A 55268-nucleotide genomic window follows, 5' to 3' on the forward strand; every position below is an offset into this window, starting at 1 on the left:
TTTCCACTGTTTCCCTATCTATTTCCCATGAAGTGATGGGACCAGATGCCATGATCTTTGTTTTCTGAATGTTGAGCTTTAAGCCAACTTTTTCACTCTCCACTTTCACTTTCATCAAGAGGCTTTTTAGTTCTTCTTCACCTTCTGCCAAAAGGGTGGTGTCATCTGCATATCTAGGTTATTGATGTTTCTCCCGGCAATCTTGATTCCAGCTTATGCTTCTTCCAGTCCAGTGTTTCTCATGATGTACTCTGCATATAAGTTAAATAAGCAGGGTGACGATATACAGCCTTGATGTGCTCCTTTTCCTATTTGGAACCAGTCTGTTGTTCCATGTCCAGTTCTAACTCTTGCTTCCTGACCTGCATACAGATTTCTCAAGAGGCAGGTCAGGTGGTCTGGTATTCCCATCTCTTTAAGAATTTTCCACAGTTTATTGTGATCCACACAGTCAAGGCTTTGGCATAGTCAATAAAGCAGAAATACATGTTTTTCTGGAACTTTCTTGCTTTTTCGATGATCCAGCGGATATTGGCAATTTGATCTCTGGTTCCTATGCCTTTTCTAAAACCAGCTTGAACATCAGGAAGTTCATGGTTCACGTATTGCTGAAGCCTGGCTTGGAGAATTTTGAGCATTACTTTACTAGCATGTGAGATGAGTGCAATTGTGTGGTAGTTTGAGCATTCTTTGGCATTGCCTTTCTTTGGGATTGGAATGAAAACTGACCTTTTCTTGACCTTTTACATTTCCAAGTAATTTTTAGAACATTTTCCAAATTTCTAAAAATTTCTGCCAGGATTTTGATAAAAGCACATTGATCCTTTAGAATTACTATCTGTGTCATATTGAGTCTTTCAGTCTATGAAGATCTGTTTAGGTGCTGTTTAATTTCTTTAAAAAATTTTTTATTAATAATTTCTATATAGAGATATTATAGAGTTTTGTTGGATCATTCCTAAATATTTATTCTTTTAATGTTAAAGTGAATGGTATCTTTTACTTCCATTTTTGTGGCACTAATTTTTGTATTGATCTTGTATCTAGTGCTCTTAAGAAATTTACATATTAATTAGCTAGCACTGCCATAATAAATACCACAGACCAAGGGTCTTAAACAACAGAACTTAATTTTCTCACAGTTCTGGGGACTAGAAGTCCAAGATCAAGATATTACGAGGTTTGATTTCTTCTGAGTCCTCTCTTCTTGGTATGCACATGGCCATCTTTTTGCTGTGTCTCCCAGAAATTTTACAAACTAAGAAATCTGACCGATATGAGAGGTCAGATCATCAGTGATTATTTCATTATTCTTTTTCATAACTCTCAGTTTTTTTGATTCATTGCATTAACCACAGTTTACCGTTGGATATTTAAATGCTTGTTTAGAGGACACTCTTCCAACAAACTGTGACATTCCAAAGGGCAAGATCCTGTTTAATTCACTACCAAATCCTTAATACCAAACATATTTCCAGGAATATAGTAGGCGCTTAATAAATATTTGGTAAATTAATAGATGAATCCCTGTGGAAGAAAATAAGTATGTATGAGAGATTTCTTTCAGTTAGTTTTATGATTGTAGTTTCCACTTTCGGTAATGATAGAAAAGGTAAATCAAATCTGCAGAAAACAATTAGAAAGTTGGACAAAATAATTTTGAAAATCTGGCTTAATAATCAGTAGATCACTTGGATTCAGTAACTAGTGCAGCCTTCCTGAACCCAGGGCGTTGAGCTCAGGCAGGACTGAGTGACTATGTCAATGTCAACTTAGTATACCATTTTAAATGGTAGCTTAATTAAAATGTCAATAAATAGAAAATGTTCCATATAGAAAATAGTCCCTCAGAAATCAAACTATTTTCTAATTAGAGTTTTTATGTATATACTAGACAAAGGTATTTTGCTATTTTAGGGTGAAGTGTATGAGGAACTGGTGCCATGAAGAGGCACTGAGAGAGGTTGTCTTGGACATGATTACTGCTTATTAAGTGACTATCACATCGTCCCAATGTTGGATATCAGGAAAACATATTTGCCAAATTAGTAAAATCTCTAGACAGAACCTAAACTCACATATGTTTTAGGAAATTAATTTCTTAATTAAATTAAGAAAAAAATGTACCGTGAAACCAAGATTTTAGACATCTGTTGCTTCAAATACTGGGGCGGGGTAGAGGGGGAACCAGCCCTTACATTTCCTTGGTCATATGGCTTTCTTATCTTGGTTTTTGTTTGGTTCCTAGTTTGGCGGGCTAAGAACGCGGCACCCTTGGCCTTCTCTGGCCTGTTTTGTTTAACACGCTTCAGGATTTCCAATGTCAAAAGGCCCGGCCGCCTGCAGGGAGGTGCAGATAATCCCGGGTTGTAGGGCTCAGATTGGCCTGCTTGTCGGCTGCCCTGTGCCAAACCCTCCCCTCCCAAGTCTGTTTTGTCTCATGCCGGGCTGAGTCACATAGAATAGATAGATAGTTTATCAGCACATGTCCTACAGATCATATTATCAGCTTACAAATATAGCCCGTTAGCGCACAGGCGGGCAGGCTCCGTGGTCGGAGCGTTTCCGGCCGCAGCGTGTGGCTGCTGCGGCGTCAACAGGCAGGCTCGGATTCCGCTCAGAGAGCCGCGGCAGGGGTTCAGGTTTGCAGCGTGATCACGGGTAGGTGGGCGTGGGGGGGGTCAGTGCGCGGCAGCTCCTGAACCTGGGGGGACTGTGGGGAAAGCGAGGGAGGGGGTGTGTGGCACCTGCGGACGTGGGGGTCAGTGCCTCCTTGTTTATGTCTGTTCCTGCTGTGCCAAGGCTTGAACGTGGATGCAGGCAAAAGATTCCGCATCTATCTGCGTTTTAGGGCATGGCCTGGAATTGAAGGAGAGCCTGTGGGCGGGCCTGTCCAGGGCGCGGGTCTGTTGGCACCGGCTCCATACATTCCTGCTCCTGCTTAGTGAGTTACTCCCAGCGTCATCCTTGTACCCAAGGGTAAACTCAAAGCCTGCTGGTCCAAAGTGCTGTCCAGGGGAGATAAATCATCTTTGTTTGTGCTTCTTAAGTGCCGGGGAGGGGATGATCAAGTGGCCGGGGAAGTCTGTCCTGCAGGAGAGGCTGGGGATGAGGGTGGGAAAGAGACTGGAAACCCAGAGAATTGTCTAGTTTTGTAAGTAGTTCCACTGTCCTGGTGGCTCTTCTAATGACCAGATCCTCTCTGTTAACTCAGAGGCTGGGTGTTCTCCCAAAGAACCTTCATGGCTGTTAGAGAAAAATCCCCAGATGCTCGTGTATTTTATCTCTTATGCTTATCTTATGTTTAATTGGGAACAATGTGTGTCTTAATTTCTTCTTTTCTTTAAATAACTGACAGCTTTTTGAGCTTTCCAGGTGCCAGGTACTGTCTTAAGCACTTGACACAAATGATCACTCGTGATCCTCCCACTAATCCTGTAGGCTCAGTGCTGCTGTTACAGTGTGTCCGCATGAGAACACTGGGGTTCAGAGAGGTTAGGTAACCGCCTCGGATGCAGGACTCCAGCCCTGCAGGCTGACTCTGAGACTGTCCTCTCGATCCTGGCTGGAGCCTCTGCCTCCCATGGCCAGATTTTCTAGCCTAAAAAAATTACCATAAAATAATGGGTGTCCCCCGGGGGGAACTCTGATCAAGGGACATAAAACATGACTTAATTTAGAATTTGGCTGAAATAGTGTGACTGTTGTGACTGACCTCGCTTGAAGATTTAGCCACTATTTCCCCCACTGTTTCTATCAGAAAACTCACTCTGTGTGCCAACTCTGGGGTCCAGGCCTTATGTGAGGATGGGAAAGAATTTGTGAGCCACTAAAGACCCTCGTCTGCCATGTTATTCTCCCACTGTGCCTTGGTGTCACTGGAAGTTCCTGTTGGTTATAGTCATCCCCTTGGATCCAGCAAGGCTGATGATAGGTGTTTTCTGCACACGGAGAATACACCTGGAAAAACACTTCGGAAGGTCTGGCACCAGTCAGTCCAGGGAATGAGGGTCCCTGGGGGCTCTGAGGCGCAGGTGGGGAGGAGGCAAGCCAGCCCTCTCTCCCTGTGTCTGATCCAGGTGACCCCTGATACCTGCTCCCTCCTCCCCTGTTTGCTACTGTCCCCGCTCCCAGCCTCACAGAGGCAGCATCAAGACTGGCTTGGAACCTGAATTGTGGGGTTAGTTGAGTCTCCTCCCAGACTCCTCCAGATCCTCTCCACTCTAAATTCTCTGAGATGAAGCCCTGCCGCCTTCCAGCCCAGTCTGTCATTTGACCAAGAGTGAGAAGACTGGGTGACCCATAAGCCTCCCCTCCTACCTGGAACCCTGTCCTGTGACTCTAAGTGGACACTAGAGTTCTGGGCCAAAGGACGTGTTCTTCCGTCACCCTCTGGCTTGGGATAGCGGACGATTCTGTAAAGTGGTTCTGATATACCTGACTTGGGGAGGGAGCACAGAAAACCATTCAACTAAACCCAGAAGAATAGTCCTTTCCGCTCTCTCACAGTCCCTGTGGGACTATCCAGCCTCCTCCCAACATACTTCAGGGCATCTGTTCCCTTCTGGCTCCCACAGCAGCTCCTTCAGTCTGTGTTGTCGAATCCACACGCTGCACTGAAATGTATCCCTTTAAACATCTGTTCATCCCTCCAGATTGAGAGCTCAGAGGCAAGGACGTCCATCTTTCTGCATTTAATGAGTGTTCCTAAATGTCAGTTATTTAGGGTTCCTGGGAATCAACGAGCAGAAATACACACCAAGTAAACAGGCTGCATACCCGGGGTTTCTGTGTCGAGATTCAGAAGCAGGAGCCTGGAGCCTGGAGCCCTCTCTAGTTCCTGTGTCTGTTACTGTGTCTGTGACTTAGCATCAAGGGCTGACTTGAAGGGTCAGGCTCTGAGCCCCAGTCTGGAGCCCCTCGGGTGGCAGCTCCTGTCAGTAAACCATGTTTCTGTCCATCGACGGGCAGATAAAGTATAATTGAACAAATGGTCGAATGATTCAAGTTGTATGATATGCTGTGAAGTAAGTAAGGAATAGTCTGAGAGACAGAACAGCAGGGGGCTCTGCCTTAGACAAAGAGGCCACACTAACGAGAGAACAGCAGAAGCTGAGTCCAAGGGTGTAGGGGTTGGGGGAGTTGTTTCGACGGGGGAAACGTCTAGGCCGAGGGAGCCACGTGTGCTGTCTGAGGAGGGACAAGGCAGGGGGTGGATGAGGCAGGGGATGGACAGGCTCTGTGGAGGAGAGCAGAGGGGGCGAGTGGGGGGTATGGCTGAGGGGAGGTCACGCCAGGGTCTTATTGGGCCCTGTGAGGAGCTGGGATCTCCCTCTCAGCCCAGAGGGAAGTCTCTGGAGGACTTGGGCCAGGTGGCAGCATGGTCTGGTCCTCCTCAGATGGTGATGCTCACCATTGTGTAGCAAATGGATTGGACGCGGGTGAGTAGGAAGTCAGGAGACCAGCTGTGAGGCTTTTGCACAACTGGGGCCAGATGTGGCATGGATTGGTGGTGAGAAACGCGTGCCCTCTAAGACCTACAGGATAGGTTGGATGTGTAAATGAGTGTGTGTGTGTGTGTGTGTGCATGTCTTCATAGTGGGTGATCAGGGTGAGGAAACAGCATAAAGAAATGACCTCCAGATGAATGTGAAGTCATTGTCAAGCTGGGGAATTAAGGCAGCCAGGGATGGATAGATTCTAGATGAGTAAGTTTGGAGGGAATCGTGTTTCTTTTGAGATATGTGTGAGAAGTGGGTATGTCAAGGAAGCATAGACACCAGATGTCACTATAAATTAAGACTAATTTTTATAAGTGCATCCTTTGTACTATATTACTATTTATTTATTGCTGTATAAAAATTATCCCAACATTTAAAAGGATAAACATTTGTTTTCCCATACTTTTGAAGGGTTCAAAACCAGGAGTGCCTTAGCTGAATGATTCTGGCTCAGGGTCTCTCATGAAGTCTAGATTTTGGCCAGGGCTACAGTCATCTGAAGGCTTGACGGAGGCTTGAGGACCACTCACGTGGCCGTTGCCAGGAGTCCTCAATTTCTCTCATGAAATTTCTCACACGGAATTTCTCCATACGGCTGCTTGACCACCTCAGGACATGGTGGCTGGCTTTCCCCAGAGTGAGTGAGCTGAGGGAGAGGGTGATGACTCACCTCAGAAGTCACACACCATCACTTTTACCACATCATAGTCATTAGAAGCGAGTCCAGAAGACCAGCCCAAGGTCAAGGAGAGAGGAATTAAGCTCTAGCCTTTTAAAAAGAAGAAAGTCGACGCATTTGTGCGTGTCATTTAGAGCTCTCACATCCACTAGAACTTTGTGTCCAGGAAAAACAAAGCCATTCTGGGAGCAGAGAGGAGGCCGATTCAGGAACAGGGGAGCAGGTGCCACCCAGTCAGCAGCCTGGGGGAATGAAAGCTGCTCTCTCTTATTGTTCACGAAAGCTGGGGTCGGCAAAGGATCACCCACAGGCTGGGCACAGGGGCACTGCCAGGGCAACGTGAGCCGTGGAGACCAAACCGGAGTAACGCCCTTTGTTCCCGTTCCCCCTAGGCTCTCAGCACCTGTCTACCTGGCCAGCCATATCTCAGTGCTGCCCAGGGCCCACACTGGTTGCCATTCACATATTTGAGACTCTACTGCTGGCAACTGCCAGGCCCCAAGCAGTCGACTTTCTGCTTGAGAGTTGGTGAGTTAGCGTGTCACTGACCTTCAGCCCGATGTCCAGCCTGAGATGAGTGGGAGGGGAGGACACACAGGCATCACTGGGGCAGAGAGCGAAGCTGACTATAGTGGGTCCCCCCTCCTCTGCCCCATGCTTGTGGCCTGCCAAGCCTTTTCCTCTTTGATCTGTTGCTCGCTCTGGTCCTGAGAACGTGTCCAGTGGGCAGCAACTGGGCAGAAGCATAGATGCGAGCTCATTGCTTGGGCAGGCCCATGCCAGACAGGCAGGAAGACCAGGCATTTTCTCTTTTGTTATATAAGTACTTTCATAGAATATTTACTATCGTGCCCTTTACTAAAAGTTTGCTGATCTTGCAGTAAAGCAAATGGTTTTTCCAGGGAAAAAAAACTTTGTTTCCACAATGAATCCAACCTATGAGCATCTCTGAAGGTTGACCTTGTCACTCAGGGCCTGAAACACTGGAGGGGAGTGAACCTGACCACACTTTATACCTGTGCCCTTTTCTGTCATAGTGAGGGACACATTGGATCCCTCCCCTCTCACAGTCCCAAGTATTTTCTTCTCTGGAAGGTGCTCTGTGGTTGTAGACCTTATGGCCAAATCTAGGGAGACTTGTTCTCATGAGTCTGTGCTCACCTTGTGAAGCCAGATCTCCAGCAGAGAACTGGCATGAGAGTCCTCTTGGAACCATGAATCCTTGCTGTTAAGTTCACTGTGGGCCCAGCCTAAAGCTCTGCCTTCTTATGCTGCCTCAGGAGAGTCTCCTTGGTTGTAGTGTTTTCTCTGAGAGGTTAATGTTTTCTTTGTGTTCAGGGTTTGCAGACTGGACCCTGAAGAGGTTAATTTTTCTCTTCTGCTATGGTATAGTATTGCTGTTTTTCAGTCGCTCAGTAGTGTCTGACTCTTTGCAACCCCATGGACTGTAGCCCACCAGGCTCCTCTGTCCATGAGTTTCTCCAGGCAAGAATACTGGAGTAGGTTACCATTTCCTTCTCCGGGGATCTTCTCGACCTAGGAATAGTGGATTCTTTACCACTGAGCCACCCGGGAAACCTTTGGTGTAGTATACTTTGGTGATATTTCTATAGCTCTACAGAAAGTTAATGCTTAGAAAATTGCATTTTATGTAATTACCTGAAAGAGTGGACTGAATGGAGGTCATGGTACAAAGAAGAGATTAACTTTGTGAATTTGCCAGGGGACTCTCATTCCCCCCAGGCTGCTAAGCAAGTGGCTCCTGCGTCCATCCTTGAATCTGCCTCCTCTCTGGCTTCCCCATCCCTGCCCTGGCTCCAAATGGCTTTTTATCCCTGGATGGAATGACTCATGGGCTCTTGTCTTAAAACCACTTTCCCAGTCTCAGCCCCACCCATAGGGCTATGACCTCCTGGGTTAAGGTCAAACCTGTTCAGTTGTCCAGGGGCCCCTGGACTTCAGCCCTGTCCTGCACAGGGTGCCAGCAGCTGGGCTGGACCTGGGACTCAGGAGCTGGTGTTCCTCCGTTTCCCAGGATCTCTGCTTCTTACAGTGTAGATCCCCAGCATACAGTCACCACTTACTGTACTTAGAGTCTCTAGTTTTCATTATGCATATTTGTAAGTGGAACATCTGACAGGCAAAACTTTGACTTAAATCCTGGCACATTCAGAACCCCCTTAGTTGAAGGATGCTGCTGCTAAGTCGCTTCAGTCGTGTACGACTCTGTGTGACCCCATAGACGGTTGCCCACCAGGCTCTCCCGTCCCTGGGATTCTCCAGGCAAGAACACTGGAGTCGGTTGCCATTTCTTTCTCCAATGCATGAAAGGGAAAAGTGAAAGTGAAGTCGCTCTGTCGTGTCCGACTCTTCGTGACTCCATGGTCTGCAGCCTACCAGGCACCTCCGTCCATGGGATTTTCCAGGAAGAGTACTGGAGTGGGGTGCCATTGCCTTCTCCAAGTTGAAGGATAGTACCTCTTTTTCTGCTTGGCAGAAAATGAAAATAATTAACGTGGCTAGATGACAATCAGGATAGACACTTTCCCACCAAAATACTGAGACTAATGTTGGTTTAGTGAAAAGTGTTAGTCACTCAGTTGTATCCAACTCTTTGTGACCACATGAACTGTAGCCCACCAAGCTCCTCTGTTCATGGACTTCTCCAGACACGTATAATGGAGTGGGTTGGCCATTCTCTTCTCCAAGGGATCTTCCTAACCTAGGGACTGAATCTGGGTCTCCTGCATCGCAGGCAGATTCTTTACTGTCCGAGCCACCAGGTTTACAACTATTTAAAAATATAACACAAAGGCATCAAGAAGAGGCAATCTCTGTAATTCAGGGACTTTAATTACATATCTCTAAATGCATAGAAATTAATGTACAGATCTGGTTACTTTTTGTGGATTTACTGACCTAAGAAAATTAAAGAAATACCACAAAAGAATCGGAGCCATGACTGGCTGATCTAGAATACACACCCTGGACAGCAGGCGAGGCTTCCAGCTTTGGTTATTCTTGGATGACTGGCTGTCTACACTACTCAAAAGCAGTTCACTTTACTTTGGCCTTCTGGTTTGCTTTTATTTGTAGACTTGGATTATGTACAGAGATTTCCTCAAAGAAACTAGGCTGCCTGATTCTTTCTCTTTTAACAAGTATTCTCCATTACTGGCTATAGTCTTTAACTTCTTGTTTTCAAGCTGATGCTTGGCATTCCTTTATGAAAGCTTTTTTGTCAAAAGTCAAAGCCTTAAGACTTTTGCAGCTTAGGGGAATTCCCTAGTGGTCTAGCGGTTAGGATTCTGTGCTTTCACTGCAGAAGATGTGGGTTCAATCCCTGGTTGGGGAACTAGGATACCACAAGCCACAAGGTGTGGCTCTAAAAAAAAAAAGTGCTCCTGAGCTAAAGGTAGCAGAGCAGGGAAAGTGGTGAAAGGAAAATTAAATACAGAGATTTCTGGTTTGGAGTAAGATGGAACAGGCAGATTCTTTACTGTCTGAGTCAGCAGGGAAGCCCAAGATGGAGCAAGCACACTTAACCCATCCTTCCCACTAAATGCAGCTTTAAAACCTGGACATCCTGCACAGAACGGCAATATGAAGTCCCTGGAAAGTAAACAGTTGCAAGAGAAGAAGGGAAGGACACCAGAATTCAAAATAGCACAGAACCTGTGGTCTCTTCCCTATTTTTCCCCCTCAAGTATTCCCGAGCCTGGACTCAAGGCAGCCTGAAACCCAGAATTAAAGACAAAGTACTTAATTTTGCTCCAGGAGTGAGAATGGGGCTCCTAATGCTCAGAGACTGGGGAGTAAATCCCTCTCTTTTACCTTTTTCTTTTCTCCACTCTCTCATGCCTCAGCCGGCACAGGATTGTGTAGCAGGAGCTGTGAAGGACAATGGATAGTGGAGGACATCAGTCACCCAGACTATGAGAGAAAGGATCCTTCCTTTCTGATCAGTGAAACTGTGGTCCCCAGAGGGTGGAGGGAGCTCTCATTGAGTTTCCCCTCTCACTGTCCTCCTGCTGCTGGAACCAGTACAGTTGTAGGACATGCACAGTGAAGCAGGGTAGCTAAAGTCTCAGGTCTCCGACCAGAGGACTGAAAAGGGAGCCCCAGGAATCTGGAAGGACCAGAGAGACATAAAGAGGGAGTGGCTGTGGAGAACAACTCTGAAAGGTTGCTTATGAACTCCTGGGCTCATCCCCGAGCTGCACCTCTTCGGATCTGACCCTAAACAGCATGTCCAAGTCTGTTAGAACGGACCACCAGGATGGACCATCAGACCGTCCCAGGTGGCCACTAGGTGGCGCCCGTGGAGCAGCTGAATAGTGCTGCCAAGTCAAGCGGGATCTGCTGTGTGACTCACAACCTCAGGGGGCAGGTTGGAATTCGAGGTCTGAACCCAACCAAACTAATCACCTGCTGTGTGAGCTATCACCTTATTGCCTCTCAGCTCAGAGTGCATCCTTCAATGTGTGAATTCTGTGGTGTACGATGGAATTCCTCTAAGTATTTGTCCTCTGAAGTGAACATCATGTTAACCTTTCTCCGGAGAGGACACTGCAGGGACCGTGTAGTAGGAAGAGTGAAATGAAGTCGCTCAGTTGTGTCCGACTCTTTGCGACCCCATGGACAGTAGCCTACCAGGCTCCGCCGTCCATGGGATTTCCCAGGCAAGAATACTGGAGTGGGCTGCCATTTCCTTCTCCAGGGGATCTTTCCAACCCAGGGATCGAACCCGGGTCTCCTGCATTGCAGACAGATGCTTTACCGTCTGAGCCACCAGGGAAGAGGTTTCCTGCTTTTCTCGTGGTGGGTGGCCTACAAGACGAGAGGAAGCTTTTTGCAAATCATACATCTGGCAAAGGACCAGTATCTGGAATATGTAGAGAACGGCCACAACTCAACAGTAAAAAGACAAACAGCCCAATTTAAAAAATGAGCAGAGAATCTGACTAGCCATTTCTCCCGAGAAGGTATACAAATGGCCAATAAGCACATAAAAAGATGTTCAGCATCATTAGCTGTCAGGGAAATGCAAACCACAAGACTCCCTTCACACCCACTGCGATGGCTGTAATACCAAGAGAGATATTAACCATGTCAGCGAGTATGTGGAGCTACTGGGACGCTTAGACACTGCAGATGGGAATGTAAAATGGTGCAAGTGCTTTGGAAAACAGCCTGGCAGTTCCTGAAAAAGTTAAACATAGAATTGACATAGGACTCTCCAGTTCTACTCCTGGGTATTTACCCAAGAGAACTGAAAACATATGTCCACACAAAAACTTGCATCATTTGCGCCTTTGTCAAAAATTTCCTTTAGGTAAAAGGGAGACAAAAGACAGTCCCAGATGTCAGAAAGGAAAGAAGGGAATCAGTTGAGGTCAGTATTTTCAGCTCTTCAGACTAAACTCATGGACCTCAGATGTTCAGCTGCACAAACATAAGCCAATTCTCCCACTCATGTTGGCAAGCCATTTGTGGAGAGCACACACTTGAGGCAGAAGAGGAAATATTTGGTTTTGTATCCTCACTGACTGCTATTTAAAAAGTGTCTGGAATTGGAACAGAGAATATTCACAGCCATACTATTTGCCAACTGACGCTCTGTGTATTTTGCAGATCAGGAAATGGATTTAGCCAGATTTCAATGCTGTAGGTAAGGGAAGTTTAAAACAATATCTAGAAACTTGTGTTACTTCAATAAGGAAGAAAGTATGCCTTAATGGAATGAATATTGAAATGTACCTTGATTTTTTTTTTTTTTTTTTGCAGTGAGCAAATCATCACTTAAACAGTAAAGATGAGGTGGGAAAATAAAAAGAAGAGAGAAATGTCACTGAGTGGGCTGAGAGTAAGGCAACCTGGGTGCAAATCTTTTATTCGCTTTCATTCTTTCATTTACTCACTTATTCTTTCAATAAATATTTATGGAGAGCCTACTATGTGCCAGGTGGTGATGACCAAGATGTACCTGAGTCTGAATTTTCTTGCATTTAGAAAACCACATAAACAGAGATCAGCAGCTTGTGAGGGTTCATGTCACAGGAAAAACCTATAGGACAAGTGCCCAGGCTGTGTGGCTAGTCCCAGGCAGGAAAATGCTCAGTGGGGTTTGGTACAATGCTTGGTTTGTTACTTAATGGTGGTTGGTGTTTAGCCTCAGATAACTGGCATGTGTGTTTTAATTAATTCATCAAATTTATCTTTGAGCATGTTACAATGTATTTGGAAGATCAGATTCCAATAAATTTAATAAAATGTAGAACCATGAAGCTTGAGGAATGCCAAGGGGGCTTTGGGAACCCATGTTTCAGCGGAGGGGTAAAGAGATAAGTGTGACGTTCTAGAGGAGATGACCTCAGTTGAGTGCTGAATTTTGACTTACAGACAAGAGTCCTCTCAGACCTTAAGGACATTAGAAACTGCCATTCTGGAAGCAACAGGGCATTTCACCATTAGTGATAAAATTGATTCACTCATATTTTAAAGTTCAAGTTAAAACTATTTTCTTCTCTGTGTGTATGAAGCTGACATATATGTTTCTTAAACAGGTAATTTCATGCTTCCAAAATGGGACATAAAGTGGTCGTATTTGACATTTCCGTCGTCAGAGCCTTGTGGGAAACTCGTGTCAAGAAGCACAAAGCCTGGCAGAAGAAGGAGGCAGAAAGGCTTGAGAAAAGCGCTTTGGAAAAGTATGTGTTCTCTGTATTTGCTTTGCACTGTCTTCAGCGAATAGGGAGGCTGCAGTTATGCTATGGAGGGGGTGCCTCTCCTCGGAGATTTCTCCCTGTCAGTGACATGTGCTCATTGGACTTCAAAATCTGTTGCCCACAATGAACGTTTGATTCCTATAACAGTAATACGCATAGCTATAAGGACCCACACGCATTGCAGGCACTGTGCTAGCCATGGAAAGACAGCAGTGACACGATAAATGTCTCCATAGTGAATCCTGAGAAGACCGCGCACCTCACCTCAGCAGGCTGTCTGATGCTCTCCCCCTGTGTGGCCGTGTGAGGGCTGCTGTCTGTCCTGCCCTCAGCCCTCCCCTGTTGAGCTGAACACTAGATAAGAATCATTGCGTCGAGCCCGTTTTTACCTGGATTGGAGTGATGTGGTTTGACTGCTATCACACACTTGTGAAGTATGAGTAAAAGAGAGTTATTGTGTCTGTGTAAACTAAGTTGAGTGCTTTGGAAAAACTACGTGTGTGATCAGTATGAACCACACAACTGAATTAACACTGTGCAAGACGGATACAGGTACAGTGAGCTAGAAAGGGTGCACATTCAGGTGGCTTTGCACATCTGTAATTTTTACTCCTTGTGAAGAAACTCAAACTAGAAGTCTTGGATGGTGTGTTATGGGTGTGGTTTACATAAGAAAGGCAGAGTGGGATTCTGATTGCAGATCCATTCTCAAAGGCGGTCCATGACAGCCATACAAGTTGGCAAATGGTGACATATGTTGGTGCTTTAGGATAAAATCAAAATGTGTAGGATGTGAATGTCTCTTTATTCTTGGTTCTCCACTTCTCTGAACTATTTTGACCAAACAAATACCTATTCTGATCATGCTGGATAATGAAGCTGCTACCTGTAACCATCACTGTGAGGGGCTCTGTTACCTCACTTCGTGGTGTTTCATTTTGTAACTGTTGTTTGTCCCCACACTTCAATGTTATAAGTAGAGATCAAATAGAGAGCATCATTCTACATGAATGAAACTCAGTCACTTATAGGGAGAGCTAGAGATGTTATTGTTAGGCTCTAAGTGAGGAATTTTTCATCCAATGAGGCTATTGCCATCTAGGCTAAGCCTGTGGGCTCGTTGCCTAAGGAAAGAGTTTTTATTTGCACATTTACTGATTTAATTAATAGAGTCCTAATGACATTATTTTGTATGTTTACATTGTATTTGAAGTTCTACTAAAATTGACTCCAGGGGGAGATTATTCAGTTACTAACATGAGTGATAGAGTATAAAGACAGTGACATTTTATTTATGTTAGTTACTCTCAAGGAAGAGAATGGCATTGTAAAAATAGTTGATATTGTGACTTTCCTATCATTAGGTTTCAAAGGGACTAAGACATAAACATTTAAAAAAGAAATCCAAAGAAGATTTAGTACTTAAGTATTTTTAAAGTTGCATATCTGATTTCCTTTTTTTCTCTGTTCTATGTTGACTACCAAGATACGTGAAATAGTCACATCAATTTGTAATTTGTGATATAGGGAAGATGTATTGGGTAGGACTGAATGGATATCTTTTCATCGCATTGCCAGAATCTACTTTCAGGTTCAGCCTAAGAAATGAAGAAGGAAAAATTAGAAACATTGGTCTGAAAAGTGCTCAGTGCATAGAAGGCCTCGCTGTGGCTGTGCTGTTGGCTGTGAAATTTCTGGAGGGCTTCTTCTGTTAATTCAACCAGTATCTTGTATCTAGGGTCTGGCCTGAATCCCTGACTGCTATTAGAGCTAGAGCTACAGGCAAATATTTAAGTTCATTTTTATCAGATGATATTAAAATATTTAAATTATACGAAAAACTAATAATGAAAAGCAAATCACCCCAAGCCCCTGCTAGTATTTCCCAGAGGAGTCCACTTCTAACCTTTTTCAGCATTTTCTTCTGGTATTAAGTTCCTATCTCTCCATGTGCTGGTATTTTTAAATGTATCTGTTTTATTACATTGTTTGGTGCAGTGGTAAAGAATCTGCCTGCCAATGCAAGAGATGTGGGTTTGATCCCTGGGTTGGGAAGATCCTCTGGAGTCAGAAATGGCAACCCACTGCAGTATTCTTGCTTGGAAAACTCCATGGACAGAAGAGTCTGGCAGGCTACAGTCCATGGGGTCACAAAGAGTTGGAGATGACTGAGCACGCATGACATTATTTATAGACTTCACGTATAGATCCCAAAGCACCGGCTAGTTGATTACCCAGTGCTATTCTCCAGCTCAGCTCCCTGTGACTAAGACCTTCGTAGTAGTGTGCTAGCCAATGCCATCAGCAAGATGGTTTTCTCAAATGCTCCTGTTCTCCTAGAGTAATGACAAAGCATGAAACTCCACTGATACCTGAAGTGATTTCTGAAGAGCAAAAAGTCTGATTAAGGGGGAAACATTTGCACATAGTCCTGGGGAACCAGCCCTGTAGAGATATGGGATCAAGAACTCCAAGCCGCCATAATAGCAAATGCAAACACCCTCAGGCAGGGGTTTGCCTGGGTGGTTCAGGGAAGAGCCAGGAGGCTAGAGTGACTGGGCCAGAAAAAGTAAGGGAGGGAGCAGAAGTGGATGAGGTCAGACAGGCAAGGGGAGGGCACAGACCTGCAGGGCCTTAGGCCATAGTGAGACAACTGCTTTATTGGGTGAAACAGAAACCAGTGAGAGATGCGGCCAGAGGCATGACGTGGTGTGACGGACACTGTCACAGGTCCACTCAAAATGCTGGATGGGTGTAGACTGTCGGGAGGCAAGAGTGTTCCCTGCTTAAAGACACTGGTGACTTGGACCAGGATGGGAGCAGTTAAGATGGTGAGGAGTGGCCAGATTCTGGTAAAAATGACCTTATTTGCTGATGGGCTTGATGAAAGAAAGCACAGAGTCAAAGATGACCCTGAAGTTTGGGGTCAGAGCACCTGGGAAGTCTTTTTACTAAAATGGAGAAAGAAGCAAGTTTAGCAGGTGGAGATAGGAGTTTGGGTTGGAACTTGTCAACTTTGGGATGCCTTTTACTTATTCAGGGGGAGCTGTTGGGAGGCAAGGAGGCTGGATTCACTGAGGACGCCTTGGCTGGAATGATATAATTGGGCCTTGTCAGCATATAGATGTATTAAATGCCAAGAGACAAGAATGTCTGCAGACAAGGATGATCTGTATCGCTATTAATTTTCTACAAGTTAACTTCAATCCCTGCTGAATTGTAACATAGCTTAGCCTAGTCAATGACAAAGGTGCATACCCCTATAGGATTGGATAAAATCCACCAGGGCTCTGGCATTCCAAATATCTACCAGTCTCTTGCTTTCTTGAGCCTTCCATTTTTTTTCTTACAATTGACAGTGTTTGGTAGTCAGGGAAAAGCCCTGGCCTCAGAGATGTTCCCACGCCAGACTCTTTGCTCTGTTCCTGCCCTTCCTGATGCCTTGGCTCCTGGGTTTGCCTGAGACCCCAGAGCCAACTGTGATTCTAGTGCATTTCTCCTTCAGGTACCGCTTGAGAGTTTCCATGCTAGGACTGACCCTCTACTACAGGGTTTTCATCTGTTTGTTCGCTCAGCATTTGTGTTGCCTTGGGTCATGTAGACACCAGGGCTGCAGTTGTAGCCTGTTTCTGAAACAGCCCCCTTTTTAAGCCCAGGACCCCGCCTGCCACCAAGTCCCTGAGTTGGGCTAAGAAGGGCCCAGATGTCTTCTTGAATGTTTTTTGTACCAAGTTCCTATCCAAGGCAGGCTACTTATTTTGAGACAGTGTCTCTGTGTGATAGATTTGAAGGACAGCCACATCAAACCTTGTTTTGTATCACACAGAAGGTTAACCTATTAAATGCTCCAAGCAGATATCAAATCTCTAAATGGAGAAAGATCCCCCAGGTGCCCAACACTGTTCTAATGACCGTGTGGGCATCAGAAGGGCAGTGAGATGTAGTCCATCGTCATGGAGCTGATGACCAAGCTGGAGGACGAAGAAAACTATAAAGTGATAGGTTAGAGAAGTATTCTGGCCTAGAGAATTCCATGGACTGTATAGTCCATGGAGTCGTAAAGAGTCGGACACGACTGGGGACTTTCACTTTAGGGAGGTAGCAACGAGAAGGTACTGGGAGTAATGGGGAGGCTGAGGAGTCCTGGGCCAGCTCCAGTGTCTGACTGAAACTGAGGTTTATGAATAACAGGTTCATCTGTAGGAGTGAAGTTTCCTAAGGCGGCTGGTGGTAGACCTTCTACAGTTATATTTTATAAACTGGGGCTGTCTGTATATTTCTATCCATATGCTCCTGTGTGCGTGCTAAGTCGCTTGAATCATGTCTGACTCTGTGCGACCCTATGGACTGCAGCCCTCCAGGCTCCGTGGGATTCTCCAGGCAAGAATACTGGAGTGGGTTCCCATGCCCTTCTCAAGGGGATCTTCCCAACCCGAGGATCGAACCGGGGTCTCTTAAAGCAGGTTCTTTACCACTAGCGCCACCTGGGTTGATGGCTCCTGGAAGATCAGCAAATTCCTGCATTTTTAAAAGTTGCATTAAAAAAAAATTGGGGTTAGCACCTTATAATATCAAAAGATATTGTAATTAATCAAAGGAATAGGTAATTTTGGTAAAAATTCCAGCTGTGTAACTCCTGTATTTTTAAGTCAGATTTGCTACAAATTCACAACTCTGAAGGTTTAAGATTCTTACCCACTTCCCACCCCCAGATCCCCCACTGCAGAGGAAACAGGAAAGGAGGGGCGGGGAGAGGGGATGGAAGTGGAGGGGAGGGCTCTTCTCTGGCTGCTGGGAAACTGCAGGTGATGAGAAGGACTGCGCATGCGCGCAGGTAGCTTGGCCGACTTCTCCAGGCAGGTGACCGGGACCTCTGGCGCCCCGTTTTAGGATAAAGGAGGAGTGGAACTTCGTGGCCGAGTGCAGGAGGAAAGGCATTCCCCAGGCCGAGTACTGCAAGAACGGCTTCGTAGACACCAGCGTGAGGCTGCTGGAACGGATCGAAAGGCGCTCTCTCGCCGCTCAGAGCGCGCTTTCCAAGGAAAGAGACAAACGGAGCAGTGAGTTTGTGTTTGAACTTTCCGGAGATCACTGGAAGGTGAGTCCACGCGCTCCTGTCCCCGCAGCAAGTGGAGGCTGGTGCCGCGCTGCGGCCGACGTCTGCTGCTTAGGCTGAGCTCAGGGCATTGACCTTGGTCCAGCGCGCTCTTGTCTTTAGAGAGGTTTTTTCTCTGGATGCGGAGGGTCCCTTGCCTGCTGTAAGCTGAGTTCCTGCATCTTTTCTGCCGTGAAAGACCGTGTAGTCCTGAAAAGAGCAGCGGGATCCCCTTGGGTCTCTCTGTGAGGGACTGGGACCCGAGCGGCTGCCCAGGCTGGCGCAAGTCTTTAAAATGCCTGATTCTGCCATCTTTCCCCACTGACATTAAAAAATAACTGTTTGCCTTTTTTTTTTTTAATTTAAAAACCCTGAGCATGTAACCTGCCTAACTCTGACATGTAACTCTGACTTTGCTGACTTGTCACGGAGTGCAGGGCTGCAAAGGAATTTTGCAGTCAGATTTTCTCTGAGATTCTGAGGCCAGGGCAGAAATGTCTTCTGTTTCTTTCCTCAAGTGTGCCTGGGTCCTTCCTGCTCCCACTCCGCCCAGGTTGCCGCTTGGCTTGGAGAGGCTGCCTGTGGTCTGACAGTTCCTGGTTGAGGCAGCACCTGGGGTGGGTATGCATGAGGTAGGGGAATGAGCTCAGGCTCTCTTCCCTTCAGTGGGACAGGTTTCTCCCGACCTACCCTCCGTCTCTCTGTATGCCACCGTTTTGTGGCTGAAAGGCCTCTGGACCGGAAACCGAGTATTTGGGGGTAATCCTTTATTGGCCCCATGACCTGAGGCAGTTTACTCCACTTGTGTGCATTTCACCTCCTTCTCTGTCAAATGGTGCTGCTGCTTGCCTTGACCCCCTCTGAGGGCCCTTGTGAGGGTTAAATGAGCAGATACTCTGTGACACTGACCCATTAGCGACACATCCCTATAAAAATGGGAGAGACGATGACTGAAACCTCGTTAGTGGCCTTTCTCCTGCATCCCCATCACTGAGATCAGTGCTGCCTTTTCTGGGGCAAGAAGGAGGGCCTGTCTGGATTTCTAAGTAAATATCACTCATAAGTCATTCTCATGTACCATCATCAGACCTGACCCCAGACCCCTGGGGAACCTGCTGAGTCCTCTCGGCTCACAGCACCTTTAGAAACCAGTTTACAGAGCATTTAGTGAGTGCCTGGAGTGGTAAGGGGATAGGAAGAGGGTTAAGAGCCAGGCGGCTCTGGACACTCTAGGGTGAACCTGTGGACAGTGTCTTCATTACTTACAGTCTTCCCGTCCCCTCCACTCTGCTCCCTGAGCTGGTACCCTATCCTCACTGGTACTTGCCCCGGGAGAGACTCTGGGGCCTCCAGCATTCATCGGTATGAATTTCAGTTGCTGTTTTCCCTCCCCAGAGAGATTTGTGTTTCAGTCTTGCCTCTACATAAGGAGTGAAAAGCTCCATTAAGGGATTTTTGCCATGAGTATTAGAGTGCTTGTGGCAATGAGGGAGTTCTGGCCTCTAGCATCACTCTGGGCAGCAGGCCTGGTCCCTGCAGGAGGCCAGCATGGGATGGACAGGGCGGAGGAGCTTATGGGGCTTTGGGGACTGGGCGGGGGAGAGCTCTCCTGGAGTCCCTTAGAGCTGGCTGTGGGGCTGTGATCTGTGACTGAAGGTACCTATTTGGAGGTGGTACTAGGGGGCTAATCATTCTTTGTGAGCTGGAAGCACCCAGGCCCTGGGCCCTGTTCTTTCAGGAAGATTTCTCCAACGTTATTCAACATGTCTTCAATAGAAGATTTCACTTCTACTGTCTGTCAAGTTTTCAATTTCCAAGAACTCTCTGTTTTGTGAATGCATGCATCCTGTGATGTGGCTTTATTTTCTACTTTTATATATATTATAAAATTTAAGATAACTTAAAAGTTTTTTTTTCCTGTTTTCATGGGGCTTAACATTTTTAAAATTTATTTGGTTTTGGTTGCACCGGATCTTCGTTGCTGCGAGGGCTACTCTTTAGTTGTGGTGTGCAGACTTCTCATTGTGGTGGCTTCTCTTGTGTAGCGTGGGCTCTAGGCATGCAGGCTTCAGTAGTTTGGCTCCCAGACTCTAGAACACAGGCTCAGCAGTTGTGGCGCACCAGCTTAGCTGCTCTGCGGCATGCGGGATCCTCCTGGACCAGGGACCCAACCCGAGTCCGCTGCATTGGCAGGCGGATTCTTATCTTTTACTCCACCAGGGCAGTCCTCTTGGGACTTTCTTATCTATCTTGATTATCAATAGCTTTTTGGATGCAGTTTCCATCTTTCAGGGTCTCCTTTTTCTTTTAGGGTGTTTACATGTTTTAGGGGGTTTGCATGTTAGGGTGTTTGCATCTGGCATCTTGGGGCTGCCTGGGAGCTCTGGAGACACTGGATGTCGGGAGCACTGAGAAGCTGATTAGAAGGTCCAAGTGTGTTTCAGGTAGGGGCTTTGTTTTTTGAGGGAGCCCCCATATCACCAGTGTGCTCCCCTCCACCCCCGCCTCAGAAGTACATATTTATGATTTGTCTGCAGCTGGTGAGAGCCCACGGAGAGAGTACTCTCTCATCCTGCAGGCAGGGACAGGCCTGGCAGCCTGTGCTCTGGAGAGAGGAGGGCTGGGGGTGGAGTCTTGGCATCCATCACTCATCGTATGGTTTCTGCCTCCCCTCCGAGATGTGCCTGAAGGTCCCCAATCCAGGGACTCCGGTTAACCCCTCCAGTAGATAAGCCTCAGTCTCCTACAGGGACAGTAGCTCTGTGATGTGGATAGGGGCAGAGATCTGGTCCTAGACTTTGAACCTGACCTCCTTCTTTCTGCTCTGCCTTCCTCCCTCCGCACATCCCTGGCTTTTCTACTTTCTAACTTTCTGGGGCATCTGGTGAAAAGATGAGTTCAGTTCAGTTCAGTCGCTCAGTCGTCTCCGACTCTTTGCGTCCCCATGAACCACAGCACGCCAGGCCTCCCTGTCCATCACCAACTTCCGGAGTTCACTCAGACTCACGTCCATTGAGTCAGTGATGCCATCCAGCCATCTCATCCTCTGTCGCCCCCTTCTCCTGCCCCCAATCCCTCCCAGGATCAGAGTCTTTTCCAATGAGTCAACTCTTCCCATGAGGTGGCCAAAGTATTGGAGTTTCAGCTTCAACATCAGTCCTTCCAATGAATATTCAAGACTGATTTCCTTTAGGATGGACTGGTTGGATCTCCTTGCAGTCCAAGGGACTCTCAAGAGTCTTCTCCAACACCACAGTTCAAAAGCATCAATTCTTTGGCGCTCAGCTTACTTTATAGTCCAACTCTCACATCCATACATGACCACTGGAAAAACCATAGCCTTGACTAGACGGACCTTTGTTGGCAAAATAATGTCTCTGCTTTTGAATATGCTATCTAGGTTGGTCATAACTTTCCTTCCAAGGAGTAAGCGTCTTTTAATTTCATGGCTGCAGTCACCATCTGCAGTGATTTTGGAGCCCAGAAACATAAAGTCTGACACTGTTTCCACTGTTTCCCCATCTATTTCCCATGAAGTGATGGGACCAGATGCCATGATCTTCGTTTTCTGAATGTTGAGCTTTAAGCCAACTTTTCACTCTCCTCTTTCACTTTCATCAAGAGGCTTTTGAGTTCCTCTTTACTTTCTGCCATAAGGGTGGTATCATCTGTGTATCTGAGGTTATTGATATTTCTGCCGGCAATCTTGATTCCAGCCTGTGCTTCCTCCAGCCCAGCGTTTCTCATGATGTACTCTGCATAGAAGTTAAATAAGCAGGGTGACAATATACAGCCTTGATGTACTCCTTTTCCTATTTGGAACCAGTCTGTTGTTCCATGTCCAGTTCTAACTGTTGCTTCCTGACCTGCATACAGGTTTCTCAAGAGGCAGGTCAGGTGGTCTGGTATTCCCATCTCTTTCAAAATTTTCTACAGTTTATTGTGATCCACACAATAGGCTTTGGCGTAGTCAATAAAGCAGAAATAGATGTTTTTCTGGAACTCTCTTGCTTTTTCAGTGATCCATCAGATGTTGGCAATTTGATCTCTGGTTCTTCTGCCTTTTCTAAAACCAGCTTGAACATCTGGAAGTTCATGGTTCATGTACTGCTGAAGCCTGGCTTGGAGAATTTTGAGCATTACTTTACTAGCGTGTGAGATGAGTGCAATTGTGCGGTAGTTTGAGCATTCTTTGGCATTGCCTTTCTTTGGGATTGGAATGAAAACTGACCTTTTCCAATCCTGTGGCCACTGCTGAGTTTTCCATATTTTCTGGCATACTGAGTGCAGCACTTTCACAGCATCATCTTTGAGGATTTGGAATAGCTCAACTGGAATTCCACCACCTCCACTAGCTTTGTTCGTAGTGATGCTTCCTAAGGCCCACTTGACTTCACATTCCAGGATGTGTGGCACTAGGTGAGTGATCACAACATTGTGATTATCCAGGTCATGAAGATCTTTTTTGTACAGTTCTTCTGTGTATTCTTGCCACCTCTTCTTAATCTCTTCTGCTTCTGTTAGGTCCCTAAGAAGTTCAGGTTGTGTCTTATTGTTCCTGCTGCTGGCCTAAGACTGAGCAGGTCAGGGGGTGCTGGGTTACCATCTTTCAGCTTTCTAGCTACCAAGACCTTGTTGCTACTGCCTCTCTTCTCTTTCTCTTTGCCCTCTTGTAAGGTTTATGCTTTCAAAAAGGAATTCTTTTACTGTCTTTTTTCATAGAGAAGAGCAAAAGTATATGTGTGTGTTCAACCTGCCATCTTCACCCCGTTCCTTTTATTTTTATTTAATGTGCTATCTTAAGATTTTTCCCATGTTATTAAAAATGGTTATGGATATAATTTTAGAAGGCATTGTAACTTTTGCAAGCGTGCTGTTATTGGAAGAACAATATGAGAGAAGTTATTTATGAGGCACTTGACCATTGAAACTTCAAGAAAGAGAGTGTTGTTATGACCAGGGATCAGCTCCCTGATGCCCCAGCTCCTGTCTTGTCTGAGCTGCAGAAGGAAACCGTCTGGTCTGGTGTGGGTGGCATTCGGATCAGGATGAGGAGGTGCTGAGATGGATTTGCCAGGCCTGGGTGCTGGGGTCAGTCACTCAAGGCCCTATGCTCGGAAGGGCCCTGGGCTTGATTTAATGCTCTGCCATCTCCATCTTGAAATTCCTAATAACTTTTAGAAGGGGCCTGCAATTTCATTTTGTCCTAGTTCCTGAAACTACGTAGCTGGAACGCACCCTAAGTAACCTGTTTAAATGTCTTTGGATTTCAACGTTCCTCTTTTATTTATTTTTAATAATTAATTAATTTTTGGCTGTGCTGCGTCTTCACTGCTACTTGGGCTTTTTTCTAGTTACGGTGAGCAGGGGCTGCTCTCTAATTGCGGTACGTGGGCTTCTCATTGCAGTGGCTTTTCTTGTTGCAGAGTGCGGGCTCCAGGCTGCACGGCTTCAGTAGTTATGGCTTCCAGGCTCTAGAGCACAGGCTCAATAGTGGTGGTATGTGGGCTTAGTTGCTGCACGTCATGTGGGATCTTCCTGGATCAGGGATCGATCCCCTTGTCTCTTGTATTGGCAGACAGATTCTTTAACACTGAGCTACCAGGGAAGCCCTCAGTTTTCTTCTTTAAAATGGGCCTGAATCATGCCCACTTTGCCTCTCTTGTACTGTTATCTGAAAGCATGTTAAAGATGAAAGGACTTCTGTAAGTTACAAGCTTAATCCACATATCCAAGAGCAGTGATCCTAAAGCCTGTTCCAAGTACAGGTACCAAGCAAAGGGTCACTGTGGACACTCTGATTGCTGCCTCTGCCCCACCCCTCCTCTCCCCTGTACATTCCGGCCCCACTTTGCTGATGGTGCACTGTGGTCAGCTCTGTGAGGTCAGGGGACACGCATGTCCCGCAGTGCTCAGCACACCTTGTTGAAGTAGGCGCTCGTAAGCCCATGAACTGAAATCTCCAGCTGGCCAAATAGTCCCTCTAAGGTCTAATGCATTTCTCAACACCTTTACGATTTTATCCCAGACCACTTGAGGCAGGGAAGATCCTGGATACAGCTGAGTTGCTCTCTGTCACTTCAGAAGTGAGGGCCAGAAAAGGCGTGCCCTTGAGATGTGGCTCAGCATCCAGGTCTCCCCACTGTCCTTCTCGGCTCTTATCCTGTTAGACTCATAAAAAAATTTGGCACAGCAAATATTAAGTCTTTATCAGATATTTTAAAGAGCAGCTATCAGTAGTACAGAGGAAGGGAGATGGAGCACACGTTTTAAAATCCAAGTCATGGCCAGATTTTATTTTTAGACGATGTTAAATCTGTATGTTGTAAATAAATAATATGTATGTGGCTTGGGGTGGGAGCCTGGTTGTCAGTGTCCACACAGCATTTGATTTTAATAATATGAATTCATAGCCCTTTTGAAATTGGGCTCATCTGCTACTGTGGAGTTACTGCCAGCCACAGCATCTTGCTTTCTCTTTGGCATGGCTGCAGAGCTGGCATGTATGCATGCTTGCTAAGTCAGTTTAGGCGAATGCTCTCACCCACGCTCCCTCTCCTCTGGGTTTTGGAACAAGTGCATGTTTTCCTTGGCTTCTTGCTTTCTGCCTCTGAACTCCTACACAGGGAGGAGCTAGTTCTGACCGATGGGTTCCCTTCTATTCTAGGAGTTCCCAGATTCTTTGAAGGAGCAGACGCATCTGAAAGAATGGCACATCAGCAATACTCTGATTCAGATCATTCCTAAGTATATCGAACTGTTTCAAGCCATGAGGATTCTGGATCTGCCAAAAAACCAGATCTCCCGTCTTCCAGCTGAAATTGGTATGTTCCTTAGCTGGAACCTTCAGGCCCCTTGTCTGGGAAGCAGGGGACACGGAGAACTCTTCCTTCTCCTGCTGCCCCAGGACGTCGCTGTTTGGGGCTGTTTCATGTCTCTCCAGAGCTGCTGGTTCACAGTGTCCCCTCTGGGTAGTGATGCCAGGATCTCCCTGCGTAACTCAGCAGTGCTGACATCTGCCACTTCCTTAGAAATGGCAAGTCTCATGAGTGAGCAGCGCTGTGTTTAGAAACTTTTTGGTTTTTTTCTTTTGGCTTTAGAAATACAAACATGCAATAATGTATTTATTATAAATATAAGATACAATATATTGTTGCCACATAAGAGTCCACTGATGAGTTTAGTTTAGCTTATGGTTTTATTTTGGTCCAGATTCTTTATTTTCAATCATTCTGTTGTTCACTCACTTCACCGTAAGTGAAGTCCATGATAATGATCGTCACTGCTTCTCTTTCTCTCGTGCGTGAAGCACATGGCTGTTCTGGGCACATAGTCATTATGATTCTTCCAAGACACTCAAGTCTTTCTGGAGACATATCATCCCCATAAACCTCTGTAATGAGCAGGGCGAAATAATTAAACATTCTAGAAAGACATAAAATGTAAAGTCAGCTCTCTCAGCAAGGATTATTTCCTGGTATCAAAATTATACACATATCCAATGTTCTTCTAGAGCTCTACATTGTAGCCATATTTATAAATATATGTTAAAATATATGCCCATTAAATATATTTATATGTATGCTTATGTTAACGTATATGCACACTAAACATACTTCCACAGAAGAGCTCACACTGTGTTCTTCAGCCTAAGCCTTCTTTTCCCTTATCATACCTTGAAGATGGGGATGGACTCTAGGGTCAGGCTGATTGGGTCTTTCACTTACTGAAAGGTCACCTTAGGCAGGTCCCTCACTGGTTTTCAGTTTCTCTATCTGTAAAATGGTGATAATAATAATATCTACTTCACAAGGTTGTTGTAAAGATTAAATAGTTAATACAAAGAAAGCGTTTAGAACAGATCAACCCTCAACAATTGCTAGCCACCACCACTATCATTGGGCTTCCCTGGTGGCTCAGCTGGTAAAGAATCTGCCTGCAACGCAGGACACCTAAGTTCGATCCCTGGATTGGGAAGATCCCCTGGAGAAGTGAATGGCTACCCACTCCAGTATTCTGGCCTAGAGAATTCCATGAACTCTATAGTCCATGGGGTCACAAAGTCAGACACGACTGACTGAGTGACTTTCACTTCCCCACTCTCATCATCTTCATCATTGTTATCTTTACATAAATGTTATTTTTCAATATCAGAATATCCTATCCTTCCTCATTCTCCCTAATGGCTGAGTGATGATTATGGTATGCTTTATTTAACTTGTTCTTTAAATATTTTACATTTAAACTAAGTAATTGGACACTAGATCTAAGATTCTGAAGACACAATTCTAGTCTGAGTAACTTGGGCAAATACTTTCATTTTTTTGCATCTTAGTATCCTCCTTTGTAGGATAAGGGGTCAGACTTTTTAAATAATATTTGCCACCTTTAAAATTCCCTAGTTGAGTGTTTTTGCATGTCAAAAACACTGTGGGAGGGGAGGGGAAAGAAATCTCAGAAACTTTACACATTCTCTACTGGATATAAGTCATACATAAATATCTTATCCACCTTGTAACTTTGAGTCTATTTCAAGTCAACTGAATATAATTCAGCCAAATACACCTGTGACTTCGGCAGAGTCACAAAAATTCTCCTCACGTGGCTGAGAAATATATCGTATCCCTAGTTTGAAGATTCTTGTGATGGATAAGTATAAAATTTTTATCATTACATAGGGCATTCATAAGAAAAGTAAGGGTCAAATAATAAAAAGAGGGTCTTTAGGTGATGTAACTGGCCCTTGTTTTATTCTGGGGAGTTATTTTCTGTTGCTTGCTTGCTTCTTAGATGCTAGTCGAGTTATTAACTTGGAGTGTTTGGAATACATCTTCTTTTCAAGCACAACTATTGTGGACATTTAGGACAAATCATTCCAAATGTGCTGAAAAGAACTAAACATATGCTAATTCAAGACATGGTCTTTTCCTGGTGGAGTAGGTATAACTCCTTACACACTAGAGAGAAATTAAACAAAAAAAATCAACAGAATGTGATTGGCTAGAAAGAGGACTGAAGAGTTGTGTGTGTTTTTTTTTTTTTTTTTTAAGCTCTTTTATGTTGAATGGCTCTCTGTTGTAAAGGAGGTGGAACTGGATCTCTTACAGAGCTATTTTAGAGAATAACTGAGCATTGGCTGAGCAGAGTGGGTGAGGGGAAGTGGTCACCAAATGGGGTATCCTGTTTCTCATTATCAGGACAATTATTTCTGACAAATTAAGCATGACAGTTAGTGGTCCTCTTAACTCTGAGGAATAATCATTAAATGGGTTTAAAATAGCTAATTATTGAAGTAGTTTAAAACTGTTTACTCAACTAATTTAAAGTATGTAAATTCCTTAATGCTTTCTTTGGGCTCTAGAAGCTAGAAGCCTCTGGACAACAAATTGTACCCCAATTAGATTATATTTTGCTCACTGGCAATTAGGTCTGAGGGCCCTGGGAGAATGGGCTATATAAGTAGGGAGATTTCATTTCAGTTGGAAAAGATCCTGGAACATTGCAGGAAAGGATAGACTCATTAGCTATTTAGAAATATAATATGCTGGAGCTATGATGCCTGTCTTAGATCATTCAGACTGCTATAAAAAAAAAACAGACTGGGTGGTTTTTAAATAAAATAATTTTTTTGCTCACAGTTCTGGAGTCAGATCGGAGTGCCAGCATGGTGGACGGAGGGCCTTTTTCTGGGTTGCACACTTCTTCCTGCATCCTCACGTGGTCGAAGGGGCCAGGGAGCTCTGTGGGATCTTTTCTACAAGACCATGGATCCCTCATGGAGCTCCACCCTCATGATCTTACCCAACCATAATTAGCTCCCAAAGACCCCACCTACTAATAATAACATCACTTTTGGGCATTAGGATTTCAACGTATGAATTTTCAGACCATAGCAGTGCCTTAAAGGTTTTATTTTGGTTTTTGTGACTTGGGACCCTTGTCACACTGAAAAACTGATTTTTCCCGGATCTTCAGGCTCATGGTGCTTGATGACAATGCTGTTTGCTATCTCTGATGGGGACTACTGAGTTCATCTCAGATGAATAATGCCAAGTTCTTATTTGTTGAGAGAGGAAAAGTAGTGTTTGTATAATGAGATCAGACATCATGAAAATGTGGCAAGGAGAACAACAATGTGAATACATACGCATACAATTTCTTTATGTCTGTAAATTATTAAAATGTTATATCTGAGGTAGACTTGCCAAAGCTGCTACTTTTTGTCTGCACCAGCTAGAAGGAACTTGTATACAGTTTTCTCTCCCATTACCTCATCTTCTCTTTGCATCCCCTTGTAATAAATGCATGTACGGTTGGTATAAATGTGTCCTTAATGTACTGGAGCAAAGGCCTCCACCAACCAGATCAGGTAACTCTTTAATAGACACATTTACTTTCCTGAATCTGGAGACTAGATAGCTTAGAACATTCACACTATCTGTGCCAATCTTAACTTTCCTTATTTAAACTGAAGAAGGTTTGTGCAGTGTGACCCTGTCTTACAGAAGCTGGGCCTATGGAGAGCGTTAGTCTGATCACACGCTCCCCAGCCCTCCCCATAAGAGAAACAATCTTTTGTTATTTTATATTAGCCCCCAAATCCATCCTGCTATTTTGACACCAATACCTGACTATAAGGTTGCAGTTGCAGTGTATACCAGGTGGGTAAGTTAGAGGGGCCACTGATTTTCACAACATCATCATCATCTTCTAACAGTGAGACCACAAAAATTGACTCAGAAGTGGCTCTACCGCCAATATACTGTCTTTCTTTGTTTCCCTTTCTCATTTATAAAATGGCAAGAAAATTTGTATTTTGAGTGCCTGCTCTGCAAAAATAAACAATACTTTTGGTTTTCTAACTTTTAAACTTAGATTAAGAATGTTAAAGTAATGCTTTAGATCATGTGTGACATGATTTTTGGAATATTAAATATATTTACTCTTGTACTGGTTTCTGATTTGAAACTGGTCAGAAGTGGGATGTGGTGTTTCTCCATCAATCTGTTATTGCCTAATATTCTTAGTGTGTTCGCTTTCTGCCTGTGAAAGGGATTTAGGCTTTTTAAAAGCACACATATTATTTAGGAAGCACAATATGTCATAATTAATAAATGCAAATATGAAGCGAAAGATAAATGAATTCTATGCAGCCTATGAACAGTCTTCTTGTTGAAGTCATTTACCATGTACATTGAGCTTTGGGTGTATTTTAGTACTTAGCTTGCCTCCCATCAGAGTCTGCCCCTAGGAACTGGACCACTTCAAAGCCATTGCCTGTTACTTCATTCATCATACAATTTTAGAGAGGTTTGCAGGTTTTGGGCCCTGACTCAGTCTATGTGGAGGAAAAATCCCCCACATCCCCCTTGCCTATAGTTTCACAAAGGATTAAACAGATAAAAAATAAGCAAAAAATGCTCTGATCTATGACCAAAATGCTTAAGATAAAAGATGAGCAGACATTTAATCAGAGTGCTTAGAAAACAAACACAAAATCATGTTTCATGCCTTTGCCACCATCATTTATACAAATGTTTTACATCTTTGTTTTGCTTTTTGTCCTTAAAAGACCTTAATGAACCTGCACCATGCCTGTTGATTTTTTCTTCTGATAACAGGTTGTTTGAAGAACCTCAAGGAACTCAACGTGAGTTTCAACCATCTGAAGAGCATTCCTCCAGAACTGGGAGACTGTGAAAATCTAGAGAAACTGGATTGTTCTGGAAATCTAGAATTAACCGAGCTCCCTTTTGAAGTAAGAAAGAAACATTTTTGCATGGTGATTTACTTTTACTTGGTTTGTGACACGGAATGGTCTGTAATATGGGAACAAGTTTTAGAAGATAAAATCCATCTTTACTTAAGTCACATTTTCATGACATTTTAATCATCCTAAACCAGCTAATATAAAGTCTTTAGAAATGTGCTTACACTTGGCTACAACTCAAATTTAATTTCAGAGCCGCTATCAAAAGAAAACTAGGCAAAATAAATCCTATTTTCATGCAAGGTATTTTTATCTAATGTCTATTTAATATGTGATGCCTGATGTCCATAATGCAGATCCCAACTTGTTTACCCATAATGTAGAAAAAAATTGGAAACAATTGGAAATAAATAAAGTGGATAAAATTTTTAAAAATTTAAATGCAGATAAGTAAAATAGCCCATAGATATGATTCGAGAAGTCCATTAATTAAAAAATATCCATTTGTTTCTTTTTTGCCTGTATTCATTGGGGAAATGATTTTAAATTATTTTCTGATAAAATGAAACAGATGAAAGTCAACAGTTTTTGTTGTTAAATAAAACTCAACAAGCTTCTTGTGCTTGAAGAGCAATAAGGATCTCACAAATCCTGCTGCTAATGAATAGGCTAAAAATAGTGTCGCTGGTGAGGCTCTGACAAGGCCCTGGCCACTGACTCTGTCTAGTCCCGGAAGGCGTATTCTTCTTCTTTCCTGGAAACTTCTGGGTGAGAGGGAGTGTCTGCTTCCACTCTTAGCACCTGTGTGACCCGGGACATGCCGAGGGATGGTCCTGGTGAGGGGCACAGCCAGGGCTCAAGATTTTCCCACAAGCTTCTCGTTCCCCAGTGCTCCCATGTTTACAGAGAGGCCCAGTCCTCTCCCAGATGTGCAGGCTGGCAGCAAGCCAACTCACCTTTGACCTCTCTTGCTCCCGTGCCCCATGTCCACTCCATGAGTAAGTCCTGTTGGGCATGCCCTTCCGAATAACAGTGGAGATTTCTGATCATTTGCCGTGTCTCTTTACCAATTCAAGTGTGAGTCTCCTGAAGACTTGCCAGAACCCATTAAAACAGGCTTCGCTAGGTCATACTACTCTTTGAGGCTTACACTTTCTGTCTTCTCTGGCTTTGCATGTGCTGTTCCCCGCCTGAGTGTCCTCCCCAACCTTTCCACCTGTCAAGGAACCTCAGGACCCAATTCAAACACTCCATTCTCTGTGACTCTTTCCTGACCCCTGACTCTCGCCTCACTCCTTTCTCTGTTACTGAGTGTTGCAAATTGGAAACTTCTTCACACTAGTTCTTACTACATAAATTAGCCTTGCTCATTTATGAAAATATAAACACCTCAAGGGCAGCCACTGTGAGCTATTCGTCTTATTACCCCTAGAAGGTAGCACAGTGAACAACACACAACAGGTGTTCAGAATATATACTGTATTTATCTGTTTTGCATATGTTCACATAAATGCCTTTGGTAAGAGACGTCAATCTAAAAATTATTAGTTGAACTTAATTCTCACTGTTAAAAACTAATTAGACACAACATTGTAATAAATCAATGCTACCCCAATAAATTAAAAAATTAAAAAGTAATTAGAATATTTTGTTATTCCTTCCTAGTTAAGTAATTTGAAGCAAGTTTCATTCGTAGATATCTCAGCAAACAAGTTTGCCAGCGTCCCGATCTGCGTCCTGCGGATGTCTAATTTGAAGTGGTTGGATATCAGCAACAATAACCTGAGTGACCTGCCACAAGACATAGACAGGTAGCTACTTGCATTCTGAAGGTGCAGGACATGAACTAGTCGCTAACATTTCAAACATGCCCGACACATGAGTGTTTTCCAAGATCAACTAATTTTCCAGAGTTTCTTGGTTCTGAGAAATTAGTTTGGTTCTTTATAGAATAAGACAGTTGTCAGTCTACATCATACAGATACATGTACAGCTGACCCTTGAACAATGAGGGACTTAATCTGCATATAATTTCTTGTTGGTCTCTGTACCAAGGGTTCCTCTGCATCTGCAGATTCAACCAACCACAGACCCATGCAATACTGTAATATTTACCATTGAAAAATATCTGCATATGAGTGGACTCACGAAGTTCAGACCTATGTTGTTCAAGGGTCAACTGTATATATATATATACATATGTATATATACACAGTTTAAATGCAATATATATATGCATATATATACGTATGTGTGTGTGTGTATATATATACACACAATTTGAACACATCTTTGTTCTACGTTAGTCCTCAGTAGAATGGAAGCTTAGCTTTCCCTTACTCCCCAGGAGTGGAAAAGTAAATTCATTATGTATGGAATAGAAACATTTCATTCTATATAGGCTATCAGGATAATTTTTATCAGTTTCATTTATTGCTTTATTATACATAATGTTTCAAACAAAATTGATATGCTTAGTAAGGTTTTCAAATTCTCTCCTTGCAGCTATTTCATTTTTTAAAAAATAACTACTGTACAGAGTCATGTACGATAGATTCATTCATTTATTCAATCAGCCAATATTACTAGGCTTCTGTACGGCAGGCCCAGGAAGTGGGCTGAGTTCAAGTGTGAATGAAACAAACTTTGTGGCCTCCGGGCTTCCATAGTGTTCATCACAAAGTAGAATAGTAAGCTGTTGGGACACAGGAACTGAAAATGGCTTGGTCCTGAATGCCATCTCATGACCTTTCTCTACTCCTGGGACATGTGATGTATATGGATTCTTTCCTGGTTTATGAGACTAAGTGGGAATTGTTTTAGTTTGAAACACAAGGGGAACTTTGTGAAATATTTTGTGGGATCAGTCAAAATTTTGCAGATGAGTGAAATAAAAAGCTAGAGAGGCAGGCATTGAGCTAGAAGACAATGGAAAACAGAGAATAACATATTTGGACCATATTTTGCTCATTTCCTTCTCACTCTGCAGGTTTATTTAAAGTATGATGAGAGAATAGTAACTGTGTTCTCACAAGAGGAAATACGTTACCAAAATTTGTTTATTCTCACTGCAGCTCTAATATGATTTCTTTCCCATATCTACCTGTGGGAACAGAGTAGATACTAGATAGAACGGCAGATACACTGATTTTATAAGTTCCATCATGGCCTACTGTATATTGTGTAATTTGCTTATCCTGCTGCTATATCTGTATCTTCCATTGCCAATTAATTCAGTAAAAACTTAAAAAACAAAAAACCCAAATCGTGTCACCCGGTATGACTTTATTTAAATCGTGTAGCCAGTTTATTCTTATAAGGGTCATATATAAAAAATAAACTAAATAGGGATTTCCTACTAGAATTTATCTGTAGTTCACTTTTCTTGGCTGTGAGGCTAAGTCCTTGAGTTCTAATCCCTTTCACGTCTTCTTAGGCTAGAAGGACTGCAGACCTTTCTCCTGTACAAGAACAAGCTCACCTACCTTCCTTATGCCTTGCTTAACCTTAAGAAGCTCACCTTGTTAGTCGTCAGCGGGGACCACTTGGTGGAGCTCCCAACAGCCCTCTGTGACTCCTCCACTCCTTTAAAGTGAGTAGACGGCCCAGTAGAGACCCATTCAGACACAAGGTAAGAGCGAGGAGCCCCTGGAGCCTGGGCCTCCGTCTCAGGAACCATGTTCAATGGTTCTCCTACTCGGAGAACAAGAAATTCTGGCGCTTTCATATGGAATTTTGAAGTCTTTGGCCAATGTCTTGGGGAGGTATAGCTCAAAGGATTTCTGGATAAATGCTACCTGCTGGCTGAAGGCACAGAGGGATATGTGCCCAGGGCACGAATACACACACACACACATAGATAAATACATATAAAGTCATAAGTAACATATAAAAAGGAATCTGGATTAAGCCACAAATTAAATATGGGAAGGAGGCTATAAAATGAATGAGAATTGCCAGGTTAATGATGATAACAACAATAGATACATGATGATGTACTTAACCCCTGTCAATCTTGAGACCCCATTAAGATGAGGGGAAAAAAATGTATAGACCCACAACGATGAAAGAAGCAGTTAAGGCCCTCACAGAATGAGAGGTCCCAACACATTTCTGGGAGATACTCAGCAGAGGCACACTGGTGACTGATGGAAATAGGATGAAATAGGCTGAAGCTCAGAGGGCAAACCGAGAGATGAGCCATATCCTGGAGGACTCCAAAGATGCGTGGTAGTCGGATTTCAGGTATGGAAGGTGTAGACTGAGCCATGGTGCTAAAAACAGAAGGAGCAAGAGGAAAGCTTCATACAAACGGGTGAACCCGGCCTTCCAGATCTCCTTGATTTCATTGGGCAGGTCACTCAGCACCAAGAGTCTAGCCCACTGATCCAAAGTGTGAGGTTTGCTTTAGGGAGGCCCCGAGGGAATGACCCTGGACTTTTGTGTTTGGAGATTCCCCAGGAGACTGATTTGCTCCCTGAGTGGTCAGCCACAGCGGGGCTGTCCACCGGGCAAACGCTGTCTGCATATAAAGATGTCCAGACAACATTTTGCTGTCTCATTTTCAAAATACAAAGGTATCTGTAAGACTTACCAGATAATTGTCACAAACACACAAATATTATAAACTGGTTTTCAATTCTAGAATCAAACTGCAAACAAGATAGAAAAGTTAAATGTGGTTACAGATCGGAACGTGGATGGTATTGACGTTAACAGTGTAAAACTACACAATGTCTGTGATGTGCTTTGAAAGGCTTCAAAAAATCAGGTGGCTTGATGGGTGGCTAGAGGAGTGGGTAAATCAGTGGATGGGGATGTGATAAAGCAAGTACAGTAAAGTGTTTAATGTGGAACCTAGGAGTGGGTACAGGGGTGTTCATTGTAACATTTTCCAACTTTGCTGAATGTTTGAAAAAGTTTCATAATAAAATGTTGAAAAAATAAAAGTATAGGTAAAAATTGGGAGGGAGGAAGGTTAGGGAAATAGAGGGAGTTGAAGATAAGGGGAGGAATACCTTCACCTGATTGAACAACATTCAAGTATTTTTCCATGGTAAAAGATAATTTCAAATAGATTCAGTAAAAACAGTGACGGACCAATGACAAATTTCTTTGAGATGGGAGAGGAGCGAAGGGGCAGGGCTGCTTTACATAAAAAGTATCATTGTGCTACTCAAATGTTAAGATACGTACAGTGATTACTTTGATAAAAAATGAAAGATGATAAAATATAGGTATATGTCGTATTTTTGGATTAAAAAAAGTGATAAAAAGTCAATGAAAGAAATTGCAAATGAAAAGTTAAATGGATCTATGTACATAAGAAGTAAAGCCTTTTTGCTTTCCCCATATTTAGCTATTAAATAAAGTTAAAAGGAAAATTAACTGGGGTATATATATATATATGTATATATATATATAAAGCTAACAGCTATGTGGCTGATATCATAATATACACATATACGTATATTCGTACTATAGGTATGTAACATCTCTTCTACAAACCAAAGCAAGTAGACTAAATTCCCCAAGACTTAGTAGGGCCTACAATTGCAACCAAAGACTGAAAGATTTCCTATTTTGAATAGATATATTTGTAGAATCTTTCATATCAAAAGATCTTTCAAAATTGTGAAGAAATTAGGTCAAATGCCATTTTGGCTTGTCTCCTTTAGCTTTTTTTTTTTTTGTCACAGTAGTCCATATTTTAAATATTTCTTTGATGGGGATTTCATCTGAGCCCTTTTCAACATAGCCACAACATTTTAAGAGTTCGCTGTCACTAACTGGGAGTAATATCAAACATAGTAAGGCATCATATTTGATGGAGAGGTTAAGTGTTATTGTTCACCTCATGCCCACTGTCCTCTGTCTGTGGCTAAGTACCTCTCATCTTCCCAACAAGCCTCTGCACAGTCTGGTATAAACGGAATCCAGTAATCCTACTGGCTTTCTGCACGGTGAAATCCTACCGGTGACACTATTATGTGGTCATCTGTGACTTCCAAGAAGAAGTGAGAAATTGGGATTTAGTGCCACAAAGGTTGACTTCTGAGGTTTTTGCACAATTACAAGTGCACAGCTGAAAGTGGTGGTATTTTCCATATTCTTGTATTTTCCATATTCTCTTGAACAGATTTGTAAGTCTTAAGGACAATCCTCTTGAGAATACCCAGTGTCAAGATGGTGATGAAATGATGGAGAGTGAACGAGATCGCCAACATTTTGATAAAGAATTTATGAAAGCCTATATTGAAGATCTTAAAGAAAGAGGTAGGTTATTCATATGTAATATTATTTAAAATGAGTGTATGAAATTCCAGTCACTCATGCAACACATTTATTGCTGTAAGCCAAACTAAAGAAAACTTGATTGGTTAGGGGCAGGTTACTTTGTAAATTATTTTCTATTTACCAAAAAAGAAAAAGAGAGAGATACATTTCCTTTCGTTAAATAATCAAAATTTCCTAGTGTATTAGCCTGCTTAATACATCCTCAACCATGTGACAGAAAAGCCGGGAAACATGCCAGATGTGAAGGTTGCATTACTAACTTTATGTGGGATTGTAATGAAATGATATTGATAAAATAGTATTTTAATTAATAGAACAGAAGTTTCCATGTCAAAATCCATTTAAATTTAACTTCTAAAAAAGTCATCTGTTATATAAATCAAAGTATACCTGTAAAATATCACAAAAGGAAAAAACAAAATGACAGATTAGTGTGTGTATGCCAAGTCGCTTCAGTCGTGTCCGATCCTTTGCGACCCTACGTACTGTAGCCCTCCAGGCTCCTCAGCCCATGGGGATTCTCCAGGCAAGAATACTAGAGTGGGTTGCCATGCCCTCTTCCAGAGGATCTTCCTAACCCAGGGATCGAACCCACATCCCTTACATTTCCATTGGCAGGCTGATTCTTTACCACTAGTAACACCAGGCAGATTAGTAAGTAGATGCATTTAGTTTTGGTTTTGCATAACTAAATGATACAGAGGAACGGGGCAGTCACAGTAGCTCAGGAAAGGGTGACGTGTTTTCCCCAGTGGCTGTTTCCAAAGTGTTCCAGAAGCCTTAGAACCCCTTCCTCCTGTCAGAAACATAGACTCAAGGAAAGGCATCAATTAGTCTTTGTTCCTTTTTGCTGCCTCTTTTCTTTTTTTTCCTTTTCTGAGCGTGGGTGCCCACAAGTTATCTCTTAATTTTTCCAGTTCTCTTTTTTTTTGATAAGCTGGGTACAGACCTGAATGAAAGATGTCGTGCATGTGGATTTAGGGAGGATGTAGCCCTGGCCCCGTGACTCTGAAGACAAGCACTTGGGGACAGGTTCCCTCAGTCACTCTCAGAAAGTATCATACATGTGAGCTTATTGCTCCCTTGTTAGTGGGTATCTGAAGATGATAAGTCACATTCAGATATTCAGGTATCTCATGACATTAATGAAAAATACCATTTATTGGCAAAGTAAAATTTTTCCAGTTAAAATAAGAAAATTTCTATACAGTTACCTCTCATGTGTTTGTCCATCCTTAATCCTGAATCCTGAAATGTTATAAAATAAATTAGAAATTTATATTAAACATGAAACTGAAATACCAGAACCATTTATTTGTCAAAATTTATCTTTGGGTTGTATAATTTTCCTCTTGCAGAAAACTTTCTTGTATTTTATTCATTTGTTCATAATTCTGTTATAGTACTATTATAAAAATGTAAGAATGGATTAGAGAAAACAGGTATTAATCTTTCCATCTATGTGGCCAGCAATAAAAATGGTTTGATTTTAAAAGTTAACTTTAGTGATAATAGGTTTTGAATCCATTCGTTGGTTTCTAAATAATTATCATAATTCTATCCTTCTTATGGGCTTCCTGGTGGCTCAGTGGTAAAAGAATCTGCCTGCAATGCAGGAGATGCAGAAGATGTGGGTTCGAATCCCTGGGTAGGGAAGATCCCCTGGAAAAGGAAATGGCAACCCACTCCAGTATTCTTGCCTGGGATATCTCATGGACAGAGGAGCTGGTGGGCTGCCGTCCACAGGGTCGCAAAGAGTCAGACATGAATGAGCAACTGAGCATGCATGCACACACTCACGCATCCTTCATATATTCATATTAGGTTGCACTAAATGATATTGCCAGTATTCAGCTGTGTATGACCTACAAAAATGGTGATTTCTTAATAGATCAATCTAGATGTGGTTGGACATATGCTTTGAATTTTTTTAAGTTTCTTTCTTCTTCATCGTGCTATCTTCTCTCTTTTCTCTCCTTCCCTTTCAGACTAATGTCTGAGTTAGAGAGTTCATCACTGTAAGGAAAAGAACGTAGATTTAGTGGGACTTCCTTGGCGGCCCAGTGGTTAAGACTCTGCCTTCCTAATGCAGGGGGTGAGGGTTCAATCCCTGGTTAGGGAACTAAGATCCCACATGCCGCAGGGTGCAGCCACAATAAATAAATAAATAAATTTGTTTTAAAAAGTAGATTTATCGATATGATTTTAGTTTTGGAATAGAAAGAGGTGTACACAAATGCATGTGAAAAAGACTTGTAGGCTATCAATAAAAAGTTAATATTTAAAAAAAAAAAAGTAGTTTGGTGAGTCTGTGTGGATGTCCAACTTTGTATGATTCAAGAATGTTGAAGAAGTGAGGCCTCTCCCTGGTCCACACACTTTAGTGAACATGAGAATCAGCTACAGGCTCCACTTTCAGAATCTTTGAGTCATCAGGTCTGGGGTGGGGTCTGAGAATGTGCATTTCTCAGGGGTTCCCAGGTGATGCTGATGCTTTGAGTCTGAGAACCATTGGTATAGACCAGCCTTTGAAAAACTTTGGCTGTGAAGAGAGAAAGAGTGTGCAGTAACCAGGGAAGAGCAAGAATGATAAAATGATTATTAATAAGATGGTGCTTGGTTTAGGAATAGCCCAGACTTCTCTTATAAACCATATTCCCTTCTACCTGGCATCTATAGTTCTTGGCTGTATATTTCTATTTTATCAACTTTTATTATTTTTGGCTCATACAGTTTCCAGTATGTTGATGTAGCTTGTGTAAGGTGGATGGAAAGATTACAAAAGAATGAAAATTAATAATAAGTTAATCTTCAGGACTTCCCTGGTGGTCCAGTGGTTAAGAATCCGCCTTCCAAGGAAGGGGATACAGGTTTGATATCTGGTTGAGGAACTAGATCCTATATGACACATAGCAACTAAACTTGCGTGCTGCAACAAACACACAGAAAAAAAAAAGAAAAAATATATATAAATTTAAAAATTAAAAATCAATCTTAAATAATGCATTCTTCTATCTTAGGTCTAAATATCTGTGAAGCATGACTACACATTTGTCGTGATTGACTTAATGGTGATAAATAAATGCATTTATCTCTATACTTGGAGTATGAAATGGCAATAATTTGAATTTTGCTGTAGTTACACTTCATAATAAGATGTGGAGTGGTTGAGTATATATTTTTCTTTTTGTTGCAGAATCTGTTCCCAGCTATACCACCAAAGTATCTTTCAGCCTTCAGCTTTGATGTCATCCATCAGAAGACTACAGAATTTTCCTGACCTGCGGAGCTGTAAATCTTCCTGCTGTGGGTTGTCATAGAGAAGTAATGGCTTGGGCTTAAAGGCAAAGTCTAGAAACCATTGTCGTAGTTATTAGGAAAAATGACTTTCAAATTTCAAATATGTGAATACCTCTCTCTGTGGACTGGAGAATCGATAAGTGGGTTTATATATTGATATTTAAAGGTTCATTTGCATTTACTTGTTTCCAAATAATACACATTTAATGTTTTAAAAAATGTGTTATTTTTAAAAATTATCACTTAAAAGACCAAATTTTGAAGCTGACTGCATTGTTTTTGGAGATCCAGGGATAAAGGGGTGTTGAAAAGAGTATTTATATTGAACTAGTCAGATGAGAGTTTATTTTGTTATTTTGAAAGAGTTTTAACGCATCGTTTCTTTTACTGAGGACGGTTTTCCTTGGGTTTATACAAATTGCTATTTTCGTATGTTTTAAGTTGTATTTTACCAAGTTTAGGCTTTCAGGAAAGACGTTAGGGATAATCTGGGCCTTGAAGGCAGAAGGACAGGCTGGATTGTCTGTCCAGGCGCTGGGCTCAGGTGGTGCTCTGGTGGCTCTAGTGGAGGACGTGTGGGTCTGGCCGGTCATGGGAAGCCTGGTGGGGCCTCCATGATGGTCAGCCTGCCACGAGTGGGCCTCCTGGGGGTCCCAGGATGCATGCCAGAGCACAGAGCAGAGGCATTGCCTCCGGGGACCCGTCCTCCAATACCCGTCATATAAGGTAGCAGGAATGACTAGTCCACACTGATGAGGAGTCCCTCGCAAGGCTTCCCTGAGGTGCCACAGGAAGACTTTGCTCACGGGTGAGCCACTGCGGTCCAGAGAGCAGAGGAGACTGAGTTTACATGGGCAAAGAAGGAGTTCATTAGGGGGCTTTGAACTTTGGTATCACATTATAGGATTTGGAGAAATTATACAAATATCTATTTTTATACTATTATCTTGGGCTAAAATAAACAAGATTGTGAATATGTTGAAGATAAGTTTAAACAAGTAACTTTTGTGACTAAGATGGAAAAATTGCATATATTCATATGTGTTAATATCAATCCAGTCCTCTGTGGTCTAGCCAAGTGCTGTCCAGTAGAACTTTCTGCTGTGAAGGAAGTGCTCTGCATCTGTGCTGTCTAATTTAGTAACTGACAAATGTATGTGCTTCTTGAGCTCTTGAACAATGTCTGGTAAATTTTCAATTACACTTAAATTTAAATAGCCAAAGGTAACACCATGTTGGACAGCACAAGTCAAGTCAGTTAGGTTTTTCAGAAGTTAATCAGGACTGCTGCTGCTGCTGCTGCTAAGTTGCTTCAGTCGTGTCCGACTCTTAGCGACCCCATGGACTGCAGCCCACCAGGCTCCTCCATCCATGGCATTTTCCAGGCAAGAGTACTGGAGTGGGGTGCCATTGCCTTCTCCGTAATCAGGACTAGAAATGAATGATTTTTATTTCTTTATCTGAAGAACCAAGGGGTTAATACTGACACTCAATATTTTGTCTTCATAGGTTTAATCATACTTCTAAATATTTTATCCTCGACAGATATAAAGCAGACAGAACAGTCTAAAGCCACATAGTAATGGTTCCATAGAGCACTGCTTCAACTTAAAGGCAAACTCTGAGAGGTAGGTTAAGAGATGAAAAGAGTAGGAGAGTCTCTTTTCTCAATTAAATGAGAAGTCACTTTAATTGAACCTCAAACAGTTGTGTTTTTATTTATAGCACTTTACAAATATAATGCAAATTTATCAGTTGTACTATGTGAATGATTTTGGAATTTTATCTCATGCCACAGCATATGTTACATAACAGCCAAATGGAAAATGTACCTCAAAAGGGGGGAAATGAGGGCTTTCACATAAATTGACTGTCCATAACTCATGTAAAATTTATTTCAATAAAACCAGTCTTTTGTGCAAAAAAAAACCCCTTAAATCGATGTTACATAAAAATAACTGAAAAAGTACTGAATACATTGATATGTAATTATTTCATATTATATAACATCCCATAATGTTTATTATGTTTAATAAAATAATTAAATAAATATAGCTTAAACATGAGGCTTGTAGAAATACTCTTTACTCATATAAATGTAAAAATGCAGAAAGATTCTAAAGTAGATTAAGTATCTTAGTGGAAATAAGAGCCATCTGAACATTTTACATGATGCATATGGATTGATTCATAATTTGGAAAAGTAATTTACGTAGAATATAGGTATAAATATTAAAGCAATATGAATGAAAGAAAATATAATTCTTAGGAGAAAAATGTCCTGGTTCCAAAAGCTTATTATGATACCCATTTTTCATATGTTGAAAGTAAAGGGGTAAAGACACTTGGGTGAAATCATTGAGTAGTACGTTTTAATTAATAACAAGACCTACACTAGATTTCTTGACTTCAGCTGTCTAGAACGACCATTTGACTTGCTTGCCAAACACCAGTTTAGAGTAACTCAGGACTGTGAGGAGCAATCTCTGGAAAGCAGTTACTGTCTTTCCCTCCTATTCTTTCCTGCCTTGATGCATCTCCCTACTTTTGAATGGAAAGAAAACTTAGATACCTTTAGTGATTTTTTTTTTAATTGAAGTGTAGTTGATGTATGATGTTGTGTTAGTTACAGGTGTACAGCAAAGCGATTCAGTTATACATATATTCATTCTTTGTCAGATTCTTTATAGCTTATTACAGAATATTGAGTAGAGTTCCTGTGCTCTACGGTAGGTTATCTATTTTATAATGTCTGTATGTTAACCCCAAGCTGCTAATTTATCCCTCCCCCGACATTTCCCCTTTGGTAACTGAAAATTTGTTTTTGAAGTCTGTAGAGTCTGTTTCTGTTTTATAAAGAAGAGCATTTGTATTATTTTTAAAAATTAGATTCCACATACGAGTGATGTATGTGGTGTTTGTCTCTCTGTCTGACTTAGTTCTCTTAGTGTGGTCGTCTCTAGGTCCGTCCATGTTGCTGCAGATGGCATCATTTCATTCTTTTTTTATGGCTCAATGGCACCCACTCCAGTACTCTTGCCTGGAAAATCCCATGGATGGAGGAGCCTGGTAGGCTGCAGTCCATGGGGTCGCTAAGAGTCGGACATGACTGGGTGACTTCACTTTCACTTTTCACTTTTCACTTTCATGCATTGGAGGAGGAAATGGCAACCCACTCCAGTGTTCTTGCCTGGAGAATCCCAGGGACGGTGGGGCCTGGTGGGCTGCCGTCTCTGGGGTCGCACAGAGTCGGACACGACTGAAGCGACTTAGCAGCAGCAGCAGCAGCATACACATACCACATCTTTATACTTTCCTCTGTCAGTGGACATTTAGACTGCTTCCATGTAAATGGAATTTACATGGTATTGTAAATGGTGCTGCAGTGAGCATTGGGGTGCATGTATCTTTTAGAAGTATGTTTTACGTCAGATATGTGTCCAGGAATGGAATTGCTGGATCATATGGTAGCTCTATTTTTAATTTTTTAAGGAAACACATTCTGTTATCCAGCTTTCCTGGTGGTTCAGCGGTAAAGAATCTGCCTGCCAATGCAGGAGACGTGGGTTCAGTCCCAGGGTTGGGAAGATCCCCTAGAGAAGGAAATGGCAACCCACTCCAGTACTCTTGCCGGGAAACTCCCATAGACAGAGGGGCCCGGTGGACTACAGTCCATGGGGTCACAAAGGGTCGAACATGACCGAGCGACTGAACACACAAACTGTTCTCCACAGTGGCTGTGCCAATTTACATGCCCATCAATAGTGTAGGAGGGTTCCCTTTTCTCCACACACTCTCCAGCATTTATTGTTTGTAGATTTTTTGATGATGTCACACTTTCTGACCCATGTGACGTGATACCTCATTGAAGTTTTGACTTGCATTTCTCTGATAATTAGTGATGTTGAACACTTTGTCATGTGCTTTTGGCCATATGTGTGTCTTCTTAGTTATTGTTCTGTGGTGTACATAGGTTTAAATGCTTATTTTATGGTATGTACATTGGTTTTATTTCTAAAAATTAGGAAATTACATCTGAGCTTTAAAATTTGAAATGGTGCCAAACTTTAGTGTTCGTAGGCAACTCAAATATCTCTGCTTAGAGTCTCCAGCTGTGTCATCAGAATGAAAAATTGAGATGCTTCTGTCATTTTATTGCAGTGTAATATAAATTACAGGAGAAGCAAATTACAGTTGAGTAGGCCTTAACTCATAATTCTTAGGAAGGAAAGCAGCAGAACCCTGGTACTGGGATCAAAGAAGATACGATGGTACACAGATGAATTTGCCTTGGCTGTGAAATTCACCAGGCGGACAGAGAGGACCCAAGGCTGAGCCTGCAGCGGTAGAGGTGTGGCTTTGAGGGGAGGAGGGACACTGTCTGGGGTTAGGATTTCAGTCTTTACTAATCAGCTGCTACACCACAATCTATTTTCACTTGTAACTGGTCAACCCCAGGTAGCTCCTGTAACTCAGGTACTAGTGATGAATTGGTCCAAAATAGATCTGGTTCTCACTGAGAGCACGTTTATTCTTGTGACTTTCTGAATACATTTGGTAACCTCCTGAAGGGACCGATAGTCAACACTGGAACTCAAGGAGCCCGGATTGCAAGGCCAGCTCTTTTACAAATGCACTCTACCATCCTGAGAAAAATCACTTCACTTTGGGGGAGTCTCATTTTCCCCACCTGCAAAAAATAGAGGTGGAGAAGACAATCTTTAAGGCTGATCCCCACTTTAAGATGTAATGATTTGCTTTCCACTAGGAACCCCCTTTTTAAAAACAATTTTAGTTAAAAAATTTTTGATTTTGTTTTTTGTTTTTGGCTGTGCTAGGTCTTCGTCGCTGCTCAGGCTTTCTATCTAGTTGCGGTGAGCCGGGGCTACTCTCTAGTGTGGTGTGCAGGTTTCTCACTGTGGGGGCTTCTCCTGTGGGAGAACATGGACTCTAGGGCACGCAGGCTTCAGAAGCTATGGCACGTGGGTGCAGCAGTTGTGGCTCCTGGGCACAGGCTCAATAGTTGTGGCACAGGAGTTTTAGTTGCTCTGAGGCGTATGGGATCTTCCCAGACCAGGGATCGAACCAGTGTGCCCTGAACTGGCAGGTGGATTCTTTACCACTGAGCCATCAGGGAAGCCCTGAACCCCTTTTTATGTTAATGATCCAGCATGCCTTCCCACCTCACTGGTCACACAGCTTCCAGGTGTTTATGGGCTGTGAGGCCCCCTTGTTTCTCTTACTTGCTTGTTTCTTAGGCATGTGTTTTCTCTGTCTTGTCCTGCTATTTATTTTAAGTCTAATAGCGACTTGTCTAATACAGGTATGTAGACTGTGCTCAAGTCTGTGAAAAATTTACCCACACATTTGGGTTGTGTTCCCAGTAGTTATCTCTGTGCTGAGTTCTTACAGATATTATTTCTGATATTGCCTTGGAAGATTAAACTTTCATCATAAAAAAAATGCATTGTCTAGAAATGCAAATCAAAAATATGATATCACCTTACACCACTGATATGGTGCTTACATGTTAAAAAAAAAAACATAAAATAAATGAAATAAATGTTGGCTAGAATGTGAAGAAATTGGAATCCTTATGTTGGGATTGTAACATGGTGCAATTACGGAACAGTTTGGAGGTTCCTCAAAAAATTAAAATAGAATTATCGTATGATCTTGCAGTTCCACTTCTGAGTATATATCCAAAAGAGTTGTAAGCAGAGTCTCAAGAGATATTTGTGCACCAAGTTCACAGAAGCACTAGTTCCAGCATCCAAGAGATGGAAGCAACCCAGGTGTCTATCAACAGATGACTGGATAAACAAAATATGGTGCATACATAGACTGGAATATTATTCAGCCCCAGAAAGGAAGTGAAATCCTGTCACATACTACAACATGGGTGAACCTTGAGGGTATTATGCTAAGTGAAATGAACCAGTTACAAGAAGACAAACACTACATAATTCCACACATATGAGATATCTAAAGTCAAATTTAAAGAAACGGACAGAAGAATGTTGCTTAGCAGGGCTTAGGGGGAAGGAGAAAGGGGGAGTTGTTGCTTAATGGCTACAAAGGTTCAGTTTTGCAAAGTGATGTAGTTGTAGAGATTGCCCCAGAGGGAGCAGCCTGCAGGCCGGGTTGGACCAGACCACCCCTGTGCTTGTGGGAACCGCTGACACTGATGAGGGGGCAGACGGATGGAGAAGGGGACGAGGGTAAGGGAAAAGAAGCATTTGCTGTAAATGACTTTTGCTTTCATTTTAGCCACATAAATGGGAGGATTCCTATTTCTACGTTTAAAAGAAGATGTGAGAATGAGTCTTAAAATAGTTCTCATTAATCAGAACAGCAAACTTGTACAAAAACAACTGGATTTCAGAATCTAGCTGAGACTCCACACTCAGGCTTCCACCCTTGGTCCTTCAGAGCAGGGTTCCCCCACCACCAACCACCCTGATGATTTTGGTTGTGCAACCCTGTCAATGAGAAACTGAACACACACACCAAATGGGTGTGTATTTATTTATCACATCACTATCCCATTCTGCTAATAACATACATTGCAAAACATGTGACAAGAAATAGTAAAGTACAAAGAATAAGTTAAATGGACCTTGGCAGGATAACTGCCCACCTTGGCGGAGCTTCCTGCCTCACCCCTCAGCTGTGTGTTAGTTCCTCAGTGGAGACCTGTGACCTAGAACCTGGATTTTCAGGCAAATGCTTTGAACAGCAAACACCTCCACAGACTGACAACAGAAGGTCTGTGCAAAGTATTCTGCTGAGAGGGCCCCCGGGTTGCATGAGATTTCCAAATGGTTCCATGAGCCATAAACTCCTCAGTCTCAGTTCTGCAGAGAATGAATGAAATTACAGTGTTTTTGTTTGTTTTTCATTGAGGTGAGCTTTACGTTAAATTAGCCATTTTTAAGTGAACACAGCAGTGGCATTTGGTGCATTCACAGTGTTGTGCAGCCATCACCTCTAAAATATTTTTGTCACTCCCCCAAAACACCGTACAGATTATATAGTTGTCCACCATTTCTCCTTTCCCTGTGCTTTGATTGGCATCCCTAAATCTACTTCCGGTCTCTAGATTTACCTAATCTGAATATTTTGCGTCAGTGGGATTATACAGTAGATGACTGTGTGTCTGATTTTATAAACTCACCGATCAAGCTTTCGAGGCTCTGATAGTGACTGCTACCACAATTACAGCTACGATGATGATTATAATTACAATTAAAGTGAGGATGAAACAGCAGCAACCAATGCCTGTGCTCCTGGGATGCTGGGCTGGGTGGGAATAGAAGCTCTGATCGCAGGAGGAATCCTGGTCTCTTCTCTCCCTCTGGAAGCTGGTGTTCGTTCTTGGGCTCCACGAAGTAGGGAGGCTCTCAGCTGGTGTGGGCTCAGGAAACCACGATCTGGGTAATACCTTCTTTTTCGTCACTGCTTCCCCTCTGGTGCTTCCACTCGTGGGAGAAGGCATTTCAGCGGTGATCCCAGGGGTGGGTGAGCTTACTGTGGGAAAGGACAGGGCTACTGGTGACTGCACAGCCAGACCTATGTCATTCTGGACACAAACACCCTGCAGACATGCCTCGCAGTTGTCACTGTTATGTGGCCCTTTGAGAGCAATGGCCTTAATCATAGGACTCTTCACGAACTTAATTCCTTCTCTATAGCAGTTCTTCAGAATTTGCAACACCAGGTTGTTCAGGATCCTTGAGATGTTCTCTTCTGTGAACTCGGGAACCTCAAACGAAGGCTGGGAGCATTTCTGACACCTCTGGGCAAAGACTCTCATCTTCACCTGCCCCCTGGATTCCCCCTCACTCCAGCGCATATGGAAAAGGACCTGAACTTGGCCAGAGGCCCAGTTTCGAGAGCACAAGGAACACTGGAACCTATGGAGACAGAAGACAAGACCCATAACTTGGCTCAATATGACCAAGTTGTGGGCTGTGTGGGAAGGACACACAGAGACGTGATTTGATGGGGGTCGTGGATTAGTGGGAAGAAATCCTGAGCCCCATGTTCCTGTCTCCATCATGCCACCGACACACAGTGTGACCCACGGGTATGTCTGCCATGAAAACAGCAAATCACAAACCCTTGGAGCTGGAAGGGACTTTGGGAAAATTCCAAGTCCAGTGTAATCATTTTAGAGATGAGGCACACCCTGGAAACATGTCATGCCTGGAGACCCAGCAAGTGGAAGAGCCAGGACTGGAGCTCCAGTCTCTTGACCCCAAACCAAGGCTTCCTCACATGTAGATGTAAGTGGATCAGAGGCTATATGTACAAGAGCCCCAAGAACCCTGAACTGAAATCCACAAATAGATACAAGTGGATGTGGATAAATGCTGCAGTCTGAATGTTTGTGTACCCCCCAAATTTCCACGTTGGGATCCTAACACCCAAGGTGATGGTGTTAGAAAGTGGAGCCTTTAGGAGGTGATTAGGATGTGAGGGCAGAGCCCTGGGGACTCAGATTAGTGCTCCTACAGAAGCAAGCCGGCAGAGCAACTCAGCTCCTTCTGCCACGTAAGGACACAACAAGAAGCCTGTGGCCCAGAAGAGTAGCTGGCACCTTGATCTTGGACTTCCAGCCTCCAGACTGTAAGCAGTGAGCTGAGACTCTGCTCTGATGCTCCTGGCCCAGGAAAACATACACCACCAGGAGAGAAGAGCTCTGCTTCCTCTGCCTGGATCCTCTCCCAGAAAAGGGATTGAGCATGGCCCCAGTTCTGGGATGGGGCCCTAGGCCCCCACCCCCAACCCTTGAGGTTCCACTCTCCCAACTGGAAAAGAGAGGGCTAGACTTTGAATGACCTCAGAAGGTCCTATTTTTAAAAGACTCCATCAGACTTCTGCAGTGCTGCAGTGGATAGGAATCTGCCTGCCAGTGCAGGGGTCATGGGTTCAGTCCCTGGTTGGGGAAGATCCCACATGCCTCAGAGTATCTAAAGCCTGTGTGCCACAACTACTGAGTCCATGTGCTGCAACTACTGAAGCCCGTGTGCCTACAGCCTGTGCTCTGCAACAAGAGAACCCTCTGCGGTGAGAAGCCAGTACAAGAGCAGTGAAGACCGGGCGCAGGCAAAAATAAATAAATAGATAAAACTGAGTTTTAAAAAATAAAAATAAAAAGACTCCATCAGCTCGGAGTAGAGAGAGCCAAGGTTTGCTGTGTGTTGCTCAGCTCCTCACCGCCCTCCGCCCCTTCTCTGAGGGGGTCTTAGCACACAGGGCCTCTCCCCCACAGACTCTGTGTTGGATCCCAGGTGTCCCCAAAGCAGGGAACATGTGCCCTGAGCCTTGCTCATCCAGCTCTCGTGTGGCTGAGCGCAATAGCCTCCCTTCCTCCCCTTCTCTTTTCCTCACTGCTTCTCACCACTCACAGCTTGTTTTTTCTCTCTCTGGGCATTAGCTCAGTCTTGCTTTCATTTTGCGGTTCAGTGTAATAAGGAAAAAAATTTTAATGAAGCTAAAGCATCTTGGATGATGGGCACCTTCCTGTAATCTCCAATTTACAAGCACGAGCAGAAGAAAAGTAATGAGTGTATGAAGTAAGAAGAAATGAGCAAGAATTTTCTGGAATATTTCCATCGCACTCCCTACTCACCGGGCGAAGGTCCGCTGCTGGTATTGTGCCCACCCTGGCTTCAGGATGTTAGGAAGAAGGCTTTTGTCCAGTGTGAGTTGCCATGTGTGACATGGCTTCACCTCCTGAATTAATTCCTGGAACACTCGCTTCCACACCTTCATGTCCAGATCCATCTCTGCCATCTCTGCCATCGCAGTGAGCTGGGTGTGGCAGTGTCTCCTGCCGGGAGCCAGCATGGGAGTTCCTACCCATGACAAGGTTATGTGGGAGAGCCCTGACGGGCAAGGCAAGTCGGGGCTTGAGAGGCCCCCTGGACCTGCCTGAGCATCTACCCCAAAACCAAAATCTGTCTGTTTTACTATTTCACAACTTGCACCAACTCTTCTGACATTAACAGAGGGCTATCCCCGGCCACCTTTCTCTGTAAGAAAATCAACTTAAAATTCTAGTTAATAAGTCTCCTGGGCATAATAGGAGTGTTTCAATTCACTGTTTCATAATAGGAGTGTTTCAATTCAATTCAATTCAATTCAATTCAATTCTGATGACTTTCTAGCTTGCCTGACAGGTTTGTTCAGATTCCTGCAGCTACACATGTGATTGTTCACAGCCTCCCAACCTCGAGAGGCACGGGAAGCTTAAGATAGTCTAACAATGCAGAGCTTCTCAGAGAGTTAAAATTGTTAGAATAGAACTAGTAGAGGATTTCTTTGTTGAGCTAATGCTTGCTGCCAAGTTTCCATATCCCTTACCTACTGTGTCCCTGGGAGTGTATTGATTAATATAGTTGGTATATAGAAATGTAAGTAGTAGCTTTAATGTTTGTAACCTTGGACGCTTGAGTTAATTCTTTTCTTGTTATAGCCCACCACACTTTTGCCCTATAGGAATGCAACTTTACCTACTGCTTTCAGAGGGTGGTGCCTGACTTTAGAAAAATCACCTTTAGAGAAAAATAAGTTTTCTGAAGAAAGGGTCATAAAATGTTAACAGGCCTCCTGGCCAGAAGATGATGTAAATCACCTAAAGCTTTTACATATGATAAGCTTGCAGAAAGAAAGCCTGGCTTCGATAAGGATCAAGGACTGCTGACCTTGCATGACTCTAACCCCCCTCCCATTATCCTCTATGCACAACTTAAGGTATAAAAACTACTTTGGAAAATAAAGTGTGGGCCATGCTCATCAGGCTTGGTCTCCCCGTGTTATTTCTTTTTCCTTTTCCTTTTCAGGCTGATTCCCTGGAGCGCAGGGGCCCTCTGCATTCACTTTCCTGCCTGGGCTTCTAAGATCCACTCGAGAAGGTGCCTAAGGTGGGGCACCTTCAGCTATTCGAGAGGGTGCCTGCGGCCTACGTGAACAGAGCAAGTCCCATGCTGGGGCTTTATTGGCTTTCTGCGTAAACCAAAGAATATCAGCCTCTTTTCTCTCCTCTATTTTCTTAACTGCAAAATTCTTTCCTTATCTCTTTCTCCTTTTATCTATTCTTTCGCCAACACCGTCCTCCTGAGGGAATCCCTGGACCCAACCGGGGCTGGACCCTGGCAGTCTCCCCGGCTCTGATGGATCTTGAGTGCGACATGAGGTTTCGTACTTTAGAAGAGCTCAGATCCACTCTCTCCTTAGGTCCCTGGACTGGGCTCCTGAACCAGGTCTTTGCCTCAGGGACAAAGGTCAGTTGATTCTGGCTCAGTTTCAAGTACAGGACGTGGTTCCACGGGGGATTTTAAAAGATGCGGAATGTGTGACTTCGTCCAGCGAAATATTACCAAAGGAGTGCCCTGGACTCTGTTGGGAGGGGCGAGTCTCAGCCTGACTCTGCTGTTTGCTCACCTTTAACTGGGAACACACCTTTCTATCTCCAAAGCCCTATTAGTGGTGGAGACAGGCTCAGTTGCCCTTTCTCATTCTAACATTTGAAAGTCCTTATCAACTGGGCTGCTGTCCTGAGAATCCAGGAGGAGAGACACAAAGCAAGACACAGCCATCCAGGGCCCTCCTTCGAATGCCTGTACCTCTTCATCCTTGCTCTTGTTTTTTACTTCCTTGCTTGTGCCAAGCCTCTGTGGGACAGTGTTTCACGGACACTAAGCTGTCCAAGCCTAGTCTTCCACCCACTGGAGACAGAAGCTCTTGCAGTTCCTGTGCCCTGGAGATGAGGCTACAAGGTCCCCATGTGGGTGGGAGGGCATGGCCACACCCTGAGGTGCTTCATCCCCTACTTCCTTCAGGAGAGGCTTGGGGCCCTCTGAGACCCCAGGTACCTGACTACAGAGCTCCCCACCTGCTCTGGCTTGAATATGGAGATCCCCAAAGCGGGCAAAAGTACTGGAGTGGGTTGCCACTCCCTTCTCTAGGGGATCTTCCTGATCCAAGGATAGAACCCAGGTCTCCAGCATTGCAGGCGGATTCCTTACTATCTGAGCCGCCAGGGAAGCCCCGTGGTCCTCTCTTGGAGCATCTTTATTTGTGTTTTGAGTTTTATTTTTCCATAACTCTGTTAACATTGCAAAAAAAAAAAAAAAAAGTGAAAAAGCAAACAACCATGACTTTTTATTTATTTGGCTGCACTAGATCTCAGTTGGGGCACATATAGTTTTTTAGCTGTGGCATGTGGGATCCAATTCCCCGACCAGGGATCAAACACAGGCCCGCTGCATTGGGAGCATGGAGTCTTAGCCTCTGGACCACCAGGGAAGTCCCCTATTATTTTTTAATAAATGTTATCATTAAAACGTCTAACACAGCCCTCTGTGTTAAAGAAATTAAACAAGGAGTCCATTAGAACAAGGTGGTCGTGCTGCCCTGGTAGCCTTAGAAAGCAAACTGAAACCTCAGCCAGAAGTAACACACTGGAATCCGAGAAAATGAAACTTAAGAACGACCAGTCACAAGCAGCCAAATAGACTTTGTCATATTAGGCCACCGCACAAGCTATAGCCAATCAGATAATTTCCTTGTTTAGCTTCTGTGTCTTCTCTATAAAAGCCCCCAGCCCCTGTCCATGGAGCACATCCAGCCATCTTCAGTTTAGTGCTGCCTGATTCCAGCTGATATGTGCTCAAAATCTTGAAAATGTTAATGTGCCTCAGTTTATCTTTTAACATGTCTCTTCCCCAGTACTATGCACGTGAGATTCATCCATGTCATGCCATGTCACCATCATTTTTTGATTCTCAATCTTACATATTCCATTGGATGAAAATTGCAGTGCATTTGGCCACACCAATATTTGCTTATTATAAATAATGGGAATGTGTGTATTCTTTTTTTATTTTATTTTATTTTTTTTAATTTTTTAAAATTTTATTTTATTTTTAAACTTTACATAATTGTATTAGTTTTGCCAAATATCAAAATGAATCCGCCACAGGTATACATGTGTTCCCCATCCTGAACCCTCCTCCCTCCTCCCTCCCCATACCATCCCTCTGGGTCGTCCCAGTGCACTAGCCCCAAGCATCCAGTATTGTGCATCGAACCTGGACTGGCATCTCGTTTCAAACATGATATTTTACATGTTTCAATGCCATTCTCCCAAATCTTCCCACCCTCTCCCTCTCCCACAGAGTCCATAAGATTGTTCTATACATCAGTGTCTCTTTTGCTGTCTCATACACAGGGTTATTGTTACCATCTTTCTAAATTCCACATATATGTCTTATTATACTGTATTGGTGTTTTTCCTTCTGGCTTACTTCACTCTGTATAATAGGCTCCAGTTTCATCCACCTCATTAGAACTGATTCAAATGTATTCTTTTTAATGGCTGAGTAATACTCCATTGTGTATATGTACCACAGCTTTCTTATCCATTCATCTGCTGATGGACATCTAGGTTGCTTCCATGTCCTGGCTATTATAAACAGTGCTGCGATGAACATTGGGGTACATGTGTCTCTTTCCCTTCTGGTTTCCTCAGTGTGTATGCCCAGCAGTGGGATTGCTGGATCATAAGGCAGTTCTATTTCCAGTTTTTTAAGGAATCTCCACACTGTTCTCCATAGTGGCTGTACTAGTTTGCATTCCCACCAACAGTGTAAGAGGGTTCCCTTTTCTCCACACCCTCTCCAGCATTTATTATTTGTAGACTTTTGGATCGCAGCCATTCTGACTGGTGTGAAATGGTACCTCATAGTGGTTTTGATTTGCATTTCTCTGATAATGAGTGATGTTGAGCATCTTTTCATGTGTTTGTTAGCCATCTGTATGTCTTCTTTGGAGAAATGTCTATTTAGTTCTTTGGCCCATTTTTTGATTGGGTCATTTATTTTTCTGGAGTTGAGCTGTAGGAGTTGCTTGTATATTTTTGAGATTAGTTGTTTGTCAGTTGCTTCATTTGCTATTATTTTCTCCCATTCTGAAGGCTGTCTTTTCACCTTGCTAATAGTTTCCTTTGATGTGCAGAAGCTTTTAAGGTTAATTAGGTCCCATTTGTTTATTTTTGCTTTTATTTCCAATATTCTGGGAGGTGGGTCATAGAGGATCCTGCTGTGATGTATGTCAGAGAGTGTTTTGCCTATGTTCTCCTCTAGGAGTTTTATAGTTTCTGGTCTTACGTTTAGATCTTTAATCCATTTTGAGTTTATTTTTGTGTATGGTGTTAGAAAGTGTTCTAGTTTCATTCTTTTACAAGTGGTTGACCAGATTTCCCAGCACCACTTGTTAAAGAGATTGTCTTTAATCCATTGTATATTCTTGCCTCCTTTGTCAAAGATAAGGTGTCCATATGTGTGTGGATTTATCTCTGGGCTTTCTATTTTGTTCCATTGATCTATATTTCTGTCTTTGTGCCAGTACCATACTGTCTTGATAACTGTGGCTTTGTAGTAGAGCCTGAAGTCAGGTAGGTTGATTCCTCCAGTTCCATTCTTCTTTCTCAAGATAGCTTTGGCTATTCGAGGTTTTTTGTATTTCCATACAAATTGTGAAATTATTTGTTCTAGCTCTGTGAAGAATACTGTTGGTAGCTTGATAGGGATTGCATTGAATCTATAAATTGCTTTGGGTAGTATACTCATTTTCACTATATTGATTCTTCCAATCCATGAACATGGTATATTTCTCCATCTATTAGTGTCCTCTTTGATTTCTTTCACCAGTGTTTTATAGTTTTCTATATAGGTCTTTAGTTTCTTTAGGTAGATATATTCCTAAGTATTTTATTCTTTCCATTGCAATGGTGAATGGAATTGTTTCCTTAATTTCTCTTTCTGTTTTCTCATTATTAGTGTATAGGAATGCAAGGGATTTCTGTGTGTTGATTTTATATCCTGCAACTTTACTATAGTCATTGATTAGTTCTAGTAATTTTCTGGTGGAGTCTTTAGGGTTTTCTATGTAGAGGATCATGTCATCTGCAAATAGTGAGAGTTTTACTTCTTCTTTTCCAATTTGGATTCCTTTTATTTCTTTTTCTGCTCTGATTGCTGTGGCCAAAACTTCCAAAACTATGTTGAATAGTAATGGTGAAAGTGGGCACCCTTGTCTTGTTCCTGACTTTAGAGGAAATGCTTTCAATTTTTCACCATTGAGGATAATGTTTGCTGTGGTTTGTCATATATAGCTTTTATTATGTTGAGGTATGTTCCTTCTATTCCTGCTTTCTGGAGAGTTTTTATCATAAATGGATGTTGCATTTTGTCAAAGGCTTTCTCTGCATCTATTGAGATAATCATATGGTTTTTATTTTTCAATTTGTTAATGTGGTGTATTACATTGATTGATTTGCGGATATTGAAGAATCCTTGCATCCCTGGGATAAAGCCCACTTGGTCATGGTGTATGATCTTTTTAATGTGTTGTTGGATTCTGATTGCTAGAATTTTGTTAAGGATTTTTGCATCTATGTTCATCAGTGATATTGGCCTGTAGTTTTCTTTTTTTGTGGGATCTTTGTCAGGTTTTGGTATTAGGGTGATGGTGGCCTCATAGAATGAGTTTGGAAGTTTACCTTCCTCTGCAATTTTCTGGAAGAGTTTGAGCAGGATAGGTGTTAGCTCTTCTCTAAATTTTTGGTAGAATTCAGCTGTGAAGCCGTCTGGACCTGGGCTTTTGTTTGCTGGAAGATTTTTGATTACAGTTTCAATTTCCGTGCTTGTGATGGGTCTGTTAAGATTTTCTATTTCTTTCTGGTCGAGTTTTGGAAAGTTGTACTTTTCTAAGAATTTGTCCATTTCTTCCACGTTGTCCATTTTATTGGCATATAATTGTTGATAGTAGTCTCTTATGATCCTTTGTATTTCTGTGTTGTCTGTTGTGATCTCTCCATTTTCATTTCTAATTTTATTGATTTGATTTTTCTCCCTTTGTTTCTTGATGAGTCTGGCTAATGGTTTGT

At 43.0% G+C, this 55268-nt stretch overlaps 2 protein-coding genes across 3 annotated transcripts; one reads left to right on the forward strand and one right to left on the reverse strand.

Annotated features, from left to right (window-relative positions):
- The first annotated feature begins 2502 nt into the window (after positions 1-2502).
- LRRC2 (leucine rich repeat containing 2) lies at positions 2503-50116 on the forward strand. 2 transcript variants are annotated; one of them, XM_061397012.1, is made up of 10 exons: positions 2503-2661; positions 6573-6708; positions 12747-12890; positions 17799-18006; positions 24671-24827; positions 29625-29761; positions 31379-31524; positions 33150-33305; positions 35853-35989; positions 39207-50116. In XM_061397012.1, exons 3-10 carry the CDS (start codon positions 12766-12768, stop codon positions 39254-39256), a joined length of 1116 nt encoding a protein of 371 aa, XP_061252996.1. In that variant the 5' UTR covers positions 2503-2661; positions 6573-6708; positions 12747-12765; the 3' UTR covers positions 39257-50116. The 2 variants fall into 2 exon arrangements, with proteins under 2 accessions (XP_061252996.1, XP_061252995.1); XM_061397011.1 differs by lacking the exon at positions 6573-6708 and having other exon boundaries at positions 2504-2661.
- On the reverse strand, positions 45796-49165 carry RTP3 (receptor transporter protein 3). Its single transcript, XM_061397013.1, has 2 exons — positions 48948-49165; positions 45796-47226 (listed from the first exon to the last, which is right to left on the reverse strand). Exons 1-2 carry the CDS (start codon positions 49163-49165, stop codon positions 46491-46493), a joined length of 954 nt encoding a protein of 317 aa, XP_061252997.1. The 3' UTR covers positions 45796-46490.
- Positions 50117-55268: the final 5152 nt, after the last annotated feature.

The sequence above is a fragment of the Bos javanicus genome, chromosome 22 (assembly GCF_032452875.1).
Source record: "Bos javanicus breed banteng chromosome 22, ARS-OSU_banteng_1.0, whole genome shotgun sequence".
NCBI classification, from domain to species: Eukaryota; Metazoa; Chordata; class Mammalia; order Artiodactyla; family Bovidae; genus Bos; species Bos javanicus.

Coding starts and splice junctions, on each gene's coding strand:
- RTP3 (XM_061397013.1), bottom strand. CDS start 49,165: ATGCTGGCTCCCGGCAGGAGACACTGCCACACCCAGCTCACTGCGATG. Junction 47,227..48,947: donor CAGCAGCGGACCTTCGCCCG/GTGAGTAGGGAG, acceptor CTGTCTCCATAG/GTTCCAGTGTTCCTTGTGCT.
- LRRC2 (XM_061397012.1), top strand. CDS start 12,766: ATGGGACATAAAGTGGTCGTATTTGACATTTCCGTCGTCAGAGCCTTG. Junction 29,762..31,378: donor TAACCGAGCTCCCTTTTGAA/GTAAGAAAGAAA, acceptor ATTCCTTCCTAG/TTAAGTAATTTGAAGCAAGT. Junction 33,306..35,852: donor GACTCCTCCACTCCTTTAAA/GTGAGTAGACGG, acceptor TCTCTTGAACAG/ATTTGTAAGTCTTAAGGACA.